The following is a 72,089-nucleotide window of genomic DNA, read 5'->3' as shown; positions in this document are numbered from 1 at the left end:
ATAATGGTCTGAATGTTCTTTAGATAAGAACTTCCCTTGATTCTAAAGTGGTTTTGGAATGCTCTCTTTCTTGCCTCTTGGAGTGGGTTGTTTTCCTTTAGGAGCCATGATCTTAGTGATCTCGGATAAATACACAAAACTTAGAGGTTTGCTTGTCCTCAAGCAAAAGAAAAGAAAGGAGAGGGATAGAAGGAGAGCTAGGTGCAATTGTTGATGGAAGAGGAGGGAGGCCGAACCCAAATTTAAAGGGATGGGGGGTGGGTTTTCGAAAAATTGGAAAAGATAAGATAAAAAGATTGAGTTGAAAAAGATAAGATAGAAGATATAGTTTAATTTTGAAAAGATATGATAGATTTTTGAAAAAGATAAATCTGAATTTTGAAAAAGATAATATGGAGGTTTGAAAAAGATATGGATTAGTTGAAAAGATTTTAGAGTGAAAAAGATAGATTTGTTTTCAGAAAAGATTTGAAAAGAGTTGGATTGAATTTGGAAAGATGGATTTTTAGAAATTAAGGATTTTAGAAATCAGGGTTCTTGATATGTTTATGTAAAAATCATGCATTGAAGCATAAAATTTGAAATTAAAATGGAAATACATGTGGGAAAATTGAATTTGGCTCCTCCCTGTCTTCCTGGCGTTTGAACGCCCAAACACTGCCTGTTTTGGGCGTTCAACGCCTAATTGCTGCTCTCCGGGGCGTTCAACGCCCAGCTGCTGCCATTACTGGCGTTCAACGCCCAGTGGGTGCCCCTTTCTGGCGTTGAACGCCCAGCTGCTACCATCACTGGCGTTCAGCGCCCAGTGGATGCCCATTTTGGGCGTTGAACGCCCAAAATGCTCTCTTACTGGCGTTTTCTTGCCAGTGAGATCTTTTTCTCTGTTTTGTGTGCCGAGGTCTTCTGTAAATGATTATTTACCTTATTATCAATGAACTTTATATAAACAAATAAAAATAAAAATAGAAATAGGGTAAAATGCTTAGAGGATTGTTGCCCCATGGCTGGGTTGCCTCCCAGCAAGCGCTTCTTTATTGTCTTTAGCTGGACCTTGCTGAGCTTTTAATCTAGCTTCAGCCTTGAGCATTCTTGCTCGATGTTGCATTCAAGATAATGCTTGATTCTCTGTCCATTGACAATGAACTTCTTATCAGAATCAATATCTTGAAGCTCCACATAACCATATGGTGACACACTTGTAATCACGTATGGTCCCCTCCACCGGGATTTCAGTTTCCCGGGGAATAGCCTGAGTCTAGAGTTAAACAACAGGACCTTCTGTCCTGGTTCAAAGATTCTAGATGACAGCTTTCTGTCATGCCATTTTTTTTATTTTTCTTTATAAAGCTTGGCATTTTTGAAAGCTGTGAATCTGAATTCCTCTAGCTCATTTAGCTGGAGCAGTCATTTTTCTCCTGCTAATTTGGCATCAAAGTTTAGGAATCTGGTTGCCCAGTAGGCCTTGTGTTCCAGTTCCACGGGCAGGTGACACGCCTTACCATACACGAGTTGGTATGGAGATGTCCCTATAGGGGTCTTGAATGCTGTTCTGTAAGCCCACAGAGCATCATCCAAGCTCCGTGCCCAATCCTTTCTACGGGTATTTACTGTCCGTTCCAGGATTCTCTTTAATTCTCTGTTAGAGAGTTCAGCTTGCCCATTGGTTTGTGGGTGATATAGAGTGGCCACCTTGTGGCGAATTTCATACCGAACCATGGCAGAGTAAAGCTGTTTATTACAGAAGTGAGTGCCCCCATCACTGATTAACACTCTAGGGACACCAAACCTGCTAAAGATATGTTTCTGGAGGAACTTCAGCACTATTTTAGTATCATTGGTGGGTGTGGCAATAGCCTCAACCCATTTTGATACATAGTCAACTGCCACCAGAATATAAGTGTTTGAGTATGATAGTGGGAAAGGTCCCATGAAGTCAATTCCCTATACGTCAAACAACTCAATCTCTAAGATTCCTTGTTGAGGCATGGCGTAACCATGAGGCAGATTGCCAGCTCTTTGGCAACTGTCACAGTTACGTACAAACTCTCGGGAATCTTTATAGAGTGTGGGCCAATAGAAGCCACATTGGAGGACCTTGGTGGCTGTTCGCTCACCTCCGAAATGGCCTCCATATTGTGATCCATGGCAATGCCATAGGATCCTCTGTGCTTCTTCTCTAGGCACACACCTACAGATAATTCCGTCTGCACATCTCTTAATGAGATAAGGTTCATCCCACAAGTAGTACTTTGCATCAGTAATTAATTTCTTCTTTTGTATCCTGTTGTACTCCTTGGGTATGAACCTTGCAGCTTTATAGTTTGCAATATCGGCAAACCGTGGTGCTTCCTGAATGGCGAATAGATGCTCATCAGGAAACGTCTCAGAGATCTCAAGAGAAAGGAGGGGCGTCCCTTCCATTGGCTCTATTCGGGACAGATGATCAGCCACTTGGTTCTCTGTCCCTTTTCTGTCTCTTATTTCTATGTCAAATTCTTGCAGAAGCAATACCCATCTGATGAGCCTGGGTTTTGAATCCTGCTTTGTGAGTAGATTTTTAAGAGCAGCATGGTCAGTATACACAATCACTTTTGATCCTACTAAGTATGATCTGAACTTGTCAATGGCGTAAACCATTGCAAGTAGTTCTTTTTCTGTGGTTGTGTAATTTTTCTGAGCATCATTTAGAACGCGACTGGCATAATAAATGACATGCAAAAGCTTGTCATGCCTCTGTCCCAATACTGCACCAATGGCATGATCACTGGCATCACACATTAGCTCAAATGGTAATGTCCAGTCTGGTGCAGAAATGACTGGTGCTGTGACCAGCTTAGCTTTCAGCATTTCAAACGCCTGCAGACACTTTGTGTCAAACACAAATGGCGTGTCAGCAGCTAGCAGATTGCTTAGAGGTTTTGCGACTTTTGAAAAATCCTTTATAAACCTCCTATAGAATCCTGCATGCCCCAGAAAGCTTCTGATTGCCTTAACATTGGCAGGTGGTGGTAATTTTTCAATTACCTCTATTTTTGCTTGATCCACCTCTATTCCCTTGTTTGAGATTTTATGCCCAAGAACAATTCCTTCAGTCACCATGAAGTGACACTTTTCCCAGTTTAAAACTAGGTTGGTTTCTTGGCATCTTTTCAGAACAAGTTTCAGGTGATCAAGACAGGAGCTGAATGAGTCTCCATATACTGAGAAGTCATTCATGAAGACTTCCAGAAATTTTTCCACCATGTCAGAGAAAATAGAGAGCATGCATCTCTGGAAGGTTGCAGGCGCATTACATAGCCCAAAGGGCATCCTTCTATAAGCAAACACCCCGGATGGACATGTAAATGCTGTTTTCTCTTGATCCTGGGGATCCACTGCAATCTGGTTATAGCCTGAATAGCCATCCAAAAAGTAGTAATAATCATGACCTGCTAGTCTTTCTAGCATCTGGTCTTTGAATGGTAAAGGAAAATGATCCTTTCTGGTGACTGTATTGAGCCTTCTGTAGTCAATACACATGCGCCACCCTGTAACTGTTCCTGTAGGAACCAGTTCATTTTTTTCATTATGAATCACTGTCATGCCTCCCTTTTTTTGGACGACTTGAACAGGGCTCACCCAGGGGCTATCAGAAATAGGATAAATAATCCCAGCCTCTAGTAACTTGGTGACCTCTTTCTGCACCACTTCCTTCATGGCTGGATTTAGCCGCCTCTGTGGTTGAACCACTGGTTTGGCATTATCCTCCAATAGGATTTTGTGCATGCATCTAGCTGGGCTTATGCCCTTAAGGTCACCTATGGACCACCCAAGAGCTGTCTTGTGTATCCTTAGCACTTGAATAAGTGCTTCCTCTTTCTGTGAATTTAAAGCAGAGCTTATGATCACCGAAAAAGTGTCACCTTCTCCCAGAAATGCATATTTCAAGGATGGTGGTAGTGGCTTGAGCTCGGGTTTAGGAGGTTTTTCCTCTTTCAGAAGAAAGTTCAGAGGCTCTTTCATGTCCCCTGAATCCTCCAAATCAGGCTGAACATCTTTAAAGATGTCTTCCAACTCTGATTCGAGACTCTCAGCCATGTTGATCTCTTCTACCAAAGAGTCAACAAGATCAACTTTCATGCAGTCTGTTGATGTGTCTGGATGCTGCATGGCTTTGACAGCGTTCAACTTGAACTCATCATCGTTGACTCTCAGGGTTATTTCCCCCTGTTGGACGTCAATGAGGGATCGTCCAGTTGCTAGAAAGGGTCTTCCTAGAATGAGAGTAGCACTCTTGTGCTCCTCCATTTCCAGCACAACAAAGTTAGTGGGAAAGGCGAATGGCCCAACTCTGACAATCATGTCCTCAATCACGCCTGATGGGTATTTAGTGGAACCATCAGCAAGTTGGAGACATATCCGGGTTGGTTTAACTTCTTCAGTTAAGCCAAGCTTCCTGATAGTGGATGCAGGTATTAGGTTGATGCTTGCCCCAAGATCGCATAAAGCTGTCTTGGTGCAATCACCTTCTAATATGCATGGTATCAGAAAACTCCCAGGGTCTTTAAGCTTTTCAGGAAAGCTTTTCAGAATGACTGCACTGCATTCTTCAGTGAGGAGAACTCTTTCTGTTTCTCTCCACTCCTTTTTATGACTCAAGATCTCTTTCATGAACTTGGCATAAGAAGGTATTTGCTCAAGTGCCTCTGCAAATGAAATCTTTATTTCAAGAGTCCTTAGATAATCTGCAAAGCGAGCAAATTGCTTATCCTGCTCCTCTTTCCGGAGTTTTTGAGGATAAGGTATCTTGACTTTATATTCCTCAACCTTAGTGGTTAAAGAAGCCTTTTTAGAGGGGTTGTTATCAGCACTTGTGTGTGTCTGATCCCTCACTGGCAATTGAGTGCCAGGGTCAGAAGCTGGAGTGAAACTGGACGCCAGCTCCTTGTCTGCTTCTGGCGTCTGAACGCCAGAACTGTGCCCATTTTGGGCGTTCAACGTTGGATTCTGCCCTATTTGGGCGTTCAACGCCAGATTCTTGCCCATTTCTGGCGTTGAACGCCAATCCTGCCTTGTTTCTGGCGTTGAACACCAGTTTTGGGCATGGTCTGGGCGTTCAGCGCCAGCCTTCTACCAATTCTCTGGCGTTTTAGCGCCAGAATTATTTTTCCCTGGGCTCTTACTGTCCCCAGGTGAATCTTTGGTGGGTTGCTCATTTCTTGACTTTTTGATGCCTTGAGGTGGGGTATTTAATGTTTTCCCACTTCTTAATTGAACTGCTTGGCATTCTTCTGCTATTTGTCTTGATAGCTGCTGCTTTGTTTGCTTAAACTGGTCGTCCATATGTATATTAGCTATCCTTGTCTCTTGTAGCCTGTCCTTGAATTCAGCTAGCTGTTTTGTTAGAAGATCCAATTGCTGATTGAATTCAGCAGCTTGTTTTACAGTACTGAATTCAGCAGTTACTGTTTTAACCTCTTCATTCATGGAAGGGTTACTGCTTAGGTACAGATGCTGATTCCTGGCAACTGTATCAATGAGCTTTTGAGCCTCTTCATTTGTCTTTCTCATGTGGATAGATCCACCAGTTGAGTAATCTAGAGACCTCTGGGCTCCTTCTGCAAGCCCATAGTAGAAGATGTCTAACTGAACCCACTCTGAAAACATTTCAGAGGGGAATTTTCGTAGCATCTCTCTGTATCTCTCCCAGGCATCATAAAGGGATTCATTATCTCCTTGCTTGAAGCCTTGGATGTCCAACCTTAGCTGTGTCATCCTTTTTGGAGGGAAATATTGATTCAGGAATTTTTCTGTCAGCTGTTTCCATGTCCTTATGCTGGCCTTGGGTTGGTTATTCAACCACCTCTTAGCTTGATCTTTTACAGCAAATGGAAACAGTAATAGTCTATAGACATCCTGATCTATTTCTTTATCATGTACTGTGTCAGCAATCTGTAGAAACTGTGCCAGAAACTCTGTAGGTTCTTCCTGTGGAAGACCGAAATACTGGCAACTTTGCTGCACCATGATAATGAGCTGAGGATTCAACTCAAAGCTACTGACTCCAATGGAGGGTATGCAGATGCTACTCCCATATGAAGCAGTAGAGGGGTTAGAATATGACCCCAGAGTCCTCCTGGACTGTTCATTTCTGCTTAGGTCCATGATGGAGAAAGGGAGATGATGTAAAATAGAAAAAATATTTTTATTTATTTATTTATGTATTTATTTCGAAATGAAATAAATTAAAATAAATAAGAATTGAGTGAAGATTTTCGAAAAACTGAGGAGATAGAAAGTGGTTAGGAAGTTTTGAAAAGCATATGATGATTTTGAAAAAAAATTTAAATTTTGAAATAAAAATCTGAATTTTTAGAAATATATTTCGAAAAATTGTTTTTGAAATAGATAGAAAAGATATTTTTTATTTTTAAGAGGAAAGAGAAAAAAACAATAAGATAGCACAAGATTTAAAATTTTTAGATCTAATGCTCCTTATTTTCGAAAATTTTGGAGAGAAAACACCAAGGAACACCAAACTTAAAAATTTTAAGATCAAGTCACAAGGAAAACTCAAGAACACCAAACTTAAAACTTTTAGAAAACCAAAATAAATTTTCGAAAAACACAGAAAAATCAACAAGAAAACAACAAACTTAAAGTTTGGCACAAAATTTTATAGAGAAAATATTATTTATGAAAAAGGTTTTAAAAAGAGTGTACCAAACTGCCACGGGCTTAGACTAACGCTCTAGCCAGTTGGGCAGTAAATGTAACACTTGTTTTAAAGAAGGATATTTTTAACCAAGAACAATAATAATAAGAGACTCTAAACCAAAAAGAAAAATTTTCCTAATCTAAGCAACAAAATAATCCGTCAGTTGTTCAAACACGAACAATCCCCGGCAACGGCGCCAAAAACTTGGTGCACGAATTATGAATCACACTTTTCGCAACTCGTACCACTGACCAGCAAGTGCACTGGGTCGTCCAAGTAATACCTCACGTGAGTAAGGGTCGAATCCCACGGAGATTGTTGGTTTGAAGCAATCTATGGTTATCTTGTAAATCTTAGTCAGGAAGACAATTATGTTTATCAGTTGAATTGCAATTAAACAATAGAGCATGGATTAAAGGTTACTTGTTATGTAGTAATGGAGAGTATGTTGAAGTTTTGGAGATGCTTTGTCTTCTGAATCTCTGCTTTCCTCTGTCTTCTTGCTCACGCATGCACGTCCTCCTATGGCAAGATGTGTGTTGGTGGATCACCGTTGTCAATGGCTACCTTCCATCCTTCCAGTGAAAACTACGCTCACGCGCTCTGTCACAGCACGGCTAATCACTGGTTGGTTCTCGATCCGGTTGGAATAGGATTTACTATCCTTTTGCGTCTGTCACTAACGCCCAGCCTTCAGGAGTTTGAAGCTCGTCACAGTCATTCAATCCTTCAATCCTACTCGGAATACCACAGACAAGGTTTAGACTTTCCGGATTCTCATGAATGCCGCCATCTGTTCTAGCTTATACCACGGAGATTCTGATTAAGGAATCTAAGAGATACTCATTCAATCGTATATAGAACGGAGGTGGTTGTCAGGCACACGTTCATGGTTTGAGGAAGGTGATGAGTGTCACAGATCATCACCTCCATCACAGTTAAGCGCGAATGAACATCTTAGATAGGAACAAGCGTGTTTGAATGGAAAACAGAAATACTTGCATTAATTCATCGAGACACAGCAGAGCTCCTCACCCCCAACAATGGGGTTTAGAGACTCATGCCGTCAGAGAATACAAAGTTTAGATCTAAAATGTCATGAGATACAAAATAAGTCTCTAAAAGTTGTTTAAATACTAAACTAGTAGCCTAGGTTTACAAAAATATGAGTAAACTATGATGGATGATGCAGAGATCCACTTCTGGGGCCCACTTGGTGTGTGCTGGGCTGAGACTTAATCAGTTCACGTGCAGAGGCCATTTGTGGAGTTGAACGCCAGTTTTTATGCCAGTTTGGGCGTTCAACTCCAGCTTTTGATCCTTTTCTGGCGCTGGACGCCAGAATTGGGCAGAGAACTGGCGTTGAACGCCAGTTTACGTCGTCTATCCTTGTGCAAAGTATGAACTATTATATATTGCTGGAAAGCCCTGGATGTCTACTTTCCAACGCAATTAGAAGCATGCCATTTCGAGTTTTGTAGCTCCAGAAAATTCACTTTGAGTGCAGGGAGGTCAGAATCCAACAGCATCAGCAGTCCTTTTTCAGCCTGAATCAGATTTTTGCTCAGCTCCTTCAATTTCAGTCAGAAAAATACCTGAAATTACAGAAAAACACACAACTCATAGTAAAGTCCAGAAATATGAATTTTTCCTAAAAACTAATGAATATAGACTAAAAACTAACTAAAACATAGTCAAAACTATATGAAATTAACCCCAAAAAGCGTATAAATTATCCGCTCATCACATATGCAGCAATCACCTCGGGACACGAGCTCTATCCAAAAAGGTACTCCGGGCGTGCTTCTACTGGCCAACCTTACAGAAGGAAGCAACCGAGTTCACCAAAACATGCCCTCCATGCCAAAAGCACACCAATATCCACGCCTCCCCGCCTGAGGAAATTATCTGCGTCACCTCACCTTGGCCATTCGCAAAGTGGGGACTCGACCTCCTCGGACCATTCCCTCAGGGATCAAGACAAGTCAAATTCCTCATTGTAGGTATAAACTACTTCACAAAGTGGATTGAGGCAGAGCCATTTGCCGTCGCCACTGCCCAAAGAAGTCATAAGTTCCTATATAGAAATATTGTCACAAGGTTTGGGGTCCACTACTCCATCACCACGGATAATGGGACTTAGTTCACCGACACAGGCTTCATGAACCTGGTAGCGGATCTGAAAATCAAGCACCAATTCACCTTAGTGGAACACCCACAAGCCTATGGACAGGCGGAAGCCGCCAATAAAGTCATACTGGCTAGACTAAAATGTCGACTGTAGGACACAAAAGGAGACTGGGCTGAAGAGCTCCCCCAAGTTCTATGGGCATACCGAAAAACGCCACACTCTACCACCGAGGAATTGCCTTTCCGACTTGCCTATAGGACGGAGGCAATGATCCCTATAGAAGTAGATGAAAGATCCCTTAGAGTGATCTTCTACAACGAGGACACTAACTCCCAAATACAAAGGGAAGAACTCGATCTGCTTCCAAAGGTCCGAGAAAGAGCTCGGATCAGAGAGGAAGCCTTGAAGCATCGAATGGCCTCAAGGTACATCCAAAAGGTAATCCAACGAAATTTCACTACTAACGACCTCATCCTAATCCGAAATGACATCGGAGCGGGACGGTCAGGAGAAGGAAAGCTGACAGCAAATCGGAAAGGACCGTACCGGGTGACAGAAGTACTAGGGAAAGGTTACTATAAGGTGACCGACCTCCAAGGGCGGGAGTTTCCGAGGTCTTGGCACGCCTGTAATCTAAGAAAGTACTATATAGTTAGAAAAAGGCCTTGAGCCAAGGTGCGCTCTTTTTCCCACCAAAAGGGTTTTTAATGAGGCACCAGGACAAGACCCAAAGGCGGCCCGACTTATAGGGTAACCCCACACATGTACATACTTTTGCCTATATTTTTTCTCACTACTTTTTATTCTTAAGTAAAATTACAGATTCCCTAAAAGGTTTCCCACCAAGGTGCATTAATTTAGGCTCAACAAAACGCAAAATTCATCGCCTGATCACAAAGGTCGGCAAGGTGAAGCGACAAAACTCAAAATAATGCAGGAAGTTGTGAAAGTAACCCGTATAAAGCGACCTGACGAGGTCGGATAAAAAGCGGAGTTACTAAAAATAACTTGAAAAGGCCCGACAGAGAAGTCAGACCAACTAAAGAATCACTAAAAAGGGAACAACACCACGTGAAGGCCAAAAGGAAGGCGTTTAAAGAAGGCGCCACCTAAAAATCAAAGGCAAATAAGAAAGGCTCAAAAGTCGTTCAATTCAACTAAAGGAGAAGTTATGAATAAGAACACTGCCTAGAAAGTTATTAGGACCGACTAAAAGCCTACAAAACCGAACTGCGAAGGACAAAAAATGCCAAAAAGTAGAGTAAAAACAACTCGGGAGGCCCGAGCCAGAAGAAGTGAAGACCAACACGTAAAGGTAGAAGTTCTTGGAAGAATACTGCCTCAAGAGCGTTAAAAAAACCAAAACGCCCAACTATAATTGGGCCGAAAAAGGCAAAAAAACCCACAAAGGAACGCTACCCCAACGAGAAAACCAGAATAGGGGTGAAACAGCGATCAAAGGGGGGAACACTTCCCATAAAGAAAACCGGCATAACACCAAAATTGATTGAACAAAATTAAAGTATTAGTAACTCAAAGGACTACCTAATGACAAGGGAAAAACGATTTCCGTACAAACTCACCGGCAAGTATACCGAGTCGCATCAGGTAGTAAAACTCACGTGAGTGAGGTCGATCCCACGAGGATTGATGGATCAAGCAACTTTATTGAGGTGATTAGTCTAGTCAAGCTGTCAGTGGTGAAGTGGGTGAAATTGGATCACAGAATATAAATTGCAAGGAATTTAAAATGCTGAAAGTAAATGGCTGAAACTTAAATGGCATGAAAAATAAATTGCATCAGATGTAACGGGCTTTGGGTGCAGGAAAATTAAGGAAAGCAGTAAATCAAGCAATTGAAATGAATTCAAGGACAATTAATAGAACAAAAGACTCATCAGGGATTGGAGATATCATAATCCACAATGAATCAAATGGGTCTCAACTTCCTTCTCAATCATATGAATAGATCTATGACAGATTGAGATTGATTGGATCCCAATTCCTTGGTAATCCAATCTCTCTAATCATAATCAATATTGCCAATTCCTTGATCTAATTGTCATGAGAAAAGGTTAAGTACATGTCTCTCATCCATAAGCCACACAGACTCTCAAGATCTCAATTCCTCCCGAATGGTGTTGATCAAGAGAGTTGTGAGAAATAGAGCTTCAGTTCTAATTTCCATGATTCCCCTTCGGAAGCTCACATGAAAATTCAACAGATTCAAACCCCCTTCTGGAGTGAATGGATCTCAATCAAAACAGAATTTGTTTCTTAGCTATCCAGATGAATTGAGAGGAAGAAGAATTTCAGTTAATTCATATGAACCACAATAGAGCTCCTCCCCCTAATAAGTTTTGGTTTAATTGAACATCGCTCTAAGAACAATTGCAAGAAATCTAAATTGCAAAAATGTAAATCAAGCTCACTGTAAACTGAACTGTAAAATTTGCAGAAAGAAAAATTGCAGAAGAGAATTATCAGAAACTGAAATTGCATTGGCTAAACTAAATTCAATACAAAAGAAATGTAAAGTGTAGAGAAGAAAAAGAAATTCTAAGCTAAGCTCTCTACCAGAGCTTTTCTACCCTACTCCTACTCCTACTGCCCTCTACCAGAGCCAGACTCTCTAAACTCGCTCTCTTTTCATCTTCAAGCATTCTTCTATTTATAGGCTTCTTCTCATCTTCAATTGGGTCTTCAGTGTACTTGGATGTGGAACTTGGCTTTGATTGAAGTAGTGAGGAATGACTCTAACTGACGTTGACCTTGGCTAAATGTTTATGAGCTTACATGGTGCCATTTGGAATTAAAACTAGCCTTTACGTTGGTGGCAACGTTTGTGTGAAAACGTTGAGCCCAAACATTGCATAACAGATAAATTCTGGGTGCTGCTAGCAACGTTTGACTCAACGTTGGTGCACCAACGTTCGCTCATCCACGCGTGTGCGTACACCACGCGTACGCGTGAAGGCTGTGTTTTTGCCCTTCCACGTGTGCGCGTACACCATGCTTACGCGTGCATTGCCAATTTTCCATTCCACGCGTATGCGCTATAGACGCGTGCGCGTCGATTCAAGTTTCTCAATTCCAAATTCTGGGCTTCTCATCGAGGACGTTAGAGGCAGTGTTTGATCAACAACGTTCCCTCCAACGTTGGCTTAGTCACGCATACGCGTGACCCATGCGCACACGTGGATGGTCAATTTTGCCATTTCACGTGTGCGCGTAGCTCATGCTTACGCGTGGATTGAAAATTTTTCCTCTTTCACGCATACGCGTCGCCAAAAATTCTTTTAGCTCCAGAACTTGAAATTATCGCAGACGTTGGAGACAACATTGGTTCACCAATGTTCCCTCCAACGTTGGCACCCAATTTTTTTAGCACATAACGTTTGCCACTGATGAGAGAACTTTTGCGTGGTCTAGAAAGTTGCGGATAAATCCTCGTTGCAAGTATAGTTTCTAAACCTTCAAAAGTCCTTTCATACAAACATTTTGGTTGTCACAAGTAACAAACCCCTTTGAAATTGATAACCGAGTATTCAAACCTCGGGTCGTCTTCTCAAGGAATTGCAGGGAGGTATGTTCTTATTATTGGTTATGAGTTTGTAAATTGGGGTTTAGGAAGTAAGGTGGGAATATGTTATATGACAAATAAAATAAAATAATAATAATAAAATAGACTCTTGGCAAGGTATGAGAAATTGGAAGTCCAGATTTAGTTATCCTTATCAACAATAATGAAAGTTGAATCTTAATTTCACTTAGTTAACCTTTGCTATAACAAGGGAAGGTCAAGTGACTAATTAGTTAGATCTTTGAATCCTAGTTAATTCCTAAGAAAAGATTCGGATTATTGAAGATCAATTCAATTAGCAAGGATAACAATTATCAATTATTCTGTTGAATTGGATAACTCCTGAGTTACTGATTTCTTAACCAAGACCAAAAGGGAAAATATCTAAATTAAATTAAAGGCATTCATATAAATAAAGCAAAGTAAAATTAAGTCTGAAAATACCTCGAATTGCATTCACAAAAGAACTTAAATCTGACATACAAATTAAATTGGAGAAACAAATAAAAAGAACATTGAACCTGGGATTGAGAGTCACTCCTAAAACTAAGAGAAGTCCTAAATCCTAATCCTAAGAGAGAGAGAGGAGAGAACCTCTCTCTCTAAAAACTACATCTAAAACATGAAAAGTGAATTATGAGAGCCTGATTATGAATGGATGCATTCCTCCACTTTATAGCCTCTAATCTGTGTTTTCTGGGCCGCAAACTGGGTCAGAAATAGCCCAGAATTTGCTGGTCTCGAATTCAACCACGCTGGATTTCCATCACTACAACGCGGCCGCATGGATCACGCGATCGCGTCACTTAGCGTCAGGAAAACTATAGCATATTATATATCAAATCGAAGCCCCGGATGTCAGCTTCCCAACGCAACTGAAACCGCGGCATTTGGACCTCTGTACCTAAAGTTATAGCTATTTGAGTGCGAAGAGGTCAGGCTGGACAGCTTAGCAATTTCTCCAACTTCTTGTATTCCTTCCACTTTTGCATGCTTCATTTCCATCCTCCAAGCCATTCCTGCCCTATAATCTCTGAAAACACTTAACACACATATCAAGGCATCTAATGATAATAAGAGAGGATTAATAATAAGCAAATATAAGATCAAAGAAGCATGTTTTCAATCAAAACACATAATTAGGAAGGAAATATAAAAACATGCAAATAGTATGAATAAGTGGGTAAATAGTTAATAAAAACCACTCAATTGAATACAAGATAAACCATAAAATAGTGGTTTATCAACCTCCCCACACTTAAACACTAGCATGTCCTCATGCTAAGCTCAAGAGAAGCTATAAAGATGAAGAGGAATGGTATGAAATGCAACCTATGAATGCAACTACATGCTAAATGCTTTTACTTACTTGGTTAAGAGTAAATAAGTTCTCCAAGACAAATACAAACCAATTTCCACTAATTCAAATCATACAATAAAAAGCAAGTGAACTTGTAAGAAGACACCTCATGAAAGCAGGGAACATAGAATTTAAGCGTTGAACCCTCACTGGAAGTGTATATCACTCTAATCTCTCAAGTGTATAGGGTAATTCACTCTAGTCTTCTCTAATCATGCTTTCTAATACTTTGTTCTTCATCTAACCAATCAACAAAATTTAGTATACCAATGCAAACATCATGAGGTCTTTTCAAGGTTGTAATGGGGCTAAGGTAAGGGTAAGGATATATATATAAGGCTAAGTGAGCTAACAAATTGAATCCTTGACTAGTCTAAGATCTCACCTAACATATACATACTTTATACAATTTTAAAATACTTTACCTAACTACCCAAATTTTTCCCACTTATATTACATGCTCATGTATCAAACTTATTTTTGAATTTTGTCCCATGTGCATTGATTCTTTTTATTTTGCATTTGGGGTAATATATATTTTTTCATTTTTCTCTTTTTTTTATTATTTTTTTGTATCCCCTTATTTAATTACTTAATATATTTTTCTTCAATGCACATGGTAATTTAATTATTTTGATTTCACATGAGCATGCTTCCCAAATTTTCAAATGACTTATTCAATTTAATTCCCTACTTTTTCATATCATCCCATGTTCCCATAAAATTCCCCACACTTAAATTTTACACAATATCTATCTTAAGCTAACCAAGGATTCAACTTGGAATTTTTATTTCGTTTTTCTGCTTAAGGCTAGTAATGTGGTTATAAAACAGAAGGGATTTAAAAGCTCAAGGGGGCTAACAAGGGTGATGTAAAAGGTAGGCTAATTTTGGGATAAGTGAGCTAAAATCAAACAATGGCCTTAATCATATGCAAGCATGTAAATACACTAAATATTGGACATATAGAATGGAACAAAGTAAAGATTACAATCATAGAGAAGGGAATACACAGGAATAAAATATTTATGGTTAAATAATGTAAACATATAAATAAGCTCAAATCTCACATGTTGTGTGTTCTTTAGCTCAAAAACCATGTTCCAAATACAACTTCTAAACAAATTTAACACAAAAAAATTTTTCAATTTAAATTAGTGAAATATTATAAAAATTTCTTGAAAAAGAAAATATTACTTCAACCAAGTAGTAACTAAATGCATAAAATCAAATAAACATGAAATTAAATATGCAAATGTAACAAATAACAAAGAAAATAAAATATTGGTGTTTGAGACAGGAAAGTACTAACCCATGGAGATCGGTATTGACCTCCCCACACTTAAAGATTGCACCGTCCTCGGTGCATACTGAGATGTGCAGGTGGACGGGTTGTTTCAACTGTTGCTTTTCTCTAAGGATTGTGCAGATGGACTTGTCTGTCTCCCTATGTAAACGTCTTTCGGTTCTCTTCCTGGTGGCCATCCTGAAAGAAAAAGGGAAGAAAGGTAACCCAATAATAGAGATAAGAAAATAAATGAAGTATGGTTGGGTTAATGTCGAATGAAAAGGGTCTCATTTACATGGAAGCTTCAACATGTACGAGAGAAAACAATAGAAGCCATGGCATACCAATGGTGCAAAATTTGCAACAATGGGGATTGGGGAAGAGTGTGGGTAATGAAAATATCAATATAAGTACATGTCAATGCAAGAGGAGTACAAGTATCATAAAAATTAACATTGATTTAAATAATGTTACCCAATCAGAATAAAAAAAGTCATAAGCACCAAGATAATACCAGAAAAGATATAACAGTTGAATAAGATTTGAACACCAATAATTTTAGAAAAATAAAAATATGCACAAAATTAAAATGCAATGAATGAAAGTATGCTAATAAATAAAATAAAATAAAAGATAAGAAGAATGAGAAGGGAAAGAAATAAAGTAAGAAAGAAAGAAGAAAGAAGAAAAGATAGAAGAAATTAGGATTGGGAAAGAAAAATAAGATAATTGGCACTAATCTGGATAGGTTGTGCGACGCTGGAGACGCGGACGCATGGGTCATGCGATCGCGTGGCCTGATTTGTGCGATTGGCGCGAGTGCAGCCTTGCATTCGCACAACTCTCTGTTTGAGATGTATTTTTGCAAAAAATCTGGGTGACGCGGTCGCGTGGTTGACGCGATCGCGTGGTTGACGCGATCGCGTGGATGGCCTATTTCCAATATGACGCGGACGCGTGGGTGACGCGTTCGCGTGGGAGGGCTTGGGCTTCCAGCACGAGTCCAGCCCCATTCCAGCTTAACCTTCGGCCATGTACCCTTGTGACGTCGATTTACATGGCACGCGGCCGCGTGGGTGACGCGGTCGCGTGGGAGGCCAAAGTTCCCATGTGACGCGGACGCGTCGGCGACGCGGTCGCGTGGGTCGATTTGTGCCACTGGCACGCCTCCAACCACGCTCCAGCGTGACTCTCTGTTCGTTTTTATTTTCTCCCCTCTCCTTGCAACGCGGACGCGTTGCTGATGCGGTCGCATCGCGTGGCATTTTTTTTAATCTGAAAAGAAAATGCAGAATGCAGTGTGGTGCACGAATTGTGATTCACATTTTTCACAACTCGTACCACTGACCAGCAAGTGCAATGGGTCGTCCAAGTAATACCTCACGTGAGTAAGGGTCGAATCCCACGGAGATTGTTGGTTTGAAGCAATCTATGGTTATCTTGTAAATCTTAGTCAGGAAGTCAATTATGTTTATCAGTTGAATTGCAAATAAACAATAGAGCATGGATTAAAGGTTACTTGTTATGCAGTAATGGAGAATATGTTGGAGTTTTGGAGATGCTTTGTCTTCTGAATCTCTGCTTTCCTCTGTCTTCTTGTTCACGCACGCACGTCCTCCTATGGCAAGCTGTGTGTTGGTGGATCACCGTTGTCAATGGCTACCTTCCATCCTTCCAGTGAAAACTACGCTCACGCGCTCTGTCACAGCACGGCTAATCACTGGTTGGTTCTCGATCCGATTGGAATAGGATTTACTATCCTTTTGCGTCTGTCACTAACGCCCAGCCTTCAGGAGTTTGAAGCTCGTCACAGTCATTCAATCCTTGAATCCTACTTGGAATACCACAGACAAGGTTTAGACTTTTCGGATTCTCATGAATGCCGCCATCAGTTCTAGCTTATACCACGGAGATTCTGATTAAGGAATCTAAGAGATACTCATTCAATCGTATATAGAACGGAGGTGGTTGTCAGGCACACGTTCATGGTTTGAGGAAGGTGATGAGTGTCACAGATCATCACCTCCATCACAGTTAAGCGCGAATGAACATCTTAGATAGGAACAAGCGTGTTTGAATGGAAAACAGAAATACTTGCATTAATTCATCGAGACACAGCAGAGCTCCTCACCCCCAACAATGGGGTTTAGAGACTCATGCCGTCAGAGAATACAAAGTTTTGATCTAAAATGTTATGAGATATGAGATACAAAATAAGTCTCTAAAAGTTGTTTAAATACTAAATTAGTAGCCTAGGGTTACAAAATATGAGTAGACTATGATGGATGATGCAGAGATCCACTTCTGGGGCCCACTTGGTGTGTGCTGGGATGAGACTTAAGCAATTCACGTGCAGAGGCCATTTGTGGAGTTGAACGCCAGTTTTTATGCCAGTTTGGGCGTTCAACTCCAGCTTTTGATCCTTTTCTGGCGCTGGACGCCAGAATTGGGCAGAAAACTGGCGTTGAACGCCAGTTTACGTCGTCTATCCTTATGCAAAGTATGGGCTATTATATATTGCTGGAAAGCCCTGGATGTCTACTTTCCAACGCAATTGAAAGAATGCCATTTCGAGTTCTGTAGCTCTATAAAATCCACTTTGAGTGCAGGGAGGTCAGAATCCAACAGCATCAACAGTCCTTTTTCAGCCTGAGTCAGATTTTTGCTCAGCTCCTTCAATTTCAGCCAGAAAAATACCTGAAATTACAGAAAAACACACAACTCATAGTAAAGTCCAGAAATATGAATTTTTCCTAAAAACTAATAAAAATAGACTAGAAACTAACTAAAACATACTCAAAACTATATGAAATTATCCCCAAAAAGCGTATAAAATATCCGCTCATCACAACACCAAACTTAAACTGTTGCTTGTCCTCAAGCAACTAGATGAATAAAATAGAAGACTAATAGGTTGGGAAGCAATAATATCTCAGAGTTTTTGATTGAAGCTCAGATTCTAATTAGATGAGCGAGACTAGTAGTTTTTTGCTTCTGAACAGTTTTGGCATCTCACTTTATCCATTGAAGCTCAGAGTGATTGGCATCTATAGGAACTTAGAATTCAGATAGTGTTATTGATTCTCTTAGTTCAGTGTGATGATTCTTGAACACAGCTTCTTTATGAGTCTTGGCTGTGGCCCTAAGCACTTTGTTTTCCAGTATTACCACCGGATACATAAATGTAACAGACACATAACTGGGTGAACCTTTTCAGATTGTGACTCAGCTTTGCTAAAGTCCCCAATTAGAGGTGTCCAGAGTTCTTAAGCACACTCTTCTTTTTGCTTTGGACCTTGACTTTAACCGCTCAGTCTCAAGTTTTCACTTGACACCTTCACGCCACAAGCACATGGTTAGGGACAGCTTGGTTTAGCCGCTTAGACCAGGATTTTAGCCCTTTAGGCCCTCCTATCCACTGATGCTCAAAGCCTTGGGATCCTTTTCATTTACCCTTGCCTTTTGGTTTTAAGGGTCATTGGCTTTTTCTGCTTGCTTTTTCTCTCTTCTTTTTTTTTTTTTTTTGCAAGCTTTATTTTTTTGCTGCTTTTTCTTGCTTCAAGAATCATTTTTATGATTTTTCAGATTATCAATAACATGTCTCATGTTCATCATTCTTTCAAGAGCCAACATATTTAACAGTCTTAAACAACAAATTCAAAAGACATATGCACTGTTCAAGCATTCATTCAGAAGACAGAAAGCATTGCCACCACATTTAACTAATTAGAATTTCTTTTATTAAACTTGAAATTTTATTGCCTCTTATTCAAAAGATCTACTACTTTATTCATGTTTGCTGATGATGAGAAAAATAAACTATAGCTTAAATGGGAGATAAAATCAAAATAGATACTAATTACTACTATATGACTTCTAAGGTAAACTTTTATAAGGACATTGTCACAGAGTTAAGGCAGAAATTAGAAATTAACAACCTTTATTCCGGGGGCACGGGGGTTCCTCTGATCCTTGGGGTGCTTGGTCCTACAAGAGAAGACTTTTGGCGCTTCAGTTCCCTTAAGTCACGCCCCTGCTCCTCTTGTTCTTTAAACATATAGGTCAGCATTTGACTGTGTTCCTTTTGTTCTTTTATTATTTGCTCCATAGCTTCCCGTATCTTGGTAACAGATGTCTCAAGATACTCCTAGTATTCAGATTGAGGGATCTCTGGGAGGAATTCCTGTGCTCTCTTCTTGATGGGATCCTCCTGTGCTTGTTGTTTTTCCATTGATGCTTTGGTGATTGACTTTTCAATTAGGATATATTCAGTTATTCCCATCCTTACTCCAGCGTCCTTGCAGAGCAGAAAAATCACACTTGGATAAGCCAACCTGGCCTCTTTTGAATTTTTGTTAGCAATCTTGTAGAGTTCAGTTGAAATCAGCTGATGAACCTCCACTTCCTTCCCCATCATGATGCAATGGATCATCACTGCTCTTTTAACTGTGACTTCAGAACGGTTGCTAGTGGGCAACAGAGAACGCCCAATGAAGTCCAGCCATCCTCTGGCGGCTGGTTTGAGATCCTCTCTCTTGAGTTGATTTGGGACACCCTTTGTGTTGGTGGTCCACCTGGCTCCAGGGATACATATGTCCTCTAGAATCTTATCCAGGTCAATGTCTGCTCTCATCATCCTCCTGTTAAAGGAGTCTGGATCATCCTTTAGTTGAGGTAGCTTTAAGATCTCTCTGATCTTGTCAGGGGTGGTATGAACAATCTTCCCTCTGACCATGGTCCGAAATTCATAGAAGGCAGTTCCAGATACTTTTTGCTTGTCAGTCTGCCACATATTAGCATAGAACTCCTGGACCATGTTCCTTCCTACTTTCGTTTCAGGATTAGCTAGGACTTCCCAGTTCCTGATTCGAATTTGCTCCTGGATCTCCAGATATTCATCTTCTTTCAGATCGAATCTAACTTCCGGGATCACTGATCTCAGACCCATTACTTTAAGATAATGGTCTGAATGTTCTTTAGATAAGAACTTCCCTTGATTCCAAAGTGGTTTTGGAACGCTCTCTTTCTTGCCTCTTGGAGTGGGTTGTTTTCCTTTGGGAGCCATGATCTTAGTGATCTCGGATAAACACACCAAACTTAGAGGTTTGCTTGTCCTCAAGCAAAAGAAAAGAAAGGAGATGGATAGAAGGAGAGCTAGGTGCAATTGTTGATGGAGGAGGGGGTGGCCGAACCCAAATTTAAAGGGATGGGGGGGTGGGATTTCGAAAAATTGGAAAAGATAAGATAAAAAGATTGAGTTGAAAAAGATAAGATAGAAGATATAATTTAATTTTGAAAAGATATGATAGATTTTTGAAAAAGATAAATCTGAATTTTGAAAAAGATAATATGGAGATTTGAAAAAGATAAATCTGAATTTTGAAAAAGATAATATGGAGATTTGAAAAAGATATGGATTAGTTGAAAAGATAGATTTGTTTTCAGAAAAGATTTGAAAAGAGTTGGATTGAATTTGCAAAGATGCCTGGTGCTTATGGATTAAAATACATTTGATAATTTTTTTTTGTGGCAGGGTTTTTAGAAATTATGGAATTTAGAAATCAGGGTTCTTGACATGTTCATGTAAAAATCATGCATTGAAGCATGAAATTTGAAATTAAAATGGAAATACGTGTGGAAAAAAATGAATTTGGCTCCTCCCTGCATTCCTGGCATTTGAACGCCCAAACACTGCCTGTTTTGGGCGTTCAGCGCCCAATTGCTGCTCTCCTGGGCGTTCAACGCCCAGCTGTTGCCATTACTGGCGTTCAACGCCCAGTGGGTGCCCCTTTCTGGCGTTGAATGCCCAGCTGCTATCATCACTGGCGTTCAGCACCCAGTGGATGCCCATTTTGGGCGTTGAACGCCCAAAATGCTCTTTTACTGGCGTTTTCTTGCCAGTGAGATCTTTTTCTCTGTTTTGTGTGCCGAGGTCTTCTGTAAATGATTATTTACCTTGTTGTCAATGAACTCTATATAAACAAATAAAAATAAAAATAGAAATAGGGCAAAAGGCTTAGAGGATTGTTGCCCTATGGCTGGGTTGCCTCCCAGCAAGCGCTTCTTTATTGTCTTTAGCTGGACCTTGCTGAGCTTTTAATCTAGCTTCAGCCTTGAGCACTCTTGCTCAATGTTGCCTTCAAGATAATGCTTGATTCTCTGTCCATTGACAATGAACTTCTTATCAGAATCAATATCTTGAAGCTCCACATAACCATATGGTGACACACTTGTAATCACGTATGGTCCCCTCCACCGGGATTTCAGTTTCCCGGGGAATAGCCTGAGTCTAGAGTTAAACAGCAGAACCTTCTGTCCTGGTTCAAAGATTCTAGATGACAGCTTTCTGTCATGCCATTTTTTGATTTTTCTTTATAAAGCTTGGCATTTTTGAAAGCTGTGAATATGAATTTCTCTAGCTCATTTAGCTGGAGCAATCGTTTTTCTCCTGCTAATTTGGCATCAAAGTTTAGGAATCTGGTTGCCCAGTAGGCCTTATGTTCCAGTTCCATGGGCAGGTGACATGCCTTACCATACACGAGTTGGTATGGAGATGTCCCTATGGGGGTCTTGAATGCTGTTCTGTAAGCCCACGGAGCATCATCCAGGCTCCGTGCCCAATCCTTTTTACGGATATTTACTGTCCGTTCCAGGATTCTCTTTAATTCTCTGTTAGAGACTTCAGCTTGCCCATTGGTTTGTGGATGATATGGAGTGGCCACCTTGTGGCGAATTCCATACCGAACCATGGCAGAGTAAAGCTGTTTATTGCAGAAGTGAGTGCCCCCATCACTGATTAGTACTCTAGGGACACCAAACCTGCTAAAGATATTTTTCTGGAGGAACTTCAGCACTGTTTTAGTATCATTGGTGGGTGTGGCAATGGCCTCAACCTATTTTGATACATAGTCAACTGCCACCAGAATATAAGTGTTTGAGAATGATGGTGGGAAAGGTCCCATGAAGTCAATTCCCCATACGTCAAACAACTCAATCTCCAAGATTCCTTGTTGAGGCATGGCGTAACCATGAGGCAGATTACCAGCTCTTTGGCAACTGTCACAGTTACGTACAAACTCTCGGGAATCTCTGAAGATTGTGGGCCAATAGAAGCCTCATTGGAGGACGTTGGTGGCTGTTCGCTCACCTCCGAAATGGCCTCCATATTGAGATCCATGGCAATGCCATAGGATCCTCTGTGCTTCCTCTCTAGGAACACACCTACGGATTATTCCGTCTGCACATCTCTTAAAGAGATAGGGTTCATCCCACAAGTAGTACTTTGCATCAGTGATTAATTTTTTCTTTTGTTGCCTGTTGTACTCTTTGGGTATGAACCTTGCAGCTTTATAGTTTGCAATATCGGCAAACCATGGCGTTTCCTGAATGGCAAATAAATGCTCATCCGGAAAAGTCTCAGAGATCTCAAGAGAGGGGAGGGACGTCCCTTCTACTGGCTCTATCCGGGAAAGATGATCAGCCACTTGGTTCTCTGTCCCTTTTCTGTCTCTTATTTCTATATCAAACTCTTGCAGAAGCAACACCCATCTGATGAGCCTGGGTTTTGAATCCTGCTTTGTGAGTAGATATTTAAAAGCAGCATGGTCAGTATACACAATCACTTTTGATCCTACTAAGTATGATCTGAACTTGTCAATGGCATAAACCACTGCAAGTAATTCTTTTTCTGTGGTTGTGTAATTTTTCTGGGCATCATTTAAAACGCGACTAGCATAATAAATGATGTGCAGAAGCTTGTTATGCCTCTGTCCCAATACTGCACCAATGGCATGATCACTGGCATCACACATTAGCTCAAATGGTAATGTCCAGTCTGGTGCAGAAATAACTGGTGCTGTGACCAACTTAGCTTTCAGCGTTTCAAACGCCTGCAGACACTTTGTGCCAAACACAAATGGCGTGTCAGCAGCTAGCAGATTGCTTAGAGGTTTTGCGATTTTTGAAAAATCCTTTATAAACCTCCTATAGAATTCTGCATGCCCCAGAAAGCTTCTGATTGCCTTAACATTGGCAGGTGGTGGAAATTTTTCAATTACCTCTATTTTTGCTTAATCCACCTCTATTCCCTTGTTTGAGATTTTATGCCCAAGGACAATCCCTTCAGTCACCATGAAGTGACATTTTTCCCAATTTAAAACTAGGTTGGTCTCTTGGCATCTCTTCAGAACAAGTTTCAGGTGATCAAGACAGGAGCTGAATGAGTCTCCATATACTGAGAAGTCATCCATGAAGACTTCCAGAAATTTTTCCACCATATCAGAGAAAATAGAGAGCATGCATCTATGGAAGGTTGCAGGCGCATTACATAGCCCAAATGGCATCCTTCTATAAGCAAACACTCCAGATGGACATGTGAATGCTGTTTTCTCTTGATCCTGGGGATCTACTGCAATCTGGTTATAGCCTGAGTAGCTATCCAAAAAGCAGTAATAATCATGACCTGCTAGTCTTTCTAGCATCTGGTCTATGAATGGTAAAGGAAAATGATCCTTTCTGGTGGCTGTATTGAGCCTTCTGTAGTCAATACACATGCGCCACCCTGTAACTGTTCTTGTAGGAACCAGTTCATTTTTTTCATTATGAATCACTGTCATGCCTCCCTTTTTTGGGACGACTTGGATAGGGCTCACCCAGGGGCTATCAGAAATAGGATAAATAATCCCAGCCTCTAGTAATTTGGTGACCTCTTTCTGCACCACTTCTTTCATGGCTGGATTTAGCCGTCTCTGTGGTTGAACCACTGGTTTGGCATTATCCTCCAATAAGATTTTGTGCATGCATCTAGCTGGGCTTATGCCCTTAAGGTCACCTATGGACCACCCAAGAGCTGTCTTGTGTGTCCTTAGCACTTGAATAAGTGCCTCCTCTTCCTGTGAATTTAAGGCAGAGCTTATGATCACTGGAAAAGTGTCACCTTCTCCCAGAAACGCATATTTCAAGGATGGTGGTAATGGCTTGAGCTCGGGTTTAGGAGGTTTTTCCTCTTCCAGAAGAAATTTCAGAGGCTCTTTCATGTCCTCTGAATCCTCCAAATCAGGCTGAACATCTTTAAAGATGTTCTCCAACTCTGATTCGAGACTCTCAGCTATGTTGATCTCTTCTACCAAAGAGTCAATAAGATCAACTTTCATGCAGTCTTTTGATGTGTCTGGATGCTGCATGGCTTTGACAGCGTTCAACTTGAATTCATCATCATTGACTCTCAGGGTTATTTCCCCCTGTTGGACGTCAATGAGGGATCGTCCAGTTGCTAGGAAAGGTCTTCCTAGAATGAGAGTAGCACTTTTGTGCTCCTCCATTTCCAGCACAACAAAGTCAGTGGGAAAGGCGAATGGCCCAACTCTGAAAATCATGTCTTCAATCACGCCTGATGGGTATTTAGTGGAACCATCAGCAAGTTGGAGACATATCCGGGTTGGTTTAACTTCTTCAGTTAAGCCAAGCTTTCTGATAGTGGATGCAGGTATTAGGTTGATGCTTGCCCCAAGATCGCATAAAGATGTCTTGGTGCAATTACCTTCTAATATGCATGGTATTAGAAAACTCACAGGGTCTTTAAGCTTTTCAGGAAAGCTCTTCAGAATGACTGCACTGCATTCTTCAGTGTGGAGAACTCTTTCTGTTTCTCTCCAATCCTTTTTATGACTCAAGATCTCTTTCATGAACTTGGCATAAGAAGGTATTTGCTCAAGTGCTTCTGCAAATGGAATCTTTATTTCAAGAGTCCTGAGATAATCTACAAAGCGAGCAAATTGCTTATCCTGCTCCTCTTTCTGGAGTTTTTGAGGATAAGGTATCTTGGCTTTATATTCTTCAACCTTATTTGCTGTAGATTTACTGTCTACAGAAGTGGTTGAAGAAGCCTTTTTAGAGGGGTTGTTATCAGCATTTGTGTGTGTCTGATCCCTCACTGGCAATTGAGTGCCAGAGTTAGAAACTGGAGTGACGTTAGATGCCAACTCCTTGTCTGTTCCTGGCGTCTGAACGCCAGAATTGTGCCCATTTTGGGCGTTCAGCGCCAGATCCTGCCCATTTTGGGCATTGAACGCTAGATCCTTGCCTATTTCTGGCGTTGAACGCCAGTCCTGCCTTGTTTCTGGCGTTGAACGTTAGTCCTGAGCAAGGTCTGGGCATTCAGCGCCAGCCTTCCACCAAATTTCTGGCGTTTTAGTTCCAGATTTACTTTTCCCTGGGCTCTTACTGTCCTCAGGTGAATTTTGGGTGGTTTGCTCATTTCTTAGCTTTTTTCTGCCTTGAGGTGGGGTATTTAATGTTTTCCCACTTCTTAATTGAACTGCTTGGCATTCTTCTGTTATTTGCCTTGACAGCTGCTGCTTTGTTCGCTTAAACTGTTCTTCCATATGTATATTAGCCATCCTTGTCTCTTGTAATTTATCTTTGAATTCGGCTAACTGCTTTGTTAGAAAGTCCAATTGCTGATTGAATTCAGCAGCTTGTTCTATAGGGCTGAGTTCAGCAGTTACTATTTTAACCTCTTCTTTCATGGAAGGGTCACTGCTTAGGTACAGATGCTGATTCCTGGCAACTGTATCAATGAGCTCTTGAGCCTCTTCAATTGTCTTTCTCATGTGGATAGATCCACCAGCTGAGTAATCTAGAGACATCTGAGGGGCATTTTCATAGCATCTCTCTGTATCTCTCCCAGGCATCATAAAGAGATTCATTATCTCCTTGTTTAAAGCCTTGGATGTCCAGCCTTAGCTGTGTCATCCGTTTTGGGGGAAAGTATTGATTCAGGAATTTTTCTGTCAGCTGTTTCCATGTCCTTATGCTGGCCTTAGGTTGGTTATTTAACCACCTCTTAGCTTGATCTTTCACAGCAAATGGAAACAGTAATAGTCTGTAGACATCCTGATCTATTTCCTTATCATGTATTGTGTCAGAAATTTGTAAAAACTGTGCCAGAAACTCTGTAGGTTCTTCCTGTGGAAGACCGGAATACTGACAATTTTGCTGCACCATGATAATGAGCTGAGGATTCAACTCAAAGCTACTGACTCCAATGGAGGGTATGCAGATACTACTCCCATATGAAGCAGTAGAGGGGTTAGCATATGACCCTAGAGTCCTCCTGGACTGTTCATTTCTACTTAGATCCATGATGGAGAAAGGGAGATGATGTAAAAAAAATATTTTTATTTATTTATTTACTTATTTTGAAAATAAAATAAATTAAAATAAAATAAATAAAAATAGGTGAAGATTTTCAAAAAAATGAGGGGAGAAAAAGTGGTAAGGAAGTTTTGAAAAAGATATGATTTGGAAAAGATTTTAAATTTTTTTTTTTAAAATCTGAATTTTTAAAAATAATTTTCGACAATTTGTTTTAAAATTAGAGAGAAAAGATATTTTTGAATTTAGTGAGGAAAGAGAAAACAATAAAATAGCACAAGACTTAAAATTTTTAGATCTAATGCTCCTTGTTTTCGAAAATTTTGGAGGGAAAACACCAAGGAACACCAAACTTAAAAATTTTAAGATCAAGACACAAGGAAAACTCAAGAACACTTTGAAGACTCACAAGAACACAAGAACATGAAGAAAGAACACCAAACTTAAAATTTTTAGAAAACCAAACTAAAATTTTCGAAAACCAAAGGGAATTCAACAAGAAAACACCAAACTTAAAGTTTGGCACAAAATTTAATAGAGAAATTATTATTTATGAAAAAGAAGATTTTGAAAAGAATATAAAAGATTCTAACCCAATTACCAAGAACACAGACTAACGCTGTAGCCAAATGAGTTATGAATGTAACACTTGTTTTGAAGAAGTATTTTATTTTATTTTTTTTGAAAACTAATGTTTTGAAAAGGAACAGGAAAACAAGAAGACTCACAAAACAAGAAAAACCAGAGCTCAAACAAGAAAAGTCAATAAATAAAAAATATAATTTTCGAAAAAAAAAAAATTTTTATTTTTTTTTTGAAAAAGAAAATAAGGATTCTAAAATTTTAACCAAAAACAATAATAAGAGACTCTAAACCAAAAAGAAAAAATTTTTCCTAATCTAAGCAACAAAATAAACCGTCAGTTGTTCAAACACGAACAATCCCCGGCAACGGCGCCAAAAACTTGGTATACAAATTGTGAATCACACTTTTCACAACTAGTACCACTTACCAGCAAGTGCACTGGGTCGTCCAAGTAATACCTTACGTGAGTAAGGGTCGAATCCCACGGAGATTGTTGGTTTGAAGCAATCTATGGTTATCTTATAAATCTTAGTTAGGAGGTCAATTATATTAATCAGTTGAATTGCGAATAAACAAGAGAGCATGGATTAAAGGTTACTTGTTATGCAGTGATGGAGAATATGTTGGAGTTTTGGAGATGCTTTGTCTTCTGAATCTCTGCTTTCCTCTATCTTCTGATTCACACACGCACGTCCTCCTATGGCAAGCTTTATGTAAGTGGATCACCGTTGTCAATGGCTACCATCCATCCTTCCAGTGAAAAGGGTCCAGGTGCGCTGTCACCGCACGGCTAATCATCTGCAGGTTCTCAGTCGTACCGGAATAGGATTTACTATCCTTTTGCGTCTGTCACTACGCCCAGCACTCGCGAGTTTGAAGCTCGTCACAGCCATTCGATCATTGAATCCTACTCGGAATACCACAGACAAGGTTTAGACTTTCCGGATTCTCATGAATGCCGCCATCAATCTAGCTTATACCACGGAGATTCTGATTAAGGAATCTAAGAGATACTCATTCAATCGGATATAGAATGGAGGTGGTTGTCAGGCACACGTTCATGGTTTGAGGAAGGTGATGAGTGTCACGGATCATCACCTTCATCACAGTTAAGCGCGAATGAACATCTTAGATAGGAACAAGCGTGTTTGAATGGAAAACAGAAATACTTGCATTAATTCATCGAGACACAGCAGAGCTCCTCACCCCCAACAATGGAGTTTAGAGACTCATGCCGTCAAAGAATACAAAGTTGAGATCTAAATTGTCATGAGATACAAAATAAGTCTCTAAAAGTTGTTTAAATATTAAACTAGTAGCCTAGGTTTACAAAAAATGAGTAAACTATGATGGATGGTGCAGAGATCCACTTCTGGGGCCCACTTGGTGTGTGATGGGACTGAGACTTAAGCAATTCACGTGCATAAGGCCATTTTGGGTGTTCAACGCCAGGTTTGGATTCATTTCTGGCGTTGAACTCCAACTTTTAATCCTTTTCTGGCGCTGGACGCCAGAATTGGGCAGAGAACTGGCGTTGAACGCCAGTTTACGTCATCTATCCTTAAGCAAAGTATGGACTATTATATATTGCTAGAAAGCCCTGGTCCAACGCAATTCGAAGCACGCCGTTTCGAGTTTTGTAGCTCCAGAAAATCCACTTTGAGTGAAGGGAGGTCAGAATCCAACAGCATCAGCAGTCCTTTTTCAGCCTGAATCAGATTTTTGCTCAGCTCCCTCAATTTCAGCCAGAAAAATACCTGAAATTACAGAAAAACACATAACTCATAGTAAAGTCTAGAAATATGAATTTTTCCTAAAAACTAATGAAAATAAACTAAAAACTAACTAAAACATACTAAAAACTATATGAAATTAACCCCAAAAAGCGTATAAAATATCCGCTCATCACATACCCCCCCTCCCTTATATATAGCCCTCCATTCTTCCTCATTTTCACACAACACAACCCTCTCTTCTCTTCTTGGCCGACTACACCACTCCCCCCTCTCCTCCATATTTCCTTCTTCTTCTTCATCTATTCTTTCTTCTCTTGCTCGAGGGCGAGCAATATTCTAAGTTTGGTGTGGTAAAAGCATAAGCTTTTTGTTTTTCCATTACCATTGATGGCACCTAAGACCGGAGAATCCTCTAGAAAAGGGAAAGGGAAGACAAAAGCTTCCACCTCCGAGTCATGGGAGATGGAAAAATTCATCTCCAAAGCTCATCAAGACCACTTCTATGATGTTGTGGCCAAGAAGAAGGTGATCCCCAAGGTCCCTTTCAAGCTCAAGAAAAATGAGTATCTGGAGATCCGACATGAAATCCAAAGAAGATGTTGGGAAGTTCTAACAAACCCCATCCAACAAGTCGGCATCCTAATGGTTCAAGAGTTCTATGCCAATGCATGGATCACTAGGAACCATGATCAAAGTAAGAACCCAAACCCAAAGAATTATCTCACCATGGTTCGGGGGAAATACTTAGATTTTAGTCCGGAAAATGTGAGGTTGGCGTTTAATTTGCCTATGATGCAAGGAAATGCATGCCCCTACACTAGAAGGGTCAACTTTAATCAAAGGTTGGACCAAGTCCTCATGGACATATGTGTGGAAGGAGCTCAATGGAAGATTGACTCCAAAGGCAAGCCGGTTCAACTAAGAAGACTGGACCTCAAGCCTGTAGCTAGAGGATGGTTAGAGTTCATACAACGCTCCATCATCCCCACTAGCAACCGATCTGAAGTTACCGTGGATCGGGCCATCATGATTCATAGCATCATGATTGGAGAGGAAGTAGAAGTTCATGAAGTCATCTCCCTTGAACTCTACAAAATAGCCGAAAAGCCCTCTTCTGGGGCAAGGCTAGCTTTTCCTCATCTTATTTGCCATCTATGTTACTCAGCTGGAGCTTTCATAGAAGGAGACATTCCCATTGAGGAAGAGAAGCCCATCACTAAGAAAAGGATGGAGCAAGCAAGAGAGCCCATTCATGGATCTCAAGAGACGCATGAAGCTCATCATCATGAGATCCCAGAGATGCCTCAAATGCATTTTCCTCCACAAAACTATTGGGAGCAAATCAACACCTCCCTAGGAGAATTAAGTTCCAACATGGGACAACTAAGGGTGGAACATCAAGAGCACTCCATCATCCTTCATGAAATTAGAGAAGATCAAAAAGCAATGAGGGAGGAGCAACAAAGACAAGGAAGAGACATAGAAGAGCTCAAGGACATCATTGGTTCCTCAAGAAGGAAACGCCACCATCACTAAGGTGGACTCATTCCTTGTTCTTACTTTCTCTGTTTTTCGTTTTCTATGTTAAGTGCTTATCCATGTTTGTGTCCTCATTACATGATCATTAGTATTTAGTAACTATGCCTTAAAGTTATGAATATCCTATGAATCCATCACCTCTCTTAAATGAAAAATGTTTTAATTCAAAAGAACAAGAAGCACATGAGTTTCGGATTTATCCTTGAACTTAGTTTAATTATATTGATGTGGTGACAATGCTTTTTGTTTTCTGAATGAATGCTTGAACAGTACATATGTCTTTTGAAGTTGTTGTTTAAGAATGTTAAATATGTTGGCTCTTGAAAGAATAATGATAAGGAGACATGTTATTTGATAATCTGAAAAATCATAAAAATGATTCTTGAAGCAAGAAAAAGCAGCAAAGAACAAAGCTTGCAGAAAAAAAAATAGGCGAAAAAAAATATAAAGAAAAAGCAAGCAGAAAAAGCCAAAAGCTCTTAAAACCAAGAGGCAAGAGCAAAAATCCAATAACCCTTAAAACCAAAAGGCAAGGGTAATAAAAAGGATCCCAAGGCTTTGAGCATCAGTGGATAGGAGGGCCTAAAGGAATAAAATCCTGGCCTAAGCGGCTAAACCAAGCTGTCCCTAACCATGTGCTTGTGGCGTGTAGGTGTCAAGTGAAAACTTGAGACTGAGCGGTTAAAGTCAAGGTCCAAACCAAAAAAAGAGTGTGCTTAAGAACCCTAGACACCTCTAATTGGGGACTTTAGCAAGGCTGAGTCACAATCTGAAAGGGTTCACCCAATTATGTGTCTGTGGCATTTATGTATCCGGTGGTAATACTGGAAAACAAAGTGCTTAGGGCCACGGCCAAGACTCATAAAATAGATGTATTCAAGAATCATCATACTGAACAAGGAGAATCAATAACACTATCTGAACTCTGAGTTCTTATAGATGGCAATCATTCTGAACTTCAATGGATAAATTGAGATGCCAAAACTATTCAAGAGGCAAAAAGCTACAAGTCCCGCTCATTTAATTGGAGCTATGTTTCATTGATTGTTTGGAAGTTATAGTATATTCTCTTCTTTTTATCCTATTTGATTTTCAGTTGCTTGGGGATAAGCAACAATTAAAGTTTGGTGTTGTGATGAGCGGATAATTTATACGCTTTTTGGCATTATTTTTAGTATGTTTTTAGTAGAATCTAGTTACTTTTAGGGATGTTTTCATTAGTTTTTATGTTAAATTCACATTTCTGGACTTTACTATGAGTTTGTGTGTTTTTCTGTGATTTCAAGTATTTTCTGGCTGAAATTGAGGGACTTGAGCAAAAATCAGATTCAAAGGTTGAAGAAGGACTGCTGATGCTGTTGGATTCTGATCTCCCTGCACTCAAAGTGGATTTTCTGGAGCTACAGAACTCAAAATGGCGCGCTTCCAATTGCGTTGGAAAGTAGACATCCAGGGCTTTCTAGCAATGTATAATAGTCCATACTTTGATTGAATAAAATAGAAGACTAATAGGTTGAGAAGCAATAATATCTCAGAGTTTTTGAGTGAAGCTCAGATTCTAATTAGATGAGCGGGACTAGTAGCTTTTTGCTTCCGAACAGTTTTGGCATCTCACTTTATCCATTGAAGCTCAGAGTGATTGGCATCTATAGGAACTTAGAATTCAGATAGTGTTATTGATTCTCCTATTTCAGTATGATGATTCTTGAACACAGCTATTTCATGAGTCTTGGCCGTGGCCCTAAGCACTTTGTTTTCCAGTATTACCACCGGATACATAAATGCCACAGACACATAATTGGGTGAACCCTTTGGATTGTGACTCAGCTTTGCTAAAGTCCCCAATTAGAGGTGTCCAGAGTTCTTAAGCACACTCTTCTTTCTGCTTTGGACCTTGACTTTAACCGCTCAGTCTCAAGTTTTCACTTGACACTTTCACGCCACAAGCACATGGTTAGGGACAGCTTGGTTTAGCTGCTTAGGCCAGGATTTTATTCCCTTAGGCCCTCCTATCTACTGATGCTCAAAGCCTTGGGATCCTTTTTATTACCCTTGCCTTTTGGTTTTAAGGGCTAATGGCTCGTTCTCTTTTTTTTTTTTTTGCTGCTTTTTCTTGCTTCAAGAATCATTTTTATGATTTTTCAGATTATCAATAACATGTCTCATGTTCATCATTCTTTCAAGAGCCAACATATTTAACAGTCTTAAACAACAAATTCAAAAGACATATGCACTGTTCAAGCATACATTCAGAAGACAGAAAGTATTGCCACCACATGTAACTAATTATAATTTCTCTTATTAAAAACTCGAAATTTTATTGCCTCTTATTCAAAAGATCTACTATTTTATTCATGTTTGTTGATGATGAGAAAAATAGACTATAACTTAATTGGAGATAAAATCAAAATAGATACTAATTACTACTATATGACTCCTAAGGTAAAACTAAAATAAGAACAATTATCACAGAGTTAAGGCTAAGATTAGAGCTCAACAACCTTGAGGTTTGGAAGTGGATGTTCCTCTATTCTGTGAGGTGCTTGGTCCTTCAAGAGATAACTCCTGACACTTCAGTTCCTTTAAGTCACGCCCTTGCTCCTCTTGTTCCCTGAGCAGTTTGCAGAGCATGCTGTTTTGATTTTGCTCTTGGAGTGGGTTGTTTTCCTTTAGGGGCCATGATCTTAGTGATCACGGATAAGCACACCAAACTTAGAGGTTTGCTTGTCCTCAAGCAAAAGAAAAGAAATGAGATGGGTAGAAGGAGAGCTCCTCCCCACTATCCTGGCGATTGAACGCCCAAACACTGCCTGTTTTGGGCGTTCAACGCCCAAATGTTGTTCTCCTAGGCGTTCAACGCCCAGTTGTTGCCCTTTTCTGGCGTTGAACGCCAGATTGCTACCCTTACTGGTGTTCAGCGCCCACTGGCTGCCCCTTTTGGGCGCTGAACGCCCAAAATAGGCTCTTACTGGCGTTTTCTTGCCAGTGAGCTCTTTTTCTCTGTTTTGTGTGCAGATTCCTTCTGTAACCCTGTGAACTTATGCAATTGATTAATTACCTTGTCATCAATGAACTCTATATAAACAAATAAAAATAAAAATAGAAATAGGGCAAAATTCTTAGAGGATTGATTCCCCATGGTTGGGTTGCCTCCCAGCAAGAGCTTCTTTATTGTCTTTAGCTGGACTTTGCTGAGCTTTTAGTCTAGCTTCAGCCTTCAGCACTCTTGCTTAATGTTGCCTTCAAGATAGTGTTTGATTCTCTGTCCATTGACAATGAACTTCTTATCAGAATCAATATCTTGAAGCTCCACAAAACCATATGGTGATACACTTGTAATCACGTATGGTCCCCTCCACCGGGATTTCAGTTTCCCGGGGAATAGCCTGAGTCTAGAGTTAAACAGCAGAACCTTCTGTCCTGGTTCAAAGATTCTAGATGACAGCTTTCTATCATGCCACTCTTTTTATTTTTCTTTATAAAGCTTGGCATTTTCGAAAGCAGTAAATCTAAATTCCTCTAGCTCATTTAGCTGGAGCAATCTTTTTTCTCCTGCTAATTTGGCATCAAAGTTTAGGAATCTGGTTGCCCAGTAGGCTTTATGTTCCAGTTCCACGGGCAGGTGACATGCCTTACCATACACAAGTTGGTATAGAGAGGTCCCTATAGGGGTCTTGAATGCTGTTCTGTAAGCCCACAGAGCATCATCCAAGCTCCGTGCCCAATCCTTTCTACGGGTATTTACTGTCCGTTCTAGGATTCTCTTTAATTCTCTTTTAGAGACTTCAGCTTGCCCATTAGTCTGTGGATGATATGGAGTAGCCACCCTGTGGCGAATCCCATACCGAACCATGGCAGAGTTAAGCTGTTTGTTGCAAAAGTGAGTACCCCCATCACTGATCAGTACTCTAGGGACACCAAACCTGCTAAAGATATATTTCTGGAGGAACTTCAGCACTATTTTAGTATCATTGGTGGGTGTGGCAATGGCCTCAACCCATTTTGATACATAGTCAACTGCCACCAGAATATAAGTGTTTGAGAATGATGGTGGGAAAGGTCCCATGAAGTCAATTCCCCATACATCAAACAACTCAATCTCCAAGATTCCTTGTTGGGGCATGGCGTAACCATGAGGCAGATTACCAGCTCTTTGACAACTGTCACAGTTACGTATAAACTCTCGGGAATCTCTGAGGATTGTGGGCCAATAGAAGCCACATTGGAGGACCTTGGTGGCTGTTCGCTCACCTCCGAAATGGCCTCCATATTGAGATCCATGGCAATGCCATAGGATCCTCTGTGCTTCCTCTCTAGGAACACACCTACGGATTATTCCGTCTGCACATCTCTTAAAGAGATAGGGTTCATCCCACAAGTAGTACTTTGCATCAGTGATTAATTTTTTCTTTTGTTGCCTGTTGTACTCTTTGGGTATGAACCTTGCAGCTTTATAGTTTGCAATATCGGCAAACCATGGCGTTTCCTGAATGGCAAATAAATGCTCATCCGGAAAAGTCTCAGAGATCTCAAGAGAGGGGAGGGGCGTCCCTTCTACTGGCTCTATCCGGGAAAGATGATCAGCCACTTGGTTCTCTGTCCCTTTTCTGTCTCTTATTTCTATATCAAACACTTGCAGAAGCAACACCCATCTGATGAGCCTGGGTTTTGAATCCTACTTTGTGAGTAGATATTTAAGAGTAGCATGGTCAGTATACACAATCACTTTTGATCCTACTAAGTATGATATAAACTTGTCAATGGCATAAACCACTGCCAGTAATTCTTTTTCTGTGGTTGTGTAATTTTTCTGGGCATCATTTAAAACGCGACTAGCATAATAAATGACGTGCAGAAGCTTATTATGCCTCTGTCCTAATACTGCACCAATGGCGTGATCACTGGCATCACACATTAGCTCAAATGGTAATGTCCAGTCTGGTGCAGAAATAACTGGTGCTGTGACCAGCTTAGCTTTCAGCGTTTCAAACGCCTGCAGACACTCTGTGCCAAACACAAATGGCGTGTCAGCAGCTAGCAGATTGCTTAGAGGTTTTGCGATTTTTGAAAAATCCTTTATAAACCTCCTATAGAATCCTGCATGCCCCAGAAAGCTTCTGATTGCCTTAACATTGGCAGGTGGTGGTAATTTTTCAATTACCTCTATTTTTGCTTGATCCACCTCTATTCCCTTGTTTGAGATTTTATGCCCAAGGACAATCCCTTCAATCACCATGAAGTGACATTTTTCCCAGTTTAAAACTATGTTGGTCTCTTGGCATCTCTTCAGAACAAGTTTCAGGTGATCAAGACAGGAGCTGAATGAGTCTCCATATACTGAGAAGTCATCCATGAAGACTTCCAGAAATTTTTTCACCATATCAGAGAAAATAGAGAGCATGCATCTCTGGAAGGTTGTAGGCGCATTACATAGCCCAAATGGCATCCTTCTATAAGCAAACACTCCAGATGGACATGTGAATGCTGTTTTCTCTTGATCCTGGGGATCTACTGCAATCTGGTTATAGCCTGAGTAGCTGTCCAAAAAGCAGTAATAATCATGACCTGCTAGTCTTTCTAGCATCTGGTCTATGAATGGTAAAGGAAAATGATCCTTTCTGGTGGCTGTAATGAGCCTTCTGTAGTCAATACACATGCGCCACCCTGTAACTGTTCTTGTAGGAACCAGTTCATTTTTTTCATTATGAATCACTGTCATGCCTCCCTTTTTTGGGACGACTTGGATAGGGCTCACCCAGGGGCTATCAGAAATAGGATAAATAATCCCAGCCTTTAGTAATTTGGTGACCTCTTTCTGCACCACTTCTTTCCTGGCTGGATTTAGCCGTCTCTGTGGTTGAACCACTGGTTTGGCATTATCCTCCAATAAGATTTTGTGCATGCATCTAGCTGGGCTTATGCCCTTAAGGTCACCTATGGACCACCCAAGAGCTGTCTTGTGTGTCCTTAGCACTTGAATAAGTGCCTCCTCTTCCTGTGAATTTAAGGCAGAGCTTATGATCACTGGAAAAGTGTCACCTTCTCCCAGAAACGCATATTTCAAGGATGGTGGTAATGGCTTGAGCTCGGGTTTAGGAGGTTTTTCCTCTTCCAGAAGAAATTTCAGAGGCTCTTTCATGTCCTCTGAATCCTCTAAATCAGGCTGAACATCTTTAAAGATGTTTTCCAACTCTGATTCGAGATTCTCAGCCATGTTGATCTCTTCTACCAAAGAGTCAATAAGATCAACTTTCATGCAGTCTTTTGATATGTCTGGATGCTGCATGGCTTTGACAGCGTTCAACTTGAATTCATCATCATTGACTCTCAGGGTTATTTCCCCCTATTGGATGTCAATGAGGGATCGTCCAGTTACTAGGAAGGGTCTTCCTAGAATGAGAGTAGCACTCTTGTGCTCCTCCATTTCCAGCACAACAAAGTCAGTGGGAAAGGCGAATGGCCCAACTCTGACAATCATGTCTTCAATCACGCCTGATGGGTATTTAGTGGAACCATCAGCAAGTTGGAGACATATCCGGGTTGGTTTAACTTCTTCAGTTAAGCCAAGCTTTCTGATAGTGGATGCAGGTATTAGGTTGATGCTTGCCCCAAGATCGCATAAAGCTGTCTTGGTGCAATTACCTTCTAATATGCATGTTATCAGAAAACTCCCAGGGTCTTTAAGCTTTTCAGGAAAGCTCTTCAGAATGACTGCACTGCATTCTTCAGTGAGGAGAACTCTTTCTGTTTCTCTCCAATCCTTTTTATGACTCAAGATCTCTTTCATGAACTTGGCATAAGAAGGTATTTGCTCAAGTGCTTCTGCAAATGGAATCTTTATTTCAAGAGTCCTGAGATAATCTGCAAAGCGAGCAAATTGCTTATCCTGCTCCTCTTTCTGGAGTTTTTGAGGATAAGGTATCTTGGCTTTATATTCTTCAACCTTAGTTGCTGTAGATTTACTGCCTATAGAAGTGGTTGAAGAAGCCTTTTTAGAGGGGTTGTTATCAGCATTTGTGTGTGTCTGATCCCTCACTGGCAATTGAGTGCCAGAGTTAGAAACTGGAGTGACGTTAGATGCCAACTCCTTGTCTGTTCCTGGCGTCTGAACGCCAGAATTGTGCCCATTTTTGGCGTTCAACGCCAGTTCCTGCCCATTTTGGGCGTTCAACGCCAGATCCTTGCCTATTTCTGGCGTTGAACGCCAGTCCTGCCTTGTTTCTGGCGTTGAATGCCAGTCCTGAGCATGGTCTGGGCGTTCAGCGCCAGCCTTCCACCAAATTTCTGGCGTTTTAGTTCCAGAATTACTTTTCCCTGGGCTCTTACTGTCCTCAGGTGAATTTTGGGTGGTTTGCTCATTTCTTAGCTTTTTTCTGCCTTGAGGTGGGGTATTTAATGTTTTTCCACTTCTTAATTGAACTGCTTGGCATTCTTCTGTTATTTGCCTTGACAGCTGCTGCTTTGTTTGCTTAAACTGTTCTTCCATATGTATATTAGCCATCCTTGTCTCTTGTAATTTATCTTTGAATTCGGCTAACTGCTTTGTTAGAAAGTCCAATTGTTGATTGAATTCAGCAGCTTGTTCTACAGGGCTGAGTTCAGCAGTTACTGTTTTAACCTCTTCTTTCATGGAAGGGTCACTGCTTAGGTACAGATGCTGATTCCTGGCAACTGTATCAATGAGCTCTTGAGCCTCTTCAATTGTCTTTCTCATGTGGATAGATCCATCAGCTGAGTAATCTAGAGACATCTGAGCTCCTTCTACAAGCCCATAATAGAAGATGTCTAACTGAACCCACTCTGAAAACATTTCAGAGGGGCATTTTCGTAGCATCTCTCTGTATCTCTCCCAGGCATCATAAAGAGATTCATTATCTCCTTGTTTAAAGCCTTGGATGTCTAGCCTTAGCTGTGTCATCCGTTTTGGGGGAAAGTATTGATTCAGGAATTTTTCTGTCAGCTGTTTCCATGTCCTTATGCTGGCCTTAGGTTGGTTATTTAAACACCTCTTAGCTTGATCTTTCACAGAAAATGGAAACAGTAATAGTCTGTAGACATCCTGATCTATTTCCTTATCATGTATTGTGTCAGCAATTTGTAAAAACTGTTCCAGAAACTCTGTAGGTTCTTCCTGTGGAAGACCGGAATACTGGCAATTTTGCTGCACCATGATAATGAGCTGAGGATTCAACTCAAAGCTGCTGACTCCAATGGAGGGTATGCAGATACTACTCCCATATGAAGCAGTAGAGGGGTTAGCATATGACCCCAGAGTCCTCCTGGACTGTTCATTTCCACTTAGATCCATGATGGAGAAAGGGAGATGATGTAAAAAAAATATTTTTATTTTTATTTATTTATTTATTTATTTATTTCGAAAATAAAATAAATTAAAATAAAATAAATAAAAATAGGTGAAGATTTTCGAAAAAATGAGGGGAGAGAAAGTGGTAAGGAAGTTTTGAAAAAGATATGATTTGGAAAAGATTTAAAATTTTTTTTTTAAAAAATCTGAATTTTTAAAAATAATTTTCGACAATTTGTTTTAAAATTAGAGAGAAAAGATATTTTTGAATTTAGTGAGGAAAGAGAAAACAATAAAATAGCACAAGACTTAAAGTTTTTAGATCTAATGCTCCTTGTTTTCGAAAATTTTGGAGGGAAAACACCAAGGAACACCAAACTTAAAAATTTTAAGATCAAGACACAAGGAAAACTCAAGAACACTTTGAAGACTCACAAGAACACAAGAACATGAAGAAAGAATGCCAAACTTAAAATTTTTAGAAAACCAAACCAAAATTTTCGAAAACCAAAGGGAATTCAACAAGAAAACACCAAACTTAAAGTTTGGCACAAAATTTAATAGAGAAATTATTATTTATGAAAAAGAAGATTTTGAAAAGAATATAAAAGATTCTAACCCAATTACCAAGAACACAGACTAACGCTCTAGTCAAATGAGTTATGAATGTAACACTTGTTTTGAAGAAGTATTTTATTTTATTTTTTTTTGAAAACTAATGTTTTGAAAAGGCACAGGAAAACAAGAAGAATCACAAAACAAGAAAAACCAGAGATCAAACAAGAAAAGTCAATAAATAAAAAATATAATTTTTGAAAAAAAAATTTTTTTTTTTTGAAAAAGAAAATAAGGATTCTAAAATTTTAACCAAAAACAATAATAAGAGACTCTAAACCAAAAAGAAAAAATTTTTCCTAATCTAAGAAACAAAATGAACCGTCAGTTGTTCAAACACGAACAATCCCCGGCAACGGCGCCAAAAACTTGGTGCACAAATTGTGAATCACACTTTTCACAACTAGTACCACTTACCAGCAAGTGCACTGGGTCGTCCAAGTAATACCTTACGTGAGTAAGGGTCGAATCCCACGGAGATTGTTGGTTTGAAGCAATCTATGGTTATCTTATAAATCTTAGTTAGGAGGTCAATTATATTAATCAGTTGAATTGCGAATAAACAAGAGAGCATGGATTAAAGGTTACTTGTTATGCAGTGATGGAGAATATGTTGGAGTTTTGGAGATGCTTTGTCTTCTGAATCTCTGCTTTCCTCTATCTTCTGATTCACGCACGCACGTCCTCCTATGGCAAGCTTTATGTAGGTGGATCACCGTTGTCAATGGCTACCATCCATCCTTCCAGTGAAAAGGGTCCAGGTGCGCTGTCACCGCACGGCTAATCATCTGCAGGTTCTCAGTCGTACTGGAATAGGATTTACTATCCTTTTGCGTCTGTTACTACGCCCAGCACTCGCGAGTTTGAAGCTCGTCACAGCCATTCGATCATTGAATCCTACTCGGAATACCACAGACAAGGTTTAGACTTTCCGGATTCTCATGAATGCCGCCATCAATCTAGCTTATACCACGGAGATTCTGATTAAGGAATCTAAGAGATACTCATTCAATCGGATATAGAACGGAGGTGGTTGTCAGGCACACGTTCATGGTTTGAGGAAGGTGATGAGTGTCACGGATCATCACCTTCATCACAGTTAAGCACGAATGAACATCTTAGATAGGAACAAGCGTGTTTGAATGGAAAACAGAAATACTTGCATTAATTCATCGAGACACAGCAGAGCTCCTCACCCCCAACAATGGAGTTTAGAGACTCATGCCGTCAAAGAATACAAAGTTGAGATCTAAATTGTCATGAGATACAAAATAAGTCTCTAAAAGTTGTTTAAATACTAAACTAGTAGCCTAGGTTTACAAAAAATGAGTAAACTATGATGGATGGTGCAGAGATCCACTTCTGGGGCCCACTTGGTGTGTGCTGGGGCTGAGACTTAAGCAATTCACGTGCATAAGGCCATTTTGGGTGTTCAACGCCAGGTTTGGATCCATTTCTGGCGTTGAACTCCAACTTTTAATCCTTTTCTGGCGCTGGACGCCAGAATTGGGCAGAGAACTGGCGTTGAATGCCAGTTTACGTCATCTATCCTTGAGCAAAGTATGGACTATTATATATTGCTGGAAAGCCCTGGATGTCTACTTTCCAACGCAATTCGAAGCACGCCGTTTCGAGTTCTGTAGCTCCAGAAAATCCACTTTGAGTGAAGGGAGGTCAGAATCCAACAACATCAGCAGTCCTTTTTCAGCCTGAATCAGATTTTTGCTCAGCTCCCTCAATTTCAGCCAGAAAAATACCTGAAATTACAGAAAAACACACAACTCATAGTAAAGTCTAGAAATATGAATTTTTCCTAAAAACTAATGAAAATAAACTAAAAACTAACTAAAACATACTAAAAACTATATGAAATTAACCCCAAAAAGCGTATAAAATATCCGCTCATCACATACCCCCTTCCCTTCCCTATATATAGCCCTCCATTCTTCCTCATTTTCACACAACACAACCCTCTCTTCTCTTCTTGGCCGACTACACCACTCCCCCCTCTCCTCCATATTTCCTTCTTCTTCTTCATCTATTCTTTCTTCTCTTGCTCGAGGGCGAGCAATATTCTAAGTTTGGTGTGGTAAAAGCATAAGCTTTTTGTTTTTCCATTACCATTGATGGCACCTAAGACCGGAGAATCCTCTAGAAAAGGGAAAGGGAAGACAAAAGCTTCCACCTCCGAGTCATGGGAGATGGAAAAATTCATCTCCAAAGCTCATCAAGACCACTTCTATGATGTTGTGGCCAAGAAGAAGGTGATCCCCAAGGTCCCTTTCAAGCTCAAGAAAAATGAGTATCTGGAGATTCGACATGAAATCCAAAGAAGATGTTGGGAAGTTCTAACAAACCCCATCCAACAAGTCGGCATCCTAATGGTTCAAGAGTTCTATGCCAATGCATGGATCACTAGGAACCATGATCAAAGTAAGAACCCAAACCCAAAGAATTATCTCACCATGGTTCGGGGGAAATACTTAGATTTTAGTCCGGAAAATGTGAGGTTGGCGTTTAATTTGCCTATGATGCAAGGAAATGCATGCCCCTACACTAGAAGGGTCAACTTTAATCAAAGGTTGGACCAAGTCCTCATGGACATATGTGTGGAAGGAGCTCAATGGAAGATTGACTCCAAAGGCAAGCCGGTTCAACTAAGAAGACTGGACCTCAAGCCTGTAGCTAGAGGATGGTTAGAGTTCATACAATGCTCCATCATCCCCACTAGCAACCGATCTGAAGTTACTGTGGATCGGGCCACCATGATTCATAGCATCATGATTGGAGAGGAAGTAGAAGTTCATGAAGTCATCTCCCTTGAACTCTACAAAATAGCCAAAAAGCCCTCTTCTGGGGCAAGGCTAGCTTTTCCTCATCTTATTTGCCATCTATGTTACTCAGCTGGAGCTTTCATAGAAGGAGACATTCCCATTGAGGAAGAGAAGCCCATCACTAAGAAAAGGATAGAGCAAGCAAGAGAGCCCATTCATGGATCTCAAGAGACGCATGAAGCTCATCATCATGAGATCCCAGAGATGCCTCAAATGCATTTTCCTCCACAAAACTATTGGGAGCAAATCAACACCTCCCTAGGAGAATTAAGTTCCAACATGGGACAACTAAGGGTGGAACATCAAGAGCACTCCATCATCCTTCATGAAATTAGAGAAGATCAAAAAGCAATGAGGGAGGAGCAACAAAGACAAGGAAGAGACATAGAAGAGCTCAAGGACATCATTGGTTCCTCAAGAAGGAAACGCCACCATCACTAAGGTGGACTCATTCCTTGTTTTTACTTTCTCTGTTTTTCGTTTTCTATGTTAAGTGCTTATCCATGTTTGTGTCTTCATTACATGATCATTAGTATTTAGTAACTATGCCTTAAAGTTATGAATATCCTATGAATCCATCACCTCTCTTAAATGAAAAATGTTTTAATTCAAAAGAACAAGAAGTACATGAGTTTCGGATTTATCCTTGAACTTAGTTTAATTATATTGATGTGGTGACAATGCTTTTTGTTTTCTGAATGAATGCTTGAACAGTACATTTGTCTTTTGAAGTTGTTGTTTAAGAATGTTAAATATGTTGGCTCTTGAAAGAATAATGATAAGGAGACATGTTATTTGATAATCTGAAAAATCATAAAAATGATTCTTGAAGCAAGAAAAAGCAGCAAAGAACAAAGCTTGCAGAAAAAAAATAGGCGAAAAAAATATAAAGAAAAAGCAAGCAGAAAAAGCCAAAAGCTCTTAAAACCAAGAGGCAAGAGCAAAAAGCCAATAACCCTTAAAACCAAAAGGCAAGGGTAATAAAAAGGATCCCAAGGCTTTGAGCATCAGTGGATAGGAGGGCCTAAAGGAATAAAATCCTGGCCTAAGCGGCTAAACCAAGCTGTCCCTAACCATGTGCTTGTGGCGTGAAGGTGTCAAGTGAAAACTTGAGACTGAGCGGTTAAAGTCAAGGTCTAAAGCAAAAAAAGAGTGTGCTTAAGAACCCTAGACACCTCTAATTGGGAACTTTAGCAAAGCTGAGTCACAATCTGAAAGGGTTCACCCAATTATGTGTCTGTGGCATTTATGTATCCGGTGGTAATACTGGAAAACAAAGTGCTTAGGGCCACGACCAAGACTCATAAAATAGCTGTATTCAAGAATCATCATACTGAACTAGGAGAATCAATAACACTATCTGAACTATGAGTTCCTATAGATTGCAATCATTCTGAACTTCAATGGATAAATTGAGATGCCAAAACTATTCAAGAGGCAAAAAGCTACAAGTCCCGCTCATTTAATTGGAGCTATGTTTCATTGATTGTTTGGAATTTATAGTATATTCTCTTCTTTTTATCCTATTTGATTTTCAGTTTCTTGGGGACAAGCAACAATTTAAGTTTGGTGTTGTGATGAGCGGATAATTTATACGCTTTTTGGCATTGTTTTTAGTATGTTTTTAGTAGAATCTAGTTACTTTTAGGGATGTTTTCATTAGTTTTTATGTTAAATTCACATTTCTGGACTTTACTATGAGTTTGTGTGTTTTTCTGTGATTTCAAGTATTTTCTGGCTGAAATTGAGGGACTTGAGCAAAAATCAGATTCAGAGGTTGAAGAAGGACTGCTGATGCTGTTGGATTCTGACCTCCCTGCACTCAAAGTGGATTTTCTAGAGCTACAGAACTCAAACTGGCGCGCTTCCAATTGCGTTGGAAATTAGACATCCAGGGCTTTCTATCAATGTATAATAGTCCATACTTTGATCGAGTTTAGAGGACATAAAAGGCTGTTGAACGCCAGTTCTACGCTGCTGTCTGGAGTTAAACGCCAGAAACACATCACAAGCCAGAGTTGAACGCCAGAAATACGTTACAAACTGGCGTTCAACTCCAAGAATGACCTCTGAACGTGTAACATTCAAGCTCAGCCCAAGCACACACCAAGTGGGCCCTGGAAGTGGATTTGTGCATCAATTACTTACTTCTATAAACCATAGTAACTAGTTTATTATAAATAGGACTTTTTACTATTGTATTAGAGATCTTTTGGGAAGATCCTGGATTGTATTTTGATCCTGTGATCACGTTTTGGGGGCTGGCCATTTGGCCATGCCTAGACCTTCATCACTTATGTATTTTCAAACGGTAGAGTTTCTACACTCCATAGATTAAGGTGTGGAGCTCTGCTGTTCCTCAAGGATTAATGCAAAGTACTACTGTTTTTCTATTCAATTCAACTTATTCCGCTTCTAAGATATTCATTTGCACTTCAACATGAATGTGATGAACGTGACAATCATCATCATTCCCTATGAATGCGTGCCTGACAACCACTCCCGTTCTACCTTAGATTGAATGAGTATCTCTTGGATCTCTTAATCAGAATCTTCGTGGTATAAGCTAGATTGATGGCGGCATTCATGAGAGTCCGGAAAATCTAAACCTTGTCTATGGTATTCCGAGTAGGACTCTGGGATTGAATGACTGTGATGAGCTTCAAACTCGCGATTGCTGGGCGTAGTGACAGACGCAAAAGGAGGGTGAATCCTATTCCAGCATGATCGAGAACCTCAGATGATTAGCCGTGCTGTGACAGAGCATTTGGACCATTTTCACAAGAGGATGGGATGTAGCCATTGACAATGGTGATGCCCTTACATAAAGCCAGCCATGGAAAGGAGTAGGACTGATTGGATGAAGACAGCAGGAAAGCAGAGTTTCAGAGGAACGAAAGCATCTCTATGCGCTTATCTGAAATTCTCATCAATGAATTACATAAGTGTTTCTATCCTTATCTTCTATCCTTATTTTAGTATATGTTTTCGAAAACTCCATAACTATTTTATATCCGCCTGACTGAGATTTACAAGGTGACCATAGCTTGCTTCATACCAACAATCTCCGTGGGATCGACCCTTACTCATGTAAGGTTTATTACTTGGACGACCCAGTGCACTTGCTGGTTAGTTGTATCGAAGTTGTGAATGAAAAACGATTTATTAAGACGTGCGTACAGAGTTTCTGGTGTTGTTACCTGAGATCACAATTTCGTGCACCAATAAGCACTTAACATAGAGAAAACGAAAAACAGAGAATGTAAGAACAAGGAATGAGTCCACCTTAGTGATGGTGGCGTTTCCTTCTTGAGGAACCAATGATGTCCTTGAGCTCTTCTATGTCTCTTCCTTGTCTTTGTTGCTCCTCCCTCATTGCTTTTTGATCTTCTCTTATTTCATAAAGGATGATGGAGTGCTCTTGATGTTCCACCCTTAATTGTCCCATGTTGGAACTTAATTCTCCTAGGGAGGTGTTGATTTGCTCCCAATAGTTTTGTGGAGGAAAATGCATTTGAGGCATCTCCGAGATCTCATGGTGATGAGCTTCATGCGTCTCTTGAGATCCATGAATGGGCTCTCTTGCTTGCTCCATCCTTTTCTTAGTGATGGGCTTCTCTTCCTCAATAGGAATGTCTCATTCTATGAAAGCTCCAGCTGAGTAACATAGATGGCAAATAAGATGAGGAAAAGCTAGCCTTGCCCCAGGAGAGGGCTTTTCGGCTATTTTGTAGAATTCAAGGGAGATGACTTCATGAACTTCTACTTCCTCTCCAATCATGATGCTATGAATCATGATGGCCCGATCCACAGTAACTTCAGATCGGTTGCTAGTGGGGATGATGGAGCGTTGGATGAACTCCAACCATCCTCTAGCTACAGGCTTAAGGTCCAGTCTTCTTAATTGAACCGGCTTGCCTTTGGAGTCAATCTTCCATTGAGCTCCTTCCACACATATGTCCATGAGGACTTAGTCCAACCTTCGATTAAAGTTGACCCTTTTAGTGTAGCGGCGTGCATCTCCTTGCATCATAGGCAAGTTAAACGCCAACCTCACATTTTCCGGACTAAAATCTAAGTTTTCCCCCCAAACCATTGTAATATAATTCTTTGGGTTTGGGTTCTTACTTTTATCATGGTTCCTAGTGATCCATGTATTGGCATAAAACTCTTGAACCATTAGGGTGCCGACTTGTTGGATGGGGTTTGTTAGATCTTCCCAACCTCTTCTTTGGATTTCATGTCGGATCTCCGGATACTCATTCTTCTTGAGTTTGAAAGGGACCTCGGGGATCACCTTCTTCTTGGCCACAACATCATAGAAGTGGTCTTGATGAGCTTTGGAGATGAATCTTTCCATCTCCCATGACTCGGAGGTGGAAGCTTTTGTCTTTCCTTTCCCTTTTCTAGAGGATTCTCCGGTCTTGGGTGCCATCAATGGTAATGGAAAAACAAAAAGCTTATGCTTTTACCACACCAAACTTAGAATATTGCTCGCCCTCGAGCAAAAGAAAAAAGAATAGATGAAGAAGAAGAAATGGAGGAGATGGAGAGAGAGATGTGTTTCGGCCAAGAAGGGGAAAAGAGGGTTGTGTTGTGTGAAAATGAGGAAGAATAGAGGGCTATATATAGGGAAGGGAGGGGGTAAGGTTCAGCCATAAGGGTGGGTGTTGGGTGGGAAATTGATTTTGAATTTTAAAGGTAGGTGGGGTTTATGAGGTAGGTTTATGGGGAAAATTGGATGGATGTGAGTGGTGAAGTGGTGATAGGGAAGAGAGATTGAGGTGATTAGTGAAGAGTTTTGGGGAAGAGTGTTTATTGGGAAGAGAGGATGAACATTGAGAAGAGGGAAGAGAGTGAGTGGTGGTAGGTGGGGATCTTGTGGGGTCCATAGATGCTGAGATGATCCTGTGGGGTCCATAAATCCTGAGGTATCAAGGAATTACATCCTTGCACCAAATTAGGCATGCAAAATGCCCTTGCACACAACTCTGGGCGTTCAGCGCCATATTGGTGCTTGTTCTGGGCGTTGAACGCCCATTTGTTTCCCATTTCTGGCGTTGAACGCTAGAACCATGCTTGTTCTGGGAGTTCAGCGCCAGCTCTTCTCCAGGGTGCAATTCTGGCATTCAAACGCCCAGATGCTGCCCATTTTGGGCGTTCAGCACCAGAACCATGCTCTGTTCTGGCGTTGAACGCCAGCCAGATGCTTCTTACTGGCGTTTAAATGCCAGTAAGGTCTTCCTCCAGGGTGTGATTTTTCTTCTGCTGTTTTTGATTCCATTTTCAATTTTTATATTTATTTTGTGAGTCCACATGATCATGAACCTAATAAAACATGAAAGAACAAGAAAAATAAAATTAGATAAATAAAAATTGGGTTATCTCCCAACAAGCGCTTCTTTAATGTCAATAGCTTGACAGTGGGCTCTCATGGAGCCTCACAGATGTTCAGAGCATTGTTGAGACTTCCCAACACCAAACTTAGAGTTTGGATATGGGAGTTCAACACCAAACTTAGAGTTTGGTTGTGGCCTCCCAACACCAAACTTAGAGTTTGACTGTGGGGGCTCTGGTTGACTCTGTTTTGAGAGAAGCTTATTGTGCCTCTTTTCCATGTTTACAGAAGGATAACCTTGAGTTGTAAACACAAGGGAGTCCCCATTCAATTGAAGGACTAATTCACCTCTGTCAAAATCAATCACAGCTCTTGCTGTGGCTAGGAAGGGTCTTCCAAGGATGATGAATTCATCCTCATCCTTCCCAGTATCTAGGACTATGAAATCAACAGGGATGTAAAGGCCTTCAACCTTTACTAACACGTCCTTTACTTGTCCATAAGCCTGTTTTCTTGAATTGTCTACCATCTCTAATGAGATTTTAGTAGCTTGCACCCCAAAGATTCCCAGTTTCTCTATTACAGAGAGGGGCATGAGGTTTATTCCTGAACCAAGGTTACACAGAGCCTTTTCAAAGATCATGTTGCCTATGGTACAAGGTATTACGAACTTTCCAGGATCCTGTTTCTTCTGAGGCAATGTGAGTTGATCCAGATCACTTAGTTCATTGGTGAACAAGGGAGGTTCATCTTCCCAAGTCTCAATACCAAATAAGTTGGCATTCAGCTTCATGATTACACCAAGGTACTTGGTAACTTGCTCTTTAGTAACATCCTCATTCTCTTCAGAAGATGAATACTCGTCAGAGCTCATGAAGGGCATAAGGAGGTTCAATGGAATCTCTATGGTCTCTAGATGAGTCTCAGATTCCTTTGGTTCCTCAAAGGGAAACTCCTTATTGATCACTGGACGTCCCAGGAGGTCTTCCTCACTGGGATTTATGTCCTCCCCTTCCTCTCCAGGTTCGGCCGTGTTGACTATGTCAATGGCCTTGCACTCTCCTTTTGGATTTTCTTCTGTATTGCTTGGGAGAGTACTAGGAGGGATTTCAGTGATCCTTTTACTCAGCTGGCCCACTTGTGCCTCCAATTTTCTAATGGAGGACCTTGTTTCATTCATGAAACTTACAGTGGCCTTAGATAGATCAGAGACTAAGTTTGCTAAATTAGAGGTATTTTGTTCAGAGTTCTCTGTCTGTTGCTGAGTGGATGATGGAAAAGGTTTACTTTTGTTAAACCTATTTCTTCCACCATTATTAAAGCCTTGTTGAGGCTTTTGTTGATCCTTCCATGAGAGATTTGGGTGATTTCTCCATGAGGGATTATAGGTGTTTCCATAAGGTTCACCCATGTAATTCACCTCTGCTATTGCAGGGTTTTCAGGATCATAAGCTTCTTCTTCAGAAGATGCCTCTTGAGTACTGTTGGATGCATCTTACATTCCATTCAGACTCTGAGAAATCATATTGACTTGTTGAGTCAATATTTTATTCTAAGCTAATATGGCATTCAGAGTATCAATTTCAAGAACTCCCTTCTTCATAGGCGTCCTATTGCTCACAGGATTCCTCTCAGAAGTGTACATGAACTGGTTATTAGCAACCATGTCAATGAGTTCTTGAGCTTCTGCAGGCGTTTTCTTTAGGTGAATGGATCCACCTGCAGAAGTATCCAATGACATCTTAGCTAATTCAGACAGACCATCATAGAATATATCCAGGATGGTCCATTCTGAAAGCATGTCAGAAGGACACTTTTTGGTCAGTTCTTTGTATCTCTCCCAAGCTTCATAGAGGGATTCACCTTCTTTCTGTCTGAAGGTCTGAACATCCACTCTAAGCTTACTCAGCTTTTGAGGAGGAAAGAACTTGGCTAAGAAAGCCTTGACCAGCTTATCCCAAGAGTTCAGGCTATCCTTAGGTTGAGAGTCCAACCATATTCTAGCTCTGTCTCTTACAGCAAAAGGGAAAAGCATGAGCCTGTAGACTTCAGGATCTACTCCATTAGTCTTAACAGTATCACATATCTGCAAGAATTCAGTTAAGAACTAAAAAGGATCTTCAAATGGAAGTCCATGAAACTTGCAGTTCTGCTGCATCAGAGAAACTAATTGAGGTTTAAGCTCAAAATTGTTTGCTCCAATGGCAGGAATGGAGATGCTTCTTCCATGTAAATTGGAATTAGGTGCAGTAAAGTCACCAAGCATCCTCCTTGCATTATTATTATTTTCAGTTGCCATCTCCTCTTCTTGTTCGAAAATTTCTGAAAGGTGCTTGCTGGATTGTTGTAATTTAGCTTCTCTTAGTTTCCTCTTCAGAGTCCTTTCAGGTTCTGGATCTGCTTCAACAAGAATGTTCTTGTCCTTGCTCCTGCTCATATGAAAAAGAGGGACAGAAAAATAATAATAATAGGGGTCCTTTTACCACAGTATAGAGGTCCCTGTGTGAGTAGAAGAAAAGAAGAAGAAAAAAATTCGAACACAGATGGAAGAGGGGGTTCGAATTTGGGTGAGATGAAGTGTTAGTAGATGAATAAATAAATAAAATGAGATAAGAGAGAGAGAGAATTTTCGAAAATAATTTTTGAAAAAGAGTTAGTGATTTTCGAAAATAGTTTTTTGAAAAAGGTTAGTAATCAAAAATTAAAATAATTAGTTAATTAAAAAAGAAATTTTGAAAAAGAGGAAAGATATTTTCGAAAATTAGAGAGAGAGAGAGTTAGTTAGGTAGTTTTGAAAAAGATAAGAAACAAACAAAAAGTTAGTTAGTTAGTTGAATCAAATTTGAAAATCAATTTTGAAAAGGTAAGAAGATAAGAAGTTAGAGAGGATATTTTAAAATCAAATTTTTGAAAAAGATATGATTTTGAAAAAGATATGATTGAAATTAGTTTTGAAAAAGATTTGATTTTTAAAATCACAATTAATGACTTGATTCACAAGAAATCACAAAATATGATTCTAGAACTCAAAGTTTGAATCTTTCTTAACAGGCAAGTAACAAACTTGAAATTTTTGGATCAAAACATTAATTGATGATGTTATTTTCGAAAATTATGTGATAAAGATAAGAAAAAGATTTTTGAAAAATATTTTTAAAATTTTCGAAAATAACTAAGAAAAATGAAAAAGATTTGATTTTTTGAAAAAGATTTTGAAAAAGATAAGATTTTAAAATTAAAAATTTGATTTGACTCATAAGAAACAACTAAATTTTAAAAAGTTTTGAAAAAGTCAACTCAAATTTTCGAATTTATGAGAAGAAAAAGGAGAAGATATTTTTTTGATTTTTGAATTTTTAATGATGAGAGAGAAAAACACTAAAAATGCTCAATGCATGGAAATTTTAGATCAAAATAATGAATGCATGCAAGAATGCTATGAATGTCAAGATGAACACCAAGAACACTATGAATGTCAAGATGAACATGAAGAACTTATTTTTGAAAAATTTTTAATGCAAAGAAAATATGCAAGACACCAAACTTAAAAATTTTTCATGTATAGACACTATGAATGCAAGAATGCATATGAAAAACAAGAAAAGACACAAAACATGAGAACATCAAGATCAAACAAGAAGACTTACCAAGAACAACTTGAAGATCATGAAGAACACTATAAATGCATGAATTTTTCGAAAAATGCAAGATGAATATGCAATTGACACCAAACTTTCAACTTGACTCAAGACTCAAACAAGAAACATGAAATATTTTTTATTTTTATGATTTTATGATTTTTTTGGATTTTTCGAAAATTATTTAAAAAAAAGAAAAATAAGGATTCCAAAATTTTTAATATGAATTCCAGGAATCTTGTGTTCTTATTCTAAAGCTCCAATCTGAGGGTTAGGCATGGCTTAATAGCCAGCCAAGCTTTAGTATGTAACTCAGACATGACACGGCTGACATTCCAATTAACTTGCTTCCATGCTGATGGTTGGAAGCCTCAGTCCAAAAGAATTTAGACATGGCTTTACAGCCAGCCAGGCTTCACATGCTTCATGAAACACTAGAATTCATTCTTAAAAATTCTGAAGAACATAAATTAAATATTTTTGAAAAGAATTTTTATTTTTATTTTTTGAAAACAGATGAGAAATTTTTGAAAGATTTTTGAAAAAATTTTGAAAAGAAAACAAAAATAAAATTACCTAATCTGAGCAACAGGATGAACCGTCAGTTGTCCAAACTCGAACAATCCCCGACAACGGCGCCAAAAACTTGGTGCACGAAATTGTGATCTCAGGCAACGGCGCCAGAAACTCTGTACGCACGTCTTAATAAATCGTTTTTCATTCACAACTTCGATACAACTAACCAGCAAGTGCACTGGGTCGTCCAAGTAATAAACCTTACGTGAGTAAGGGTCGATCCCACGGAGATTGTCGGCTTGAAGCAAGCTATGGTCACCTTGTAAATCTCAGTCAGGCGGATATCAAATAGTTATGGAGTTTTCGAATATAAATAATAATTAGATAGAAAATAAGGATAGAAACACTTATGTATATCATTGGTGAGAATTTTAGATAAGTGTATAGAGATGCTTTCGTTCCTCTGAACCTCTGCTTTCCTGCTGTCTTCATCCAATCAGTCTTACTCCTTTCCATGGCTGGCTTTATGTAAGGACATCACCATTGTCAATGCCTACTTTTGATCCTCTCTGGAAAATGGTCCGATGCGCTGTCACTGCATGGCTAATCGTCTGGAGGCATCACCATGGTCAATGGCTGCATCCTATCCTCTTGTGAAAATGGTCCAAATGCTCTGTCACAGCACGGCTAATCATCTTGAGGTTCTCGATCATACTGGAATAGGATTCACCCTCCTTTTGCGTCTGTCACTACGCCCAGCACTCGCAAGTTTGAAGTTCGTCACAGTCATTCAATCTCAGAGTCCTACTCGGAATACCACAGACAAAGTTTAGACTTTTCGGACTCTCATGAATGCCGACATCAATCTAGTTTATACCACGAAGATTCTGATTAAGAGATCCAAGAGATACTCATTCAATCTAAGGTAGAACAGAAGTGGTTGTTAGGCACGCGTTCATAGGGAATGATGATGATTGTCACGTTCATCACATTCAGGTTGAAGTGCGAATGAATATCTTAGAAGTGGAATAAGTTGAATTGAATAGAAAAACAGTTGTACTTTGCATTAATCTTTGAGGAACTGCAGAGCTCCACACCTTAATCTATGGAGTGCAGAAACTCTACCTTTGAAAATACATAAGTGAAAGGTCCAGGCATGGCCGAGAGGCCAGCCCCCATGATCTAAGAACCAAGCGTCCAAAGATATCAAATACAATAGTAAAAAGTCCAATTTATAATAAACTAGCTACTAGGGTTTACAGAAGTAAGTAATTGATGCATAAATCCACTTCCGGGGCCCACTTGGTGTGTGCTTGGGCTGAGTTTGTGTGTTACACGTGTAGAGGTCATTCTTGGAGTCGAACGCCAGTTTGTAACGTATTTCTGGCGTTTAACTCTGGCTTGTGACGTGTTTCTGACGTTTAACACCAGATAACAGCGTAGAACTGGCATTCAATGCCCTTTTACGTCGTTTAAAATCGGCCAAAGTATGGACTATTATATATTGCTGGAAAGCCCTAGATGTCTACTTTCCAACGCAATTGGAAGCGCGCCATTTTGAGTTATGTAGCTCCAGAAAATCCACTTTGAGTGCAGGGAGGTCAGAATCCAACAGCATCAACAGTCCTTCTTCAACCTCTGAATCTGATTTTTGCTCAAGTCCCTCGATTTCAGCCAGAAAATACCTGAAATCACAGAAAAACACACAAACTCATAGTAAAGTTCAGAAATGTGAATTTAACATAAAAACTAATGAAAACATCCCTAAAAGTAACTAGATCCTACTAAAAACATATTAAAAACAATGCCAAAAAGCGTATAAATTATCCGCTCATCACCCAGCTCATCACCCTAGTTCAGAACAACTGTGCATTCGGAGGAAGTGCCCAAGAAGACCCCAATCAACATCTCACCACCTTCCTAAGGATATGTGATACTGTGAAGTCTAATGGTGTTCATCCTGACACCTATAGACTGCTTCTGTTTCCTTTTTCGCTCAAGGATAAGGCATCTAAATGGCTGGAATTCTTCCTGAAGGAGAGTTTAACAACCTGGGAAGATGTGGTGAACAAATTCTTGGCAAGATTCTACCCTCTTCAAAGAATCAACAGGTTGAGAGCTGAGGTACAAACCTTTAGGCAACAAGATGGTGAAACTCTCTATGAAGCATGGGAGAGGTTTAAGAACTTAACAAGAAGATGCCCGCCAGACATGTTCAATGAATGGGTGCAGTTACACATTTTCTATAAAGGTCCTTCTTACGAATCAAAGAAAGTAGTAGACCACTCATCTGGGGGATCTCTGAACAAGAAGAAGACCATTGAAGAAGCCATAGATGTCATCGAGACTGTAGCTGAGAATGATTACTTCTATGCTTATGAAAGAGGCAATACTCAGGGAGTAATGGAACTGAACAACATGGATGTGCTACTGGCTCAAAACAAGATGATACCAAGAAGATGGAAAGAAACCAAGTTGTAGCAGTCACCACTTCATCAACAGCTCAAGAAGGAGTGAATGCAGAGGAAGAGGGTGACCAGGAACAAGCCAACTATATTGGGAACTCACCTAGGCAGACACATGATCCATACTCCAAAACTTATATTCCTGGTTGGAAGAACCACCCAAACTTTGGATGGGGAAATCAACAAGATCAAAGCCAAGATCAGAGACATCACAACCCCAACAACAATGCAACTCACCAACATTCTACACAGAGATCATATCAACACCCACCCAATAATACCTCTCAACATGCATATCAAAACCAAAATGGCCATTCTCACCCCGCCAACCTCAACTCACCATCACCATCCGAAGATAGACTCTCCAGAATTGAGACTCTACTTGAAAGTATATGCAAGGAAATCCAAGACAACAAAGTGTTCAAGGATGAGGTGCGAGCTAATATTAAAAACCAGGGAGACACCATCAAGAGGCTGGAATTTCAAGTGGGATACCTCTCTGAGAAGATTCCTAAACCTACTAATAGCTTCCCAAGTGACACAGAGAAAAAACCGAGAGGTGAAGCAAAGAAAGTAAGATGGGAAGAATGCAAGGTGGTCACCTTAAGTGATGAGGGGAGTGAAAAAGAACTAAACAAACCCTTAGAACACTCTCGAGATATTTCAGTAGAGAAGTAAGAAGAGGGTGACCAAGAAACCAACTCCACACAGAAGAAGGAGTTAAGGGAGAAGGAAATTCTGAACCCATATGCACCTTTTCCCCAAAGACTCAAGGGTGGTGTAGAAAGGAAAGTGTACTCAAAGTTCCTCGACATGTTTGCATCTCTCCATGTAAACATACCATTCATCAAGGCCCTCCAACAAATGCCCTCATACATTAAGTGTATGAAGGAGCTGCTGACCAAGAAAAGTTCACTAAAGGGAGGGCAAACAATAGTGATGAATAAGGAATGCAGTGCTCTCATTCAACCAGAATTGCCTACAAAAAGGAAGCATCCAGGGAGTTTTCACATCCCTTGTGCTATAGGAGAAACAAGGATTGATAAAAGACTCTGTGACCTGGGAGCAAGCATCAACTTAATGCCTTTATCCCTCATGAAGAAGCTTCAAATCAATGAGCTAACACCCTTGGATGTAATCATCAAATTGGCTAACAAAACTCAAAAACAAGTAATAGGAATTGTTGAAAATGTGTTGGTGAAGGTTGGAAACTACTTCCTTCCCACAAACTTTGTTATCTTGGAGATGGAAGAGAGTCACCTCCATCCAATCATATTGGGAAGGCCATTCCTAGCCACAGCCAGAGCACTCATAGATGTGGAATGAGGAGAGCTAATATTGAGGATACATGATGAACAACTTACCTTCAATGTCTTCAAACCCTCACAAGAAGAAAGTCAGAAAGACAAGGAATCAAGGGGAAATCACAATAAGGCACTGGTAGAAGAAACAGGCACTGAAGCACAAACAATACACCTGGGAATCCCTTTAGTTGACAAACAATACAGTCAAAAGGTACAATAGCTAAAGGAAACCCAAGAGGAGCTAAACCCACCAGAGTCATATGAGACTAGCAACAAAATTTCCCTGGGAAAAGAGGCCACAAGGAGCAGGATAGCATTAAAGGAAACAAGAAAGAAGGTGCCAAAGGGATGGAGGAACAAGAAGATCCCTACAGAGGATTTCTCCCCAGGGGATAAAGTAATCTCTGCTTATTTCCCAGTTATTCCACCTCATCTCCCCACCATTCTATCTCAGCTGCCTAAAGTTTACACCATCAGTAGAATTCTCTCCTTGGAACATGTGGAGATTCTTAATGAAGCAAACGGAGATAGATTCACTGCGATAGGGGAAGATTTAAGGCGTTACCAACCACCATGACAAAGTCAAAATGTCAAGCTAATGACGCTAAAGAAGCGCTTCATGGGAGACAACCCATGTTTTATATCCTTTCATTTTTTTTCTTGATATTTAAAGTAGTTAATAAAGCAAGGTTCATGAATTCCAAATCAACTTTGACAAACATTTAGATGAATCCTTATATGCAACATATAGTGAACAACAAGTTTGGTGTTCCAGGCATACTAAGAGGACAAGAACACAATTCACATTGTGTTACTCTTAAAGCCTTAATCAACTCTTTTTACACCACATGGTCACAAAATAAGTTTGGTGTCACCAATGTTGCATATATGAACAATTAATCAGTCAGTTGGGTTGTATTCATGAATAGCACTTAGTTATGTAAAAACAAAAATTTTAAAAAGTAGTTATTCCACTCTCTAATTTTGCCGCCACTATCCAAACTCATTAGTTTTATTCCTTTTATCTTGTAGTAGAGATGAAGGGAAGATTGGATGGAATTGATGGGACAAATGAAGAAGGGGGTTCAGCCACTTCACAAGGGGGACGTTATACACTTGTCTTCAAAGAGAATGCATTGGGAAATGTTGCCATGCAACATTGGAAGAATGATACCCTTAGAGACCGAACCAACCCATCATAAAAATAGTGATCCTTGTGCTCATTTTATGCCAAACCCCAACCGTCCATGATTAGCCTATACCATCAATCCACACCTTTCATTTACTTACTGATGCCAGGGCATCTTGGCCAGTTTCACTGACCTTTTCTTTACTGTTTTTAGGGTAGTTTCATGCATTTCTTTAGGAAATAAGCTAGTTTTGGGTAGATATTCACCTACATCTTGATTCAAGCATACATTGTGCATTTTACATTATTTCATGAGGATTTTGCATGAATTTAGTGATAAATTGTATGCTGCATTACCCATGACTTGGACTAGAACTTTAATGCACTCTGTTGCTTGATTTCAGGACCAAAGGAAGCAAGGAAAGGGAGGTAACTTGCAAGGTTAATGAGAAAAGTGATTGCCAATAACACTCTCAAAGCCATCATTACCCACGTTAAGAGTCACGTTAACTAAGTTAACGTGCACTCTAACGTGGAGAAGGGAAGTTGAGCCAACGTTAGTGACACTTAACATTGTCACTAACGTTGGCAAACACTCATGAGTGGCCACGTTAGAGCCCACGTTAACCTAGTTAACGTGGCCTCTAACGTTAAAGGGGGAAGAGAAGCCAACGTTAGTGACATTCAACATTGTCACTAACGTTGGCCTAAGGATGCAATACACCACGTTAACTCCCACGTTAACTTGGTTAACGTGGGAGCTAACGTGAGAAGTGAGAGTTGTCGACAACGTTAGTGACACTCAACATAGTCACTAACGTTAGAAGCAACCACACAACCCCTCAAGGAGCCACGTTAACTTCCACGTTAACTTAGTTAACGTGGAAGCTAACGATGAGGAATGAATGATGAGCCAACATTAGTGACACTCAACATTGTCACTAACGTTGGGATGGCTAAGAATGGCCACGTTAGAAGCCACGTTAACCTAGTTAACGTGGACTCTAACATGAGATCTAGGGGCACATTGGAACGTTAGTGACAATGTTGAGTGTCACTAATGTTCTCGAAGTTTGGCAAGGCCACGTTAGAAGCCACGTTAACCTAGTTAACGTGGGCTTTAACGTGAAGCAAAAAGGGGCACACTGGAACGTTAGTGACAATGTTGAGTGTCACTAACGTTCTCGAAGGTTAGCAAGGCCACGTTAGAAGCCACGTTAACCTAGTTAACGTGGGCTCTAACGTGAGGCAAAGGGGTACATTGGAACGTTAGTGAAAATGTTAAGTGTCACTAACGTTCTCGAACTTATACTTTCACTAAATGTTAACACCCCTAACGCCCTGAGCTAAAGTCTCTGCCCACTTATCACTTTCTCTCTGCAAGTAAAGCCAAGCCCAAATGAAGAAAAGAACTGCTCCAAACTCAAGATCCAAAGGCCCAAGACTTGAAGAGCCAACTAGAAGCTGAGAGAAATAGTATATATAGGAGTAGCTTTGAATTGTTAAGGAGTTCTGGAGGCTGGAAAAAGAAGAACTACTCTCTGTATTTTACTTTCTCTACATTTTCTAGTTTTATGATGTATTCTCCATCTTTGTTTTCATTTTCAAGAGCTATGAATAACTAAACCCCTTTCATTGGGTTAGGGAGCTCTGTTGTAATTTGATGGATCAATACTAATTTTCATTATTCTTCTTCTATCTTTTCTCTTGATTTTACTTGAAAGCTTTCGATCTTCATCCAATTGAGTAATTATCTTGGAAAAGAAGCTATTCAAACTTGGATCTCTTTTGAACCTTGAAAGAGGAATGAAGAGATCAAGCTAGAAATGCTTTCTCATGCTGGACCAAATTGGATTTGGATGGGTATGTGACTATAACCCTTTCAATACTTGATTTGGGAAATGCATGTGGTATAATCAGTGACCATACTTCATCTCTTCTCATGACCAATTGACCAAGGAATTGGCTATTGATCAAGACTTGAGAGATTAAATTGTAAGAAATTGTAATTCAATCAATTAAGATTGCCAAGGAGATCAATGAGTGCATTGATTGAGGAAGAGATGAAAATGAACTTGATCCGGAGAATTGCAACATCTCCTAAGCCCAATGAACTCCCCATCTCTGATCTTACCCATTCTCTTTAATTTCTGCCATTTACTTTTATGAGCAAATCCCCCATTCCCATTTACAATTCTGCAATTTATTTTCAGTCATTTACTTCAGTCCTTAAATTCTAGCATTTACTTTTCTGTTATTTACATTCCCGCCATTTTATTTTCTGCAACTCTCAACCCAAATTCTGGATTCGCTCAACTAGAACATTCTTCTAATTAAAGTTGCTTGATCAATCAATCCCTATGGGATTCGACCTCACTCTATTGTGAGTTTTTACTTGACGACAAATTCGGTACACTTGTCGAAGGGGATATTTGTTGAGAGACAAGTTTTCCGTGCATCAAGTTTATGGTGCCGTTGCCGGGGATTGATTGTGCATCAACAATGATTAAATTGGAAGATCACTAGATTGAGTATTTTTATTTTGTGACTTTCATTTTCTGTGTGAGTGATTTACTTTCTGTTTTAGTTAAACTTCTTTCCTTCCCCCTCTACTCTTTTGTTTATCTTTGTTATTTTCAATTCTATTTGCTAACCCACTAACTGTTTGATATATTACATCACCCACAACTAACAGTAATTCTGACACAAATACTTTCTGCACCTATCTTTTCTTGCTTGCACTTGATGGTTGTATAACAGGGAGAAGAAGCGGAGCTTCAACTTCCTTCGATTCTGAACCTGAGAGGACCTTCCTTAGATTACGGAGGGAGGCAAGAGGAAAGAAAGTGGTTGGTGCTGAGGAAGAAGAGGAGTTCTTTGAACCAAACATGGAAGACAACATGGAAAACCATCATGAAGAAGAAGATCACAACCATGGGGGAGGAGGTAGAGCAAATCATGCTGGGGAGGATAGAAGAGTTTTGGGCTCTTACATCAATCCAAACCCAGGCAATTGTGGAAGTAGCATCCAAAAGCCAACAATCCATGCCAACAACTTTGAACTTAAACCACAGCTCATCACCCTCGTTCAGAACAACTGTTCGTTTGGAGGAGGTGTTCAAGAAGACCCCAATCAACATCTAACCACCTTCCTGAGGATATGTGACACAGTGAAGTCTAATGGTGTTCATCCTGACACCTATAGACTGCTCTTGTTTCCATTCTCACTTACGGACAAAGCAGCCAAGTGGCTGGAATCTTTCCCAAGGGAAAGCTTGACAACTTGGGAAGACGTGGTGAACAAATTCTTAGCAAAATTTTACCCTCCTCAACGAATCAATAGGCTGAGAGCTGAGGTCCAAACTTTCAGGCAACAAGATGGTGAGACTCTATATGAAGCATGGGAGAGGTTCAAGGACTTAACAAGGAGGTGTCCACCCAACATGTTCAACGAATGGGTGCAGCTGCACATTTTCTATGAAGGGCTCTCTTATGAGTCAAAAAAGGCCATAGACCATTCATCCGGAGGATCTTTGAACAAGAAGAAGACTATTGAGGAAGCCATAGATGTTATTGAAACAGTAGCAGAGAACGACTACTTCTATGCTTCCGAAAGAGGGAACACAAGAGGAGTAATAGAGCTAAACAATGTAGATGCTCTGTTGGCCCAAAACAAGCTCATTACCCAGCAGCTGGCTGACCTCACCAAGAAGATGGAGAGGAACCAAGTAGCAGCAATCTCAACTTCATCAACAACCCAAGAAGGAGTGAATGAAGAAGCAGAGGGTAGTCAGGAGCAAGCCAACTACATTGGGAATTCACCAAGGAAAAACTATGATCCATACTCCAAGACCTACAACCCTGGATGGAGAAACCACCCAAACTTTGGGTGGGGAAGTGAGCAAGATCAAAACCAAGACCAGAGTCGTTACAACTCCAACAACAATGCAGCTCACCAGCAGTTCACACAGAGGACATCTCAACACCCCCACAACAACACTTCTCCACACGCTTATCAAAGCCAAAACAGCACATCTGCTCCAAATCACTCGTCAATTGATGACAAGCTCTCTAAGATTGAAGCCATACTTGAAGGAATATGCCAAGAGATTCAAGAAAATAAGGTGTTCAAAGAGGAGGTGCGAGCCAATATTAAGAACCAGGGAGAGACCATTAGAAAGCTGGAATTCCAAGTGGGATATTTAGCTGAGAAGATTCCCAAACCTACTGATAGCTTCCCAAGTGACACAGAGAAAAATTCCAAAGCCGAAGCAAAGAAAGTAAGATGGAAAGATTGCAAAATGGTCACTACAAGTGATCAAGAGACTGATGACAAGCAAGGCAAACTTCTCGAACAACCTGAAGACAACTCAATAAAGGAGGAGGATAGAGATCACCAAGAACCAAAAATGTCACAACAAGAGTTGCTGAAGCTCTATGCACCCTTTCCTCAACTGCTCAATGGTGCTGTGGGAAAGAGAATATACTCAAGGTTCCTAGACTTGTTTGCATCTTTGCATGTAAACATACCATTCATCAAGGCAATTCAGCAAATGCCTACATTCATCAAGTATATGAAGGAACTTCTGCCCAGGAAAAGCTCACTCAAAGGAGGCCAGATTATAGTAATGAACAAAGAATGTAGTGCCCTTATTCAACCTGAGTTGCCTAAAAAAAGAAGAGACCCAGGGAGTTTTCGCATCCCTTGTGTCATAGGTGAAACTATGTTCGATAGAGCACTATGTGATTTGGGGGCCAGCATCAACTTATTGCCCTTATCCCTAGCAAAGAGGCTGCAGATCAATGAGATAATGCTCACAGATGTAATCATTAGACTAGCTGACAAAACTCAAAAGCAAGCAATAGGAGTGGTGGAAAATGTGTTGCTAAAGGTTGGGAAATACTTTCTCCCAACAGACTTTGTCATCCTGGACATGGAAGAGAGTCACTCTCATCCAATCATATTGGGAAGACCATTCCTAGCTACGGTCAGAGCACTTATCGATGTAGAGAAAGGGGAGCTAATATTGAGAATCCATGATGAACGACTCAGCTTCAATATTTTCAAACTCTCACAAGAAACAGATCAAGGGGACAAGGAACGAAGCACAAATGATAATGAGACACTGAAGGAGGAGACAAGCACTGAAGCACAGCCAGATCATTCTGAGATTCCCTTAATTGATAAACAAGGAACACAGCAATTGCCACAGCTCAAGGAAAAATTAGAGGAACCTAAACCTCTAGAGGCAGGTAAAGACAGCATCACAACCCCTGCAGAAAAAGAGGTCACCAAGGGGAAGGCAACCTCAAAAGAAACAAAGAAGAAGGTACCAAGGAGGTGGAGGAACAAGAAGATCCCTACGGAAGACTTCTCTCCAGGGGATAGAGTTGTCTCAGCTTACTTCCCAGATATTCCCCCTAATCTCCCTACTGTACCATCTCAGTTACCTAAGGTCTTCACTATCAACAGAGTTCTTTCCCTGGAACATGTGGAGATCATTGATCCAACCAATGGATATAAGTCCACAACAAGAGGGGAGGACTTTAAGCACTACCAACCACCCTGATGAGGGAAAAACGTCAAGCTAGTGACGCTAAAGAAGCGCTTCATGGGAGGCAACCCATGTTTTATATGTTTTTAAAATAATGAATAAATCAATTATTTATGAATTTCAACCCAATCTTGACAAACACTTGGTGAAATCTTTATCATGCAGTATATAGTGAAGAACAAGTTTGGTGTTCAAAGCAAACCAAGATGCATGCTAGTCTTGGGAGCTTTGAACAAAACTTTTCATCACATTGCTTCAAACTAAGTTTGGTGTCACCCCATGGTGCCACCAAAATGCATAAGGATACACAAGTAGTTAATCAGTTAAAATTCATAAATAAACAAACTCTTTTCTTTTCTCTTTATTATCCTAGCCGTAGAGTTTGATTTTTATGATATTAATTTTCTTATTTTAAATCTTTATAGGAAAAGAAAAGAAGCATAAAAAGGGATTGATTGGACAATTAAATGGGGGAGATTTTGCCACTTAATGAAGAGCACTACACACATGTCTCAAGAGGAAACGCATGGAGAAACGTTGCCATGCAACATTGGAGAAGGAAGACCCTTGAAGACCGAACCAATCACTCTCATTAAGTGATAATCCTTGTCCTTCCTTCATACACAACCCTAACCATTCATCAAGCAAAAATCCTTGCAATCCACACCTTCCATCCACTCATGATCTCCCTATATAAGTGAGCTCTAGTGCATGCTCATTCCTCACATTCAAATTCCCACTCCCACACTTCATACTTTCGGCTTGCTCAACCCCCTTCATCACACTCTATCATAGCCAACCTATTCCTCATCTATCCGTATCATCCAACCCCCTTTTCAAAACAGCAACTCAATTCATGGCATCATCAAGCTCAAAGAGGCAAAAGAGGAAGGAACCCATGGAGAGTGTCCCTTTCGATGAGAAGAGATTCAAAACGGCCTTTCATGAACATGAATTCGAGCGGATAAGGGCCAGAAAGATATTGCCAGAGTTAATCTTCCAAATCAATGCAAATGAGTCACCACAAATTCTAGAGAAAATCGAACAGAGGGGGTGGCAATTGCTCACAAGTCCAGAGGGGAAGATCAATGGAAACCTCATCAAGGAATTTTATGCAAATGTAGTAAGAGAAGATAAAACCAAGGCCCCAACCTTCAAAAGTTACGTAAGAGGAAAGGAGGTGGACTTCAGCCCAAACGCCATAACAAGAGTTCTTCACCTGAAATCACCTCATTTTGATGAGGATAGTTATCAGGCAAGGATAAGTAGAAGCCCTGATAATGATGAGCTCTCAGAGATAGTGGCAGACATCTGTGTTATAGCAGCTGACTGGGAGAGGTACACAGATGGGAGACCCAAGTTCATCAAGAGGGGAGACCTGAGCCTTGAAGCCAAGGGGTGGTTTGAACTCGTAAGGAGGTCCATTCTACCAGCTGCAAATAATTTAGAAGTAAACATCAATCAAGCCACTATGGTGCATTGCTTAATACAAGGTGGGGAAATCAATGTGAATGAGCTTATCGCCGAGGGAATTCAAGATTCAGCTGAGAAGGTTGATTCAGGTGCCAGGCTTTGGTACCCCAGCACCATTCTCCGCTTATGCAACAAGGCCAAAGTATTATTTGAGGACAGCAACCCAGACTGGGTGAACCTAGGGAGGCCAGTTACACTCGAGCGATTGGTTTATACTACACCTGCTCAGCAACAAAGAAGGCCACAAATAGGGAAACCAAAAGCAAAAGAAAGAGTTCATCAAGAGGAATATCATCAGGAAGAATACCAGCAGGAAGAGCATTATGACCCAGCCAACTTGAATATGACTCACCTTCTAAGAGCCATTGAAGATTTGGGACAGAGACATATGGAAGGACAAGAGCAAATACTGAACCGGCTGAGCCAACAGGAAGCATGGCAAAAACAACAAATGGAGCAGCAGCAGGAACACCACTCCCGGCTCACTCAAGCCATCAACCAAGTGAATGAGAGGCAAGAGCTTCAAGAGAAGCACTTGCAAGAACTCAACCACCGGCAGATAGCCCAAATGAAAACTTTCAATGAGTTCAGTGTACTCAATGAAGGAAGACAATTACATAGGGAGGAGTTCTATGTAAACACTCAAGCCAAGTTGAACTACATGACCAGTAATATGCATCAGCCATACTATGCCATCCCTACATATGATGAGGTCCAAAAAGATTTTGTAGAACAAGAAGAGAGGAAAGTGAAACAGCAAAAGGAGACACTCAAGAAGAAGATGGAAGATGGTGGTTTCTGGAGGAAGCTGCTTGGAAAAGGCAAGGGAAGTGGAAGTACAAGCACTCAAGAGAGACACAATGAGGACAAGCAAGGATGGGAGCATGGACATCCACATGAATGAAAGGTGATGGAGTTCTTTTTAGTCCATCGTTTTCTATGCTTTAAATAAGGAAGATCTTGTATGAAATAGAACCTACTTCCATGTTATGTTTAAACTTTTTAAATTCTGTCTTTTAAGTTTTCTTTCTGAATAGGTCCATGATTTCTGGTTTAAATGTCACTGCATCTTTCCCTTATTTACTTGTAAGCTTGTCCATTTTAAATCAAATGAAGAAGAGAATGTTTATGTTTTTAAAAGACTAGAGTAGAGTTCATAATGTGGAAGTGCATTCATGAATATTTGGGGTAGTCATAAGTTAGCTAAGTTGGTTCAACCACAAGGCTAGGAGGATAACTATCTATCCTGAATACTTGACTTTGGATATACCCATGAGACTAAGTTAATAACAAGATCCTAATAAGAGAAAAGGGAAAGAACAATGGAAGTGAAAAACAAAAGAAAAAGAGTAAGCAATAAGGCTAGGCACCAATGGTTTGGACCTTGAGACAAGTGTCTGTGGTGCTCCTGTGTGAGGGATCTACTTGGATAAATAAGCTCTCAGGGGTGCTTTATCACTTGGTAACTTGGGTTAACTAACTCGGGATTATCAGCTGAAAATCCACTATCAAGAGTAACCCTCACTACAGAGCATTTAGTAACCCAAAGAGGTGCTGGACACCAAGGTCTCAAGAAAAGAAAATAAATAAACTATATGCCTGTGGTGTGTATGTATGGGGGAGAGACTTGAGGGAGTAAGTCCTTAGGGGTGCTTCAACATCTAGCACCTTGAACCAACTGGTTCGGGAGTGTTGGCTGAAAGCTTATCTTAAAGAGTTGCCCCCTTACAGAGCACTTAGCCTAAATAACACAAATAACCCTTGAAATAACAATAAAAGGATCAATGAATAAAAGTCTCTTGGGATATAAACAAAGTAAGTGTTTAGGGACATGATAAAAGTCTGAAAGCCAGTAATGGAATGAACCTAAGTTGCTATGCATGAAACCACCATAAAAGCAGTAACATGACTTCCACAAGAATGACTCATTCCTCTGGATATTCCATTCATCATTCTCTTGTTCCAGTACTTGCTTAGGGACAAGCAAGCTTAAAGTTTGGTGTTGTGATGCCAGGGCATCTTGGCCAGTTTCACTGACCTTTTCTTTACTGTTTTTAGGGTAGTTTCATGCATTTCTTTAGGAAATAAGCTAGTTTTGGGTAGATATTCACCTACACCTTGATTCAAGCATACATTGTGCATTTTACATTATTTCATGAGGATTTTGCATGAATTTAGTGACAAATTGTATGCTGCATTACCCATGACTTAGACTAGAACTTTAATGCACTCTGTTGCTTGATTTCAGGACCAAAGGAAGCAAGGAAAGGGAGGTAACTTGCAAGGTTAATGAGAAAAGTGATTGCCAATAACACTCTCAAAGCCATCATTGCCCACGTTAAGAGTCACGTTAACTAAGTTAACGTGCACTCTAACGTGGAGAAGGGAAGTTGAGCCAACGTTAGTGACACTTAACATTGAATTGTTAAGGAGTTCTGGAGGCTGGAAAAAGGAGAACTACTCTCTGTATTTTACTTTCTCTGCATTTTCTAGTTTTATGATGTATTCTTCATCTTTGTTTTCATTTTCAAGAGCTATGAACAACTAAACCCCTTTCATTGGGTTAGGGAGCTCTGTTGTAATTTGTTGGATCAATACTAATTTTCATTATTCTTCTTCTATCTTTTCTCTTGATTTTACTTGAAAGCTTTCGATCTTCATCCAATTGAGTAGTTATCTTGGAAAAGAAGCTATTCAAACTTGGATATCTTTTGAACCTTGAAAGAGGAATGAAGAGATCAAGCTAGAAATGCTTTCTCATGCTGGACCAAATTGGGTTTGGATGGGTATGTGACTATAACCCTCTCAATACTTGATTTGGGAAATGCATGTGGTATAATCAGTGACCATACTTCATCTCTTCTCATGAGCAATTGACCAAGGAATTGGCTATTGATCAAGACTTGAGAGATTGAATTGCAAAAAATTGTAATTCAATCAATTAAGATTGCCAAGGAGATCAAAGAGTACATTGATTGAGGAAGAGATGAAAATGAACTTGATCCGGAGAATCGCAACATCTCCTAAGCCCAATGAACTCCCCATCTCTGATCTTACCCATTCTCTTTAATTTCTGCCATTTACTTTTATGAGCGAATCCCCCATTCCCATTTACAATTCTGCAATTTATTTTCAGTCCTTTACTTCCAGTCCTTAAATTCTAGCATTTACTTTTCTGTTATTTACATTCCCGCCATTTTATTTTCTGCAACTCTCAAACCAAATTCTGGATTCGCTCAACTAGAACATTCTTCTAATTAAAGTTGCTTGATCAATCAATCCCTGTGGGATTCGACCTCACTCTATTGTGAGTTTTTACTTGACGACAAATTCGGTACACTTGCCGAAGGGGAGATTTGTTGAGAGACAAGTTTTCCTGCATCACTTACCACTTCCCTATATAAGTGGCTCCTATTCCGTACCCCTTCACATTCCAATTCTCCTTTTTTCATACTTCTTACTTTCACCCACACCCTTAGCTACACCCTTTCAAACCATTCATACTTCTACAATTCAGAGAGCACTCGTGGCATCATCAAGCTCCAAGAGACGAAAGGGAAATGGACCTGTGGAGAGCATCCCTTTTGATGAAGGGAGGTTCAAGACCGCCTTCCATGAGCTTCAATTTGAACGAACAAAGGCTCAAACACTACATGGGCAACATAGGGGAGAGCCCCAAAATGAAGTATCATCTCAACTAATGGAGAAATCGTCGAGCTAGCGACGCTAAAAGAGCGCTTCGTTGGGAGGCAACCCAACCTAAGGTAGTTTTCTTTTCATGATTATTTCAATAAAGGTTACAAGTAGTTCTCCCTGTATTGTAAGGAGCTAAGTTTGGTGTTGCACACCAAAACAATCCAAGGGTGAATGTGTAATTCTAAGTTTGGTGTTCCACCAAAGATTTCAGTTAGAATCACACTACACCCCTTCAATGACAAGTTACTAGCTCCAACCAATCAGGAAAACTACTTACCAATAGTTTAGTTTCTAGTTCATAGTCATTTTCTTAATAAAAGCACGAGAGGTTCTCTGCATGTATTTGATCTTTTGCATTAAGCAAGGAACTAAGTTTGGTGTTCACACACCAAATTAAGTTCAGAAATTCACGAGTATACATGCATGCTAACTATTTCTCAAGTGCTTTGGGAACAAGCAACTTCCAATAACTTTGCAGGAATTTAATCAATCTTCTGGAGAAAGTCGGTCGGAAAGCGCAAAGGAAATGGGGGCTCAAGCACTCAAGAAGGACATAAAGAGGACAAACAAGAAAGAGAGCATGGGCACCCTCATGAGTAAAAGGTGGCAGAGTTCCTTTTCATTTTCTTTCTTTCAATGTCTAAATAAGGAAAATCATGTATGAAATAGAACATGCTTCCATAATAGCTTAGGAAGTTTCAATTCTGCCTTTAAGATTTCATTGCTTAAGTCCATGTGTGCTAGTCTAAGTTTCCTGTTGTCATTTTTATCCTACTTAAATGTATGCTTGTCCTTTAAGTTAAATAAAAGAAAGTGTTATGAAAAACCAGAGTGGAGTTCATCTTGTGGAGTAAGTTCTCAATGTTTGTGGTGTGGTAATTGGTTAGCTAAGTTGGTTCACCAACAAGGTACACAGGCAACTAAGATGTTCTGAATCCTATGCTTGAAGCACATTCTATGAGACTAGTCAAATAACAAGGTCCTAATAAGAAAAAGAAAAAGAACAATGAGAGTTGGAAAAAGAAAGAAAAGGAATAAGAAATAAGGCTAGGCACCAAGGGTTTGAATATTGAGGGATGTGTCTGTGGTGTTCTTGTGCCAAGGATCTGCTTGGATGAATAAGTTCTCAGGAATGCTTCATCACTTGGTAACTTGGGTTAACCAACCCGGAATTATCAACTGAAAATCCACTATCAAGAGCAACCTTGCTACAGAACATTTAGTAACCCAAAGAGGTACTAGACACCAAGGCCTCAAGGAAAGAAAATAACAAACCATATGCCTGTGGTGTGCATGTATGGGGGAGAGAGACTTGAGGGAGTAAGTCCTTAGGGGTGTTTCAACACCTAGCACCTTGAACCAACTGGTTGGAGAGTGTTGGCTGAAAACTTATCTTAAAGAGTCGCCCTCTCACAGAACACTTAGCCTAAGGATGAAATAAACCTTGGAAAGACAAAGGGATCAATAAATAAAAGTCTCAAAGGGTGCAATTAAGTGAGTATTCCAAGGCATGATAAAGGTCTGAAAGCCAGTAAAGGAATGAACCTAAGTTGCTATGCATGAAACCCCATAAAACCAAGAACATGACTTCCACAATAATGATTCATTCATCTTGTCATTTTATTCATCATTCTCTTGTTCCAGTACTTGCTTAGGGACAAGCAAGCTTTAAGTTTGGTGTTGTGATGCCAGGGCATTTTGGCCAGTTTCACTGACATTTTTTTTATGGTTTTAAGGTAGTTTCATGCATTTTCTTAGGAAATAAGCAAGTTTTGGGTAAATAATTACTTACATCTTTATTCAAGCGAATATTGTGAATTTTACATGATTTCATGAGAATTATGCATGAATTAAAGGACAAGTTGAATGATGCATGTCTCATAACTTGGATTAGAGCTTTGATGCACTTTATTGCTTGATATCAGGACAAAGGAAGCAAGGAAGAACCACGTTAGTAGCCACGTTAGCTTCACTAACGTGACCACTAACGTGAAATGGGAGCGAGCTTGCAACGTTAGTGGTAAAAGTTACCACCAATAACGCCTTCGAATGCCATCATAACCTACGTTAGTTACCACGTTAGTTACCACGTTAGTTACACTAACGTGGGAACTAACATGGAAGAAAGGGGGAGCTCCAACGTTAGTGGTAAAAGTGAACACCACTAACGTTCCAAAAGGCCACACATAGCCACGTTAAGAGTAACGTTAATCTAATTAACGTGAACTCTAACGTGGAGTGAGAAGAGATCGCCAACGTTAGTAACACTCACCTTTGTCACTAATGTTAGATCAGGCCAAGATTGCCCACGTTAGTGGTCACGTGAAGACCACTAACGTGGAGGGTAACGTGGAGCAAAAGAATGATGTGCCAACGTTAGTGACACTAACCTTTTTCACTAACGTTGGAGATGGCAAGCATACCCACATTAGTGGTCATGTTAATGCCATTAACGTGAGGCACTAACGTGGGAAAAGGGGGCACTTTGAAGCGTTAGTGACAAAGGTGAGTGTCACTAACGCTCTTGAAGCCTTGGCATGCCCACGTTAAAGGCCACGTTAGTTACACTAATGTGGACCATTAACGTAGAAGAGAGGGACAAAGAGCAACGTTATTGGTAAAAGTAAGTGCCAATAACGTTTGCGAAGGGCTAAGAGGCTACGTTAGTGGCTACGTTAGTACCACTAACGTTGAAGTTAACGTGGATCAACTAGTTTGGAACGTTAGTGACAAAGTTATCGTCACTAACACTCTCGAACCCAAGTTTATACTTAACGTTAACGCCACTAACATCCTAACTAACTTCCCATCATGCCTAACTCACACTTTCTTTGCAAGCAAAGCTAAGCCCACTAAAGATTGTAACTGCTTCAACTAAAGATCAAGGGCCCATATCCAAGACTTGAAGAGCTAACTAGAAGATCTGAAGAGTAGTATATATAGGGATAGTTTTGAATTGAAAAGGGGGCTAGATACTGGAGAACTATACTTTGTATATTTTACTTTCTCTGCAACTTCTAGTTTAATTTGGAGAATGCATTCTTCTTTATCATTTTCCATTTCCAGAGCTATGAACAACTAAACCTCTTTTCATTGGGTTAGGGAGCTCTGTTGTAATTTGATGGATCAATAATAGTTTTCATTATTCTTCCTCTTTCTTTTTTCTTGATTTTAATAGAAAGCTTTCGTTCTTCATCCAATTGGTTAGCTATCTTGGAAGAGAAGCTCTCCATAATTGGATCTCCTCGGAACCTTGGAAGAGGAATGAGAAGATCATGCTAGAAATGCTTTCTCATGCTGGACCAAACTGGGGTTTGGATGGATATAGTGACATAATCCTACCAATACTTTGACTTGGGAATGCATGTGGTATAATCAGTAACCATACTTCATCACTTTCCATGAGCAATTAAATCAAGGAATTGGGCAATTGTTCAAGCTTAGAGAGATTGGATTGCCAAGGAATTGGGATCCAATCACTTAAGATTGCCAAGGAGATCAATGAATGCATTGATTGAGGAAGAGATGAGAATGAACTTGATCCGGAGAATGCAATATCTCCTAAGCCCAATGAATCCCTCATTTCTGATCTTACCCATTCTCTTTAATTTCTGCCATTTACTTTTAAGCTCATCTCCCCAAATCCCCATTTAAGATTCTGCAATTCATTTTCTGCAATTTATTTTCTGCCATTATTTCCAGCATTTACATTTTCTGTTATTTACTTTCTCGCCATTTAATTTTCTGCAATTCCTCAACTCAATCTCTGCTTAGCTCAATGGTGCACGAATTGTAAATCACACTTTTTACAACTCGTACCACTAACCAGCAAGTGCACTGGGTCGTCCAAGTAATACCTTACGTGAATAAGGGTCGATCCCACGGAGATTGTTGGCTTGAAGCAAGCTATGGTTATCTTGTAACTCTTAGTCAGGAAGACAATAAAACAATTCACTTATCAAATCTGATTGCAAGGAATAACAGAGCATGAAATAAATACTTGTTATGCAGTAATGGAGAATGTGTTGGAGTTTTGGAGATGCTTTGTCTTCTGAATCTCTGCTTTCCTCTGCCTTCTTGTTCGCTCACGCACGTTCCTCCTATGGCAAGCTGTGTGTTGGTGGATCACCGTTGTCAATGGCTACCATCCATCCTTCCAGTGAAAAGGGTCCAGGTGCGCTGTCACCGCACGGCTAATCATCTGCAGGTTCTCAATCGTACCGGAATAGGATTTACTATCCTTTTGCGTCTGTCACTACGCCCAGCACTCACGAGTTTGAAGCACGTCACACTCATTCAATTAAAGAGTCCTACTCGGAATACCACAGACAAGGTTTAGACTTTCCGGACTCTCATGAATGCCGCCATCAATCTAGCTTATACCACGAAGATTCTGATTAAGAGATCCAAGAGATATTCATTCATTCTACGGTGGAACGGAAGTGGTTATCAGGCACGCGTTCGTGGGGAAATGATGATGATTGTCACGTTCATCACATTCATGTTGAAGTGCGAATGAATATCTTAGATAGGAACACGCATGTTTGAATAGAAAATAGAAATACGTGCATTAATTCATCGAGACACAGCAGAGCTCCTCACCCCCAACAATGGAGTTTAGAGACTCATGCCATCAAAGAGTACAAAGTTCAGATCTAAAATGTCATGAGATACAAAATAAATCTCTAAAAGTTGTTTAAATACTAAACTAGTAACCTAGGTTTACAGAAAATGAGTAAACTATGATAGATGGTGCAGAAATCCACTTCTGGGGCCCACTTAATGTGTGCTGGGGCTGAGACCAAAGCTTCTCACGTGCATAGGGCTGTTTTGGGCGTTCAACGCCAGTTTTGGATCCTTTTCTGGCGTTGAACTCCAACTTGCAACTTGTTTCTGGCGCTGGACGCCAGAATTGGGCAGAGAGCTGGCGTTGAAAGCCAGTTTACGTCATCTATCCTTAAGCAAAGTATGGACTATTATATATTTCTGGAAAGCCCTGGATATCTACTTTCCAACGCAATTGGAAGCGCGCCATTTAGAGTTCTGTAGCTCCAAAAAATCCACTTTAAGTGCAGGGAGGTCAGAATCCAACAGCATCAGCAGTCCTTTTTCAGCCTGATTCAGATTTTTGCTCAGCTCCCTCAATTT

The 72,089-nt window shown here is 40.1% G+C and overlaps 3 non-coding genes across 3 annotated transcripts; 1 reads left to right on the top strand and 2 right to left on the bottom strand.

Moving 5' to 3' along the window:
- Window positions 1-48,960: 48,960 nt before the first annotated feature.
- Window positions 48,961-49,068, top strand: LOC148555243 (small nucleolar RNA R71). The gene has a single exon (XR_015886819.1). It is a non-coding gene; the product is annotated as a small nucleolar RNA R71 (small nucleolar RNA).
- Window positions 49,069-53,428: 4,360 nt separating this feature from the next.
- LOC148555242 (small nucleolar RNA R71) lies at window positions 53,429-53,532 on the bottom strand. The gene has a single exon (XR_015887805.1). It is a non-coding gene; the product is annotated as a small nucleolar RNA R71 (small nucleolar RNA).
- A 6,026-nt stretch (window positions 53,533-59,558) lies between these two features.
- On the bottom strand, window positions 59,559-59,664 carry LOC148555241 (small nucleolar RNA R71). The gene has a single exon (XR_015886928.1). It is a non-coding gene; the product is annotated as a small nucleolar RNA R71 (small nucleolar RNA).
- Between the last annotated feature and the right edge of the window lie 12,425 nt (window positions 59,665-72,089).

The sequence above is a fragment of the Arachis ipaensis genome, chromosome B6 (genome assembly GCF_059453495.1).
Source record: "Arachis ipaensis isolate K30076 ecotype BB chromosome B6, ASM5945349v1, whole genome shotgun sequence".
Lineage (NCBI taxonomy): Eukaryota > Viridiplantae > Streptophyta > Magnoliopsida > Fabales > Fabaceae > Arachis > Arachis ipaensis.
This window is presented reverse-complemented; position numbering and strand designations above follow the sequence as displayed.